Below are 72,089 nucleotides of genomic sequence, written 5' to 3'. Positions count from 1 at the left end.
TGGTTTTTATGGTGTAAGGTTGTCTTTAGAATAACATTGATATCAATATCTCTTTTTGAGGTTGCTTTACATTCCAATATAGTGATTTATTAATAGTGCTATCTTTTTTTCATTTATATTTCGTTGTTATTGTTTAAATTTGACATTGTCCTATTCACCCCCCCCCCCCCTCTCTAAGACATGTATCTTGGCCATTTCAAGTGGTATCAAAGCCTAATAGCTCATTTTAATTCTTGTTATTTGGATTTATTTCTTGAGCTAACCGATCTAAGCTATATATAAGATGTCAAATTTTGATAGCCTTTCAGTCACTAGGCCTCTACCTTTTGATGGCACCAATTATGCCTATTGGAAAGCCAGGATGAGGATCTTCCTTAAATCCATGGATGAAAGTGTGTGGCTAGCCATAGTGAATGAATGGACCCCTCCTACCACTGAAGTAACTGGGATCGATGGTTTAAAATCAATGAGAGTAACACCTTATTTCTCATGGACCACACTTCAAAAAAGTGAGAGCAGTGCAAATGCAAAAGCACTAAATGCAATCACTTGCGCACTATTACTGGATGAATTCAAAAGAATTATATCCTGTGATTCTGCAAAGCAAGCTTGAGATATTTTAGAAATGACACACGAGGGTACATCAATTGTTAAGAAATCTAAAGTCCAAATCTTCACAACCAAATTTGAGGAAATACATATATATGGAAGAAAATGAAATATTTATGGACTTCTACACTAGATTAAATGATATTGTAAACTCTATGTGGGGTCTTAGAGATAAAATCCCAGAAAGTAAATTGTGTGCAAAAATATTACGCTCACTTCTTGAACGGATTAATTCTACGATAACTGCGATCCAGGAACTTCGTGATACGAATACTATGAGGGTAGAAGAATTAGTTGGGTCTTTACAAACCTACGAGTTAAATTTTAAAGGTCTTAAAGGAAAATTTATTGCTCTTAAGTCTTCTAAAAATGTTTCTCAAGAAAACAATTCTGATTTAAAAAATTCTGAAGACGATATGGCCCTTTTAACGAAAAAGTTTTACAAATTTTTCAAAAGTAAAAAGAGGGTTGATTTTCAAAAAACAAATGATAAGAAAAGATCTAAATCTATATTTAAGATTTGAAAATCTTTAAAAGATAGTAAATGTTACAACTACCAAGAATATGGGCATTTAGCAAACAAGTGTCCTAAAAAGGACAAACCCAAAAAGAAGAGTATGTTGGCTACTTGGGATGAATCCTCTGATTCTGAAGCCTCTTCTAATTCAGAAGATTCTGAAACTGAGTCGGGCAGTGAAGTTAAAGCCCTTATGACTCTAGCTAAATTCACATTTTCAGATAATGATTCAAGAAATAAAGAAAATCTAAACAGTGAATGTGAAAATGAAGATGATCTTCAAGAAGCTTACAATGTCCTATACAAGGAAAGTTGTAAAATTGCTGTGAAATTTAAACTTCAAAAAGAAAAATTTTTAAAACTTAAAGAAAATTTTGAGTCTCTTGTTTTTAAAAAAATCCATATTTGAGATTGTTTTGAAAAGACTAAAAGTGATTTAGAATTTAAAACCTCCCTGATTGAAAAACTTAAATCTGAAAATGATACATTTAAGCTTGAAAACTCTTCACTTTTGAGTTTAAAGGATACATGGAGGTATGCCCAAGGAGATCCAAAGTTTGAAAAACTTCTATCTGGATTTAGAAAATGTGGCGACAGATTTAGGTTAGGCTATGATAAGAAAATACCTTCTAAACAGAAGAATAATCCTAAGTTTGTGAAAGGAGAAACCTCTAACTCAAAAGGGAATAGTAATCAAAATTTTTCTAAAAATTCTAAAACTTTTCAAAAACCTAAAAACAACTATATCAACTATAAAAATCAGAACCGAAACCCTTTAGCTGAGAAAATAGTTGATCTTCTTAAGGAGCTCTTAAAATCTAACTCAGTGGGTCACTCTAACAATAACTACAATAAAAAGAAGACCCACTATACTCCTAAACCCAAAACAGTTATGAAATGGGTTCTTAAGGTTACCTGCTTGGTTGCCCACACTGCTTTCAAAGCGACAAGCCATTCAAAGTGGTACCTAGACAGTGGATGTTCAAGGCATATGACTGGTAATAAAGGTTTATTCACCGATTTCAAAGACATGACTGATGGGTCAGTCACATTCGGCGATGGCAGCAATTACAAGATTATTGGCCAAGGTACGGTTCAACTCTATAACCTTCCTTTGTTTAAAAATATTTTATATGTTGAAGGGTTAAAACACAATTTATTAAGCATATCTCAAATATGCAATAACAATCATAGTGTAAGATTTTCTAACCAAGGTTGTGAAATTCTAAATAATAAGGGTTCAGTAATATTAACTAGTCGCAGAACTTCTGAAAACTGCTATATTGTTATTGAATCCAGCTCATCTAGTCAAACGTGTTACATGGTCTATACCGATGAGACTGATTTATGGTATAAACGTCTTGGACATGTACACTACCATAATTTATATAGACTGAGTAAAAGAGAACTAATAAGAGGTCTACCTAAATTACAAAAGATAGACAAAATATGTAGCAAATGCCAAATATATTTTGTTAATAGTGGACGATTTTACCAGATTCACTTGGATAGTTTTCTTAAAAGATAAGTCAGAAACCCTTGATGAAATAAAAAGAGTTCTCAAACGGATTCAAACAGAAAAATGTTCTCAAGTCTATAAGATCTGTAGTGAATATGGATCTGAATTTGAGAATAACAGTTTTGAGAAATTCTGTAGCGGTCAAGGAATATCGCATGAATTCTCTGCGCCCAAAACTCCTAAATAAAATGGAATTATAGAAAGGAAAAATAGAGTGCTTCAAGAAATGGCTAATATAATGTTGAATAGTATGAAGCTATCTAAAAATCTTTGGGCTGAAGCTGTTAATACTGCCTATTATATAATTAACTGGGTTTATACGAGTAAATCTAATATTAAAACGGCTTATGAAATGTGGTTCGATAAGAAGCCTACTGTAAATACTTTTGAGTTTTTAGCAGCAAGTGCTATATTCTACGTGACCGTGAAAATCTGAGAAAGTTTGATACTAAAAGTGATGAAGAGATCTTTTTAGGATATTCTTTAAACAGTCACGCATATTGAGTACTTAACAAAAGGACCGATGTTATTCAAGAATCTATAAATATGGTCATAGACGATCACTTGAATACACTTGCCCCAAGTTCAGATAATGATGAAGTTCTTTTAATTGATAAATCAGATACTTCATCAAATCAAACTGATTCTGAATTGAGGACTGTTAAAGATCATCCAACCACTTAGATTCTTGGAAACCCTCTCACTGGTGTGTGCACTCATAGACAGCTTGAAGACATATGTAATTACGTATGTTTCACATCCCAGATAAAACCGGCTAACGTAAAAAAGCTCTTACTGACGAAAACTGGATAGTTGCGATGCAAGAAGAGCTTAGCCAATTTGTGAGAAATGATGTTTGATACATTGTTCCTATACCTAAAGATAACATATTATTGGTACTAAGTGGATTTTCAAAAATAAGTCTGATGAACTTGGTAATATAATTCGAAACAAGGCTAAACTGGTTGTACAAGGGTATACTCAAATTGAAGGAATTAATTATGATGAAACCTTTGCCCTAGTAGCTCGTCTTGAATCAATCAGACTATTCATATTGATTACTTGTTTTAGAAAATTTAAAATTTATCAAATGGATGTAAAGAGTGCCTTCTTAAATGGCGATCGGCATGAAGAAGTGTATGTTGAACAACTAACAGGTTTTGAAGACCCTAAGAGTGTTGATCATGTCTATTGCCTAAAAAAGGCTCTCTATGGTTTAAAACAAGATCCCAGGGCATGGTATGAAAAGTTGACTAAGTTTTTACTAAGTCATAACTTTCAAATAGGAAGTGTTGATAAAACTTTGTTTGTTAGGAAATATAATGATGATATCTTAATGATTCAAATCTACGTTGATGATATTATTTATGGATCTACCTGTTCTAACATGACTGTTGAGTTTGCAGATGAATGAAATCTAAGTTCGAAATGAGTATGGTTGGGGAATTGAACTATTTCCTTGGGTTGCAAGTAAAACAATAACCTGATGGTATTTTTATTTCTCAAATCAAATATGCTCTGAACTTAATCAAAAAGTTCAGGTTTGAGAATGATAAAAATTTTGATACTCCTATGAGTACAAACTCAAGGCTCTTAAAGGACTCTACAGGTAAAAATATTGATCCTAGGTTATATTGTAGTATGATTGGTAGTTTACTTTATTTAACTGCTAGTAGACTAGATATTGCTTTAAGTGTTGGTATTTGCGCTAGATATCAGTCTGATCCTAAGAGTCTCATTTAACTACTGTTAAGCGGATTATGCGATATGTCACAAGTTCAGTTAATTTGGGTCTCTGGTATCCATATGATACTAGTGTTCAGTTGGCAGGGTACACTGATATTGATTGGGCTGGAAATATCAACAATAGGAAATCAACTAGTGGGGTTGTTTTTATATCGAAAATTGTTTAGTTTGTTGGTTTAGCAAGAAGCAAAGTTCTAAATCACTTTCTATGGCTGAGGCTGAATACATCGCAGCTGGAAATGCTTGTACTCAGCTTGTTTGGATGAAACGTATGTTAAGTGATTATGGAATTACACAGGATTCAATGGTTTTATATTGCGATAATTCCGGTGCTATAAATATTTCAAAAAATCCAATCGAGCATTCACGTACCAAGCACATTGATATTATGTATCATTATATTCGTGAATTAGTTGAAGAAAAAATAATCTCTTTAGAATACATTCCGACTGAGACTCAACCTGCTGACATTTTCACTAAACCACTCGACAAAAGCAGGTTTAATAAATTAAAATTTGATCTTGGTATGTGCATTCAAAATTGATTATTCATGCATATATGTATCATAGTGTATATATATATATTTGATAATTTATTTGGTTAAATTTCAAATTTTTATGAAAAATGCATATTTTTATTGATACTCGACCAGTCGTGGGTGTATTCGACCGGTCCTGGTACGACCGGTCGAGGACAGCTCAAGACCTGTCGTGGAGTGTGCTGTCCTCTTTTATTTGGGAAAAATCTTCATCTTCCTCATTTCTATCTTGCTCTCCAACAAGCCGTGGCACGACTAGTCGAACCCTATAGTGTGATTTGTTAAGGTTAGTGCATTTTATCAGTCTTGCTTGTAGATTCATGGTCCATTTGCTTCAATCTCATCATTGGAGTGCTTGATTTTAAGCTTTGTTGGGTTAATTGGGGTTTTCTTCTCAAATTTGATTTTGAGAAAACCCATTTCTCATCTTTTCCATCTCCTTAGTTCTTTGAATTTCTCGTTGCCAATGGATGCTAGAGGGAAAAAGAAAGCAGCCCGTGTTTCATCTTCTTCTAGATCTACTCCAATAACTCGGCGCCATCTTCGGTCACCCGACAATGATCCCTCATATGTACGGGATTTGTGTTTGCGCAAGGTTATTGTTAAAAGAGCTGTTGATCTTACCCACATTGCTCCTTTTGGTATCATTCCATTCCTCCAATCTGTACGATGGGATAACATCTTACATTGGGGTGGGCCTGCATACCAATCTATTGCTTAGTCCATTTTCGCATGTATATCTGATTTTTCTGCTGAGAATTTAACATTTAAAATAGATGCTAGAGAAGGCCCTTTTGATATAGATCGTCATCTAATATCTGGCCTTATGGAAATACCTGTTAATGATGAGGGTATTCCTATTCATATTCTAACTGAAAAACCCTCAGAATCAGAAAAACGAATGCTCACCAGAGCATTATATAATATGGATGTGCAATGGACTCATAAAGGGAATGTGCTCCCCTCAAGGTACTTGTTACATAGATACAGAGTCCTCCACAGAATCTTTACTTCAAATCTGTATCCGCGTTTTGGTAATAAAACTGAACTGACTTCCTTTATGGTTCGTGTTTTGCACTCTGTCGTCTCTGGCTAAAGTTTGTCTTCCATCTTTAATATGTCATTCTATCATTCAGTTTCGTCTCCATCCAGGTCATAGTGATATTTTATTTGTCTATCTTATGATTGTTTTAGCTTCTCATATGTTGGTTGCTATGCCTATTGGAGAGGCTCCCATCCATCATCTTATTTTTAATAACTCAAATATAAATAAGATGAAATTGGAATTGGCTCCTGGCCAAGTGGATGTTGGTGGTGATGGAGCTGAAGCTAGGAATGAAGAAGAAGCTGATGATCTTCCTCCTGATGACATAAACATGGATGATATTTTTTATGAAATTGAGTCTGATTCTGCTAATGATCCTAATTATGAACCATCTGAGTTTGATGCACGTTTGCGTGCACTTGAGGAGAAAGTAGAGAATATGAATGTTGCCCATGATTTACGATTTAAATATATGCGCAAGTATCTTAGGCGCTTAAACAAGGGCCTTCACCAACTTGATCCTACCATACCTGCTCCTTCCTCAGAATCTGATTAAGTGATTTACTCTTTGGTTTGTAATAATTTAAGTCTATTTTTGTTGGGTTGTAAACTCTTTGGTTTGCTGACTGTAGCTTACTGACTTTGTTTAAACTAGTTCATGGTATGCGGACTTTAATTTGCTTATATCTTGACTCCTTGATTACTCATGTTTATTATCCTTTTCCATTTTTCTTCTTCCTTTGTCATATTGTAACAAAAAGGGGGAGAATTTATATGGTTTTGCATATGAATTGATATGTTGATGGAATATGGACTGTGGTAGAGTAGCCCTTTTTTTTGGATATATATGTGCTATTCAGGGACAGTAAGTAAGGAGGTGTTCTGCCTACTTCATCTTGATGTGTGATGACAACTGGTGCATGATTCTTTAACCAGACTGTAACTGGTTTTTTCTTTTATAACCGGTGCATATTTTTTTGGTATTCATATTGGTTATATTATTGTTGAGTGTTTTGTCACAAATTTGACAAAGGGGGAGATTGTAAGTGCTATGGTTTTATGCTCCTTTGGTTGTCAAATTTTGTGGTGCCAAAACCTCAATCTATGTCTTGCGTAGTTCATTGTTATAAATGTTCAAGACATTGCATCACCGCTCTAAGCACTTTACTTCAAGTCAAGAACGAAGAACTACTTCAAACTACTTCAAGAAATGCAAGTACAAGCTATTACAGTAGAATGCAAGTACAAGCTACAACAGTAAAAGTGATCTTGTTTAAGACTCAAGTCAGTGTACAACACAAGATGAATTGTTATTCAAGCTATAGAAGATCTCATGTTCAGTGCTACATCAAGTTCAAAGATCTCAATCTTCACAATCTTCAAAGGTCATCTATCATCTAAAGATATGAAGTCTTGATGTTCATACCTCACTTTCAAGGTATGATTGACCTTAGATTGTCCTTAGGGTAGGTCATTTTGAATACATAATTCAATTGAATCATTTTACATGGAATTGGACAGTTCTAAGACTAGTATTGAACCTTGTTCGACTAGTCCTAGCACTGCCTCGACCAGTCTAAGAAATTCCAAGACCAGTCCTAAGTTGGTTGCAATTTTTCAAAATTTTCTGCTCGTCCACGACCAGTCCTGGACTCTGTTCGATCGGTCGTGTGAACAGTGTCGACTCGTCCTACGACCAGTCCTGGTTCTACGACTCAAACTACAGTGACCAATCTTTGAGTCCTACGACCAGTCATGGGTATGTTACGACCAGTCGTAAAGGGCCAACGACCAATCGTAGACACCCTACGACCAGTTGTAGAACGGTTTTATCCGATCGTGCTCAAAAATTCAAAAATCCGTTTCTCCTACGACCAGTCGTAGCCGAGTTTCTGCAACTATAAATAGAACACGAATTTCAGAGATTGATAACTCAATTCAACTAAAATCAAGGGATCACTCTGAGATAAATTTGTGTTCATTTTAAGCTACTTTGTGCATAATTTATATTCTCTTTTATTAGCTTTATTAATTTGATTTTGTTTCTACATTCCAATCTTAATTGAAAAGAGGAATTGTGATATTCCTTCTTCTTGGAATCAAAATCAAATATAGCTAGCTCAAATGGTTTAATTTAAAACAATTAGAACCTAAAACCATTTTAAAGTGAGTATTGGACTTTGAACTTCTACATTCGATCTTCTACTCCGATTGGTTCTTCCGGGCTACAACAAAAGGAGAAATCCAGGTATTTTACATTTATATAAATTTCCATTTTGGTTTTATTTGAGATTAAGCCAGAAAAATATCATTGTATTGGTTATCTGAGGAGAGCTAGAAAACTCAGAAGTGAGGGTTTTTGAATTGTGTAAGCCCTTTTCTAAAACGACACAATTGTGAAGGTTTTTGGTGAACCTGTGAAAACCTATTTTGATAGTGAACGCTAATATCCCCTGTGTATTAGGAGTGGAGTAGCAATCTGTGTGGCTGTTTTTTAACACTTGGTGTACACACAGGCGAACCACTATAACTCTTTATGTTTTGTGGAGGTGTGATTTATATTTTCTATCTTTGATCATTCAGATTTGTGGAATGTATATGTGAATGTGAATGTTGCAATATTTACATTTCAAGCATTGTGGGGAATGTTGTAATAGTTTAGAATTTATTTCTTGCTATTTCATTTGTTTTCTTTCTATTTGAGTTTTTGACATTCAATTTGTTCTAGAAATAAGGTTGTCCTGCCATAAACCTTTGGTTTTTATGGTGTAAGGTTGTCCTTAGAACAACATTGATATCAATCTCACTTTTTGAGGTTGCTTTACATTCCAATATAGTGATTTATTAATAGTGCTATCTTTTATTCATTTATATTCAGCTGTTATTATTTAAATTTGGCATTGTCCTATTCACCCCCCCTAGGACATATAGCTTGGCCATTTTAATTTTCGGGTTTGGGGCGTGACAAAAGAGCCATTTTTTGCACATTTTTTTACCATTGGAGCTCGAACTATTTATAAAGGACAATCGGTTCTAGGGATTTTTTATAAATTTTTAGTGTAATAGAAGCTTAGGATATTCCATGTTCATATCCTCCATCCCAAGCGTCATTAGTTCTAAGCAATCTTCCTTGAGATTACAACTCTAATGAGGATTCCAACCTCACCATTGGAGATTAGCTTAAACTCTTCCATTTGCTAGAGATTGGATTTAAGCTATCTTGTCAAACCATTGTCCAAATCATCTAGGAGACCCATCTAGGTGAATCCCCTAGGAAAAATAACTTCCAACTAGTTGTAGGAGATTTAACTAACCTCTCATCACCTTGGACACCTCGGAGGTTCATCATATGCAAGGTGATTAATCTTAGAGTTAAGGTCTTTGTAAAGCAGCGACATCATGATCGGGGGAGCATCAGGGAGCTGATTGAAGCACAAGAGAGCCACGATCAAGCTACCCAAGAAAGATATTACAAAAGGGGCTTAATCTGACAAGTAAGTTATCAATTGTAAGAGTCTGAGTTTCCTCTCTTTCCTTGTGAAGGATTGATGGTAAGAGTTTGTAAACCCAAACTCAAACTAAGTTCTTATTGTGAGGCCCGTATCCTAGCCCATACTGTTCCATAAGCTTTCGCGGTCCTCCCGATTGAATTTCGGCGACCCACGATCTGTTATCAGTGTTTGCATAAGATCCTGAGTTGTGTCCTGTATATCAGAGTCGGTTCGACCCGAGACTTGTACCCTTACAACCATGCCGTAATCGCGGTTCCGACGCCACATCTCGCGCGCCGATCCGATACCCTGGCCAGGAGATGTGGGCCCGCGTTCAGTTCGAGGAAAACATCGTGCGTTTGTAATCCAAGAGAATCTCTACAACATGTCCCATTAATCAATCAATCAATCACCCATGTTAAGTACAAGAGCAACCTCAAAGTTAACTCTTTCCCTCTCTCTCTCTTACACACCTATACATGTCAAGTACAACTATCACCTCACATCCATCACCTCTCTTACAACCATCCCTTCTCTCTCTCTTTCTCTTCACATTTTCCAAGCAACAAAGGAGCAAAAAATAGTGCACGTCCAAGCACTTCCAAAAGAGAGAAAGAGGTTGTGTGTGGCCCACTTCCCACCCAAAAATCCTTCATCGTAGCCCTTCATCTCTCATCACCTTTCATCAAAGTGAGACACAAGGAGCTTGATGTTCCATCAGACCAAGAAGATCGAACGGTGGGTGCTTCTATAGGCCTATATTTCATGTTTTTATGATGGGCTAAGTGAGGCCTACCGATTGATGGTATAGATCACACTTTGGACCCTAGATGTAGCCGATGGCCCACATTAATTTTCATGATCATTTCATGATGGGCCATTCTCCATGGACCCCATCATGATGTTTATTTTCCTTATATAAATAGGGTCATCTAGACCTTGCATTTCGGTGGGGAAAAGATCTCCACCATTGATTTTGATCGGTGGGCCCATATGACATGGGACCCACTTGATGTATGTTGTAAATCATGTAAGGGAGGGCCCATAGTGTCAGGGTCCCTCCATCATCACGTCTCTCTGTCTCTCTGTCTCTCTCCTTCCTTTATTTTGTAGCCCACTTAATGAGTGTACGTGATGTCCAAACCATCCATCGAATGGACCTCATGGCTATCCAAGCCATATGAGCCCTACCCTTTGGTGATGGAAAACATAAGTATCAGATTGATCTAAATCAAGCGGGCCACGTCCACATGGGACCCACCAGCCGTGGTCCCCACACATGGGACCCACCTTGATGAATGGTATATACACGCTGTCCGTACAGCGTCTACGGACGTTGGACGTGTTCTGTAGGCGTGAACAGGCAGTGGGTGTACTAACAGCAATAGAGAAAAAATAATAATAATAAAACATATATATATATATCAGTTTGATTCCAAACCTTTGGGTGGGCCACACATACAGGCCCCACCTTAATGTATGGATTTAATCCACGCCATCCATCCCATTTCTCAGCTCATTTTAGGCGTTGAGCCAAAAAATGAAGCTAATCTGACTTTCTGGCGGGCCATAGCATAGAAAACAGTGTTTTTACCTTTGAAATCCACCCTGATGTTTCTGTACACCAAAACATGTCGAATATTGGGCTTGATGGGTCTGTCTTGGGCCATAGAGACCAATGGTTGGGTTGGATTTTACTGATGCAGACCCCACCTAGGAAAAACTAAAAAAAATAAAAATAAAAATTTTACATGCAGCAGGCTCTGCTGAGGACGTCCAGTAGCAGCGTCCTATTGTGCCACTGGCAAGGACGGGCTGGGACCGTGGGTCCCAGCCGCAGGCCTCACCGTGATGTGTGCCGAACATCCATGCCGTGCATTTGATAGGCCCCTTTAGGGTAGTGGGCCACCCCAAAAACAGTCGTATACGGAACTCGGGTGGCCAACACGGTAGGAAACAGTGGGATTGAGCGTCTGCCATTGAAATCCTTTTGGGTTGTCACAAAAGTTTTCGATCGATATGAAATTTATTTTTACTCTTCATCCGGGTCTATGTGACCCTATCAATTGGTGGATGGAAAATAAACGTTATGGTGGGCCCCACGTGGGACCCAATGATGTATGTGTTCTATCCACACCGTCCACACCACTGGACGGTGGGACCCACCAATGATGTATGTGTCCTCTCCACACTGTCCACACCACTGGACGGTGGGACCCACCATGATGCATGTGTTGCATCCAAACCGTTCAACCCTTTGGCAAGTTCGTCTTACAGCTTGAGACTAAAAATAAGACAGATCTAGGATCAGGTGGACCACATTATAGTAAACAGTGGGTTTGAAGTCCACCATTAAACCCTTGGGCTTTAAAGTTTGGACCTATATGATATTTGTTTTTCCTCTAAATCCAGGCCTTTGTGACCTTATGAATAGGCTGGATGAGAAATAAACCCTATGATGGGGCCCACTGGAATTTAACGGTAGAAATTATTATCAACACAGTTAAATATGGTATGGTCCAGATGATCTCTTAATATGGCTCATGCTTTTGCATAATACACTATATTGATGTCTACAAATAGATGAATTGTGCTCGGCCCATTCAACTTGGTCCATTTAATTCGGCCCATTGATTCGACCCATTTGATTAGGCCCAATGTGATATATGAGGCCCACCTTGATGTGATGTATGAGGCTCGTTGTTGAGGGCCACCTTGATGTGATGTATAAAGCCTATTGTTAAGGCCCACCTTGATACATATAAGGCTCATGTGATGCGGCCCATGGGTCGAGCCCAATGGTATGTACATAAGGTTCATTACAATGTGTGATTCCACCATGGTTTATGTAATGATGTTTATGGCGGGCGATGCCTTGGGAGCAATGATAGTTTGTCATCCACATTGTAAGAATAATGTTGGTTAAATGTCCATATTATGACTCTCCCTAGGGCCCATTGATAGGCCCATACTTGTTGTGTGTACGCCATCTAGGCCCATCTTCGTTGTGAGGATAGTTCATCACCATAAAACATGCTTAGTATAATTCCATGACTCATGTCATACACATCATATGTATGCTTGATATGAGTAGTGACTGATCATAGCATATGCCATTAGGCAGATTATTTATGAGACTCACTGATAGGAGTTACCCACATGAGCGCGCGGTACGTGCAGGATTGCTGCATGACTGGACGGTGTGACTCATGCATCTCGCATATATGTGATATGATCGTTGTACGCCCTAGCGACATCAGGGCCGTGGCCTCCACAGGCATGTCGTGGATGGCCAGATGGGACACCGAAAATGTTTAGTTCAAGCATCTGGGCACTTTGGATGTCCGTGGGTGAAAGTCCCTAAACCTCCGAGGCCAGGAGACGCCTCAATGTCTAGACCGAGTGGAACATGAGCACCCGAGTGCCGAATACCTGTAGGCCGCGTCTCCCACTGTGTGTGGCCTTATCCGCCCGAGTGAGGGGGCTGTAAGCTAGGCTGAGTTTGACGAGTTCACAATTGGGTCCGCTATCGACGAGCCGGGTAGGTACTGGCAGACTACTGGTCATGCAGATAGTGTGGTCTCTTTCACTTGCTGGGTTGTGTGGCTAGGGAGGCGACAGTCAGGGTAGAGTGTACTAGACCCCAGTAATGATCCTTGAGAGGAACCGTACTGATATATGGACTTATTGAGCAGGAATTACATACTCATTCATTCATTCATTCACTATCCACTCGGGCTAGTGGTGCGCAACTATTTGTTACGTGTACCTTCACATGACAAAGATTTCGGTTGGGCGCGCGACTAACCTAAGATTAGGAGTTTACCACATTGAGTCTGACTATCCAAATTTAGGTATGAGATTGGTTTGGATAGAAGTCCCTTGTGATGGACCCCGTAGCCTGTGATGATACGTACTGTCATCCCGACCTCACACTCCAGCATGGTCATTTCATTCGCATCGCATATTACATCCGCAGGTATATGGCATTTTGGGTTGCTATGTTAATGCACTTATATGGCCTAGACAGACTTAACAGGATTTGTATATTACATTAGATCCTTGGTATCTGATATTTGACTCTCTATGATTCCGCGTTTGCATAGCCGATCTACATTACATATTCTGATATTGTATAACTCATGGACTTACCAGTATATTTCTGCTTACTCTGATATCGTATGATTCATGATCTTGTTAATATTTCATTCTTATTCCGATATTGTATGATTTATGGCGTTGTATTTGTGTGCTTGACACTTATCTTGCGTACACACTTTCTGAAATGGCCAAGCTATATGTCCTAAAGGGGGGGTGAATAAGACTATGCCAAATTTTAAGATAAATACAGTGGAAATATAGAAAGATAGAACTGAATAAATAAATCAATTCACACTGATGAATGCTAGCTCAAAAAATTGATAATTCTAAGGACAACCATGCACCATAAAAACGGCAGGGCAACCTTACTAGAACAAATAGAGAAACTGAAGCTCAAAGTAATAAAGAGATAGCAAAAATATAATGCTGAAATGTAAATCTAAATTATTACAACATTCCCAACTGTGCTTGAAATGTAAAATTTACAACATTCACATCCACACATACATTCCACAAATCTGAATGATAAAAGATAGGAAATATAAATCACACATCCAAACACAAAGAATTATAGTGGTTCGCCTATGTGTTCACCAACTGTTAAACAACAGCCACACAAAATGCTACTCCACTCCTAATATCCTCACACAGGGGATATTAGCGTTCACTATCAAATAAGTTTTCACAGGTTCACCCAAAACCTTCACAATTGTGTCTTTTTCAAAGGGCTTACACAATTTAAAAGCCCTCACTTCTGAGTTTTCTGGCTCTCCTCAGATAACCAACAACTTTGAGATTTTTCTGGCTTAACCTCAAATAAAACCAAACAATGTAAATTACACAAATTGTAAAATACCTGATTTTCTCCTTCGTTGTAGCAGCCCAAAAGAACCAAGTCGGAGTAGAGATTTGAATGTCAAAGTTCAATGTCCAATACTCACTTTATAATGGTTCTAGGTTCTAATAGATTTTAAATTAAAACAAAAGGGTTAGCTCTAATTGATTTTGATTTCAGAAAAAGGAAAACAACAATTCCCCTTTTCAGATTAGATTGGAACACAAGAAACAAAATCAATTAAGAAAGTTAAAGAAAGAGAATATTAAATATACACACTTAGCTTATATGGAGCATCGACTTCTCTCTCAGAAGGCCGAATTAATTTAGCTTGAAGTTCTTTAATTTTCATATATAATTCTGAGATTCGTGCTCTATTTATAGGTGAGCAAATCACGCCTCCGACTGGTCTAAGGACCTCTACGACTGGTCGTAGAACCAACAGATATTTGAAAATTCGGGCGTGATAAGATTTGGCAGTTTCACGACTAGTCATAGGTTTCCTTTGACTGATCGTAGGTCTCCTTCGACTGGTCGTAGGATCCCTTTGACTGGTCGTAGGTGGCCAAATTTCAATGCTGTTCTTTGAGTCGTAGGTCTACGACTGGTCAAAGATGCAATCGACACTGTTCCTATGACTGGTCGAACAGTCCCTAGGACTAGTCGAAACCTAACAGAAAATTTTCGATTTTTGTAACAAACTTACGACTGATCGAGGAAATGTTTAGACAGGTCGAAGCAGTGCTAGGACTAGTCGAACAAAGTCTAAGACTAGTCTTAGAACAAACCAAACTCACTTATATAAAACATATTAATTATGTATCCAAAATGGCCTACTCTGAAGGTCAACCTAAGGTCAGTCATACCTCAATAGTGAAGTAAGGACATTGAAACTTTAGAGACGAGTGACCTTTGAAAGTAATGGAGCTTGAAGTCTTGATGTCATTTAAACTTAAGAGCTTTTTGAGATCGTGAGATTGAACTTAAAAGCTTCTTGAGATCTTGAGGTTGAACTTGAAAGCTTCTTGAGATTCTTGACTTGTGAACAATGCTTGTCAACCTAAATTGATCTTGAGTAGAGCATTGTGCTTCATAGATGCAAACTTCATAACACTGTCTTTGGCACTACAAATTTGACAACACAAAGGGCTATAAACTATGACACTTACACTTTCACCACCCTCTAAGCTTTCTACAAGCTTATGCACGATAGATGCATGCAGGTGATGTTAGGATGCAGCCGATCTGAGGCAGGAGCATGCGGTGGAGCTTTTGGAGTTTTCTTTGATATCTTTATATTATATTTCCATTTTAGCATTGTACTCAAATGATTATATTAGTGGATATGTGGTAATGATGTTTCTCTTGTAATTTAGATATACTTGTGGTTATGTTTCTTACGAGATAAATATACGTTGAAAAATCCTCCTTGTAGGATCCCAAGATCGGAATCTGGCGCATGCATGCTGGGAGCCGAGAATGGGGTACTACGAAGGCTGTCGGCACCGGATTCAGTGATCGGGAATTTTGTGAGCCCGGTTTCTGGTTAGAGGCGTGACAGAAGTTAGTATCAGAGCATAACTTGGGAATACCTAAAGATAACATCACATATCTGCTAATAGCTACCCTTCACTCTATGACTGTTGAGAACTTGGAATGGTTAGATCCTCGAGTTTGAATAACTTAGAGATTTTCTGATATAGCTCCTTACCATTGAGATTATGAGGCTGCATAGTATTTCAGTTTTGATCATTTTTAATCTGAGATCCGAGGTTCGGTGTGGTCATCGTAGTGTTGATAAGGCGCCTTGGGAGTAAGAGGCTGAGATTCGTGGGCGTTATCCCCATCTCTTAGGTGTTTGACTATGTTGGGATGTTGTGTTCTGATAGGATTTTCCTCAGTGAGCTCTGTATTAATCGTGTTCTGTTTTAAATTTTCAGGATGAAATTTTTATTAGGAAGGGAGAGTTGTGAGGCCCGTATCCTAGCCCGTACTGTTCCGTAAGCTTCTGCGGTTCTTCTAATCAAATTCTGGCGACCCACGATCTGTTATCAGCATTTACGCGCGATCCTAAGTCATGTCCCATATATTAGAGTCAGTTCAACCCGAGACTTGTACCCTTGCAACCGCGCCGTCGCCACGGTTCCGACGCCGCGTCTCGCCCGCCGATCCGATACCCTGGCCAGGAGATGTGGTCCCGCGTTCAGTTCGAGGAAAACACCGTACGTTTGCAATCCCAAGAGAATCTCTACAATATGTCCCATCAATCAATCAATCAATCACCTCATGTCAAGTAAAAGAGCAACCCTAAAGTCAACTCTCTCCCCCTCTCTCTCTCTTACACACCTATACATGTCAAGTACAACTATCACCTTACATCCATCACTCACATCCATCACCTCTCTTACAACCATCCCTTCTCTCTCTCTTTCTCTTCACATTTTCCAAGCAACAAAGGAGCAAAAAATAGTGCACGTCCAAGCACTTCCAAAAGAGAGAAAAGAGGTTATGTGTGGCCCACTTCCCACCCAAAAATCCTTCATCCTAGCCCTTCATCTCTCATCACCTTCCATCAAAGTGAGACACAAGGAGCTCGATGTTCCATCGGACCAAGAAGATCGAACGGTGGGTGCTTCTATAGGCCTATATTTCATGTTTTTATGATGGGTCAAGTGAGGCCTACCGATTGATGGTATGGATCTCACTTTGGACCCTAGATGTGGCTGATGGCCCACTTTAATTTTCATAATCATTTCATGATGGGGTCCATGGAGCATGATGAGCCATTCTCCATGGACCCCATCATAATGTTTATTTTCCTTGCATAAATAAGGTCATCTAGACCTTGCATTTCGGTGGGGAAAGGATCTCCACCGTTGATTTTGATCGGTGGGCTCATATGAAATGGGACCCACTTGATATATGTTGTAAATCATGCAAGGGAGGGCCCGTAGTGTCGAGGTCCCTCCATCATCACATCTCTCTCTGTCTATCTCTCTCTCTCCTTCCTTTATTTTGTGGCCCACTTAATGAGTGTACGTGATTTCCAAACCGTCCATCAAATGGACCCCATAGCCGTCTAAGCCATTGGGCCCTACCCTTTGGTGATGGAAAACACAAGTATCAAATTGATCCAAATCAAGTGGGCCACGTCCACGTGGGACCCACCAGCCGTGGTCCCCACACGTGGGACCCACCTTGATGAATGGTATATACACGCTGTCCGTCCAGCATCCAGGGATGCTGGACGTGTTCTGTAGGCATGAACAGGCAGTGGGTGTACGAACAACAACAAAGAAAAAATAATAATAATAAAATATATATATCAGTTTGATTCCAAACTTTTGGGTGGGTCACTCATATAGGCCCCACCTTGATGTATGGATTTAATCCACGTCGCCCATCCCATTCCTCAGCTCATTTTAGGCGTTGATCCGAAAAATGAAGCTAATCTAACTTTCTGGCGGGTCATAGCATAGAAAATAGTATTTTTACCGTTGAAATCCACCCTGATATTTCTGTACACCAAAACATGTCGAATATTGGGCTTGATGGGTCTGTTTTGGGCCATAGAAACCAATGGTTGGGTTGGATTTTACTGATGCGAACCCCACCTTGGAAAAACTAAAGAAAAACAAAAAATAAAAATTTTACATGCAGCAGGCGCTGCTGAGGATGTCCAGTTGTAGCGTCCTGTTGCGCCACTGGCAAGGACGGGATGGGACATGGGTCCCAGCCGCAGGCCTCACCGTGATGTGTGCTAAACATCCATGTCGTGCATTTGATGGGCCCCCTTAGGGCAGTGGGCCACCCCAAAAATCAGCCGTATATGGAACTCAAGTGGCCCACACGGCAAGAAACAGTGGGATTGAGCTTCTGCCATTGAAATCCTTTTGGGTTGTCATAGAAGTTTTGGATCGATATGAAATTTGTTTTTACTCTTCATCCGAGTCTATGTGACCCTATCAACTGGTGGATGGAAAATAAATGTTATGTTGGGCCCCACGTGGGACCCGATGATGTATGTGTTCTATCCACACCGTCCACACCACTGGACAGTGGGACCCACCAATGATGTATGTGTCCTATCCACACCGTCCACACCACTGGACGGTGGGACCCACCATGATGCATGTGTTGCATCCAAACCGTCCAACCCTTTGGCAAGTTCGTCTTACAGCTTGAGACTAAAAATAAGACAGATCTAGGATCAGGTAGACCACATTATAGTAAACAGTGCATTTGAAGTCCGCCATTAAACCCTTGGGCTTCAAAGTTTGGACCTATATGATATTTGTTTTTCCTCTAAATCTAGGCCTTTGTGACCTTATGAATAGGCTGGATGAGAAATAAACCCTATGATGGGGCCTACTAGAATTTAACTGTGGAATCATTATCAACACAGTTAAATATGGTATGGTCCAAATGATCTCTTGATAGGGCTCATGCTTTTGCATAATACACTATATTGATGTCTACAATAGATGAATTGTGCTCGGCCCATTCAACTTGGCCCATTTAATTTGGCCCATTTGATTAGGCCTGATGTGATATATGAGGCCCACCCTGATGTGATGTATGAGGCTCGTTGTTGAGGCCCACCTTGATGTGATGTATGAAGCCTATTGTTGAGGCCCACCTTGATACATATAAGGTTCATGTGATGTGGCCCATTTGATGTATTTGAGGCCCATGGGTTGATGCCCAATGGTATGTACATAGGGTCCATTGCAATGTGTGATTCCACCATGGTTTACATAATGATGTTTATGGCGGGTGATGCCGTGGGAGCAATGATGGTTTGACGTCCACATTGTAAGAATAATGTTGGTTAAATGTCCGCATTATGACTCTCCCTAGGGCCCATTGATAGGCCCATACTTGTTGTGTGTATGCCATCTAGGCCCATCTTCGTTGTGAGGATAGTTCATCGCCATAAAACATGCTTAGTATAATTCCATGACTCATGCCATACACATCATATGTATGCTTGATATGAGTAGTGATTGATCATAGCATATGCCATTGGGCAGATTATTTATGAGACTCACTGATAGGAGTTACCCACATGAGCGTGCGGTACATGCAGGATTGCTGCATGACTGGACGGTGTGACTCATGCATCTCGCATATATGTGATATGATCGTTGTACGCCCTAGCGACATCAGGGTCGTGGCCTCCACAGGCATGTTGTGGATGGCCAGTTGGGACACCGAAAATGTTTGGTTTAAGCATCTAGGCACTTTGGATATCCGTGGGTGAAAGTCCCTAAACCTCCGAGGCTAGGAGACGCCCCAACGTCTAGACCGAGTGGACCATGAGTGATAGAGTGCCGATTACCAATAGGTTGCATCTCCCATTGTGTCGTGGTCAATTGGGAGGGGGTGTGGCCTTATCCGCCCAAGTGAGGGGGCTATAAGCTAGGATGAGTTTAACCAACTCACAAATGGGTCCACTATCGACGAGCCGGGTAGGTATTGGTAGACTACTGGTCAGGCGGATAGTGTGGTCTCTTCCACTCACTGGGCTGTATGGCTAGGGAGGCGACAATCAGTGTGGAGTATACTAGACCCTGATAATGATTCCAGAGAGGAACCGTACTGATATGTAGACTTATTGAGCAAGAATTGTATACTCATTCATTTATTCAATCACTATCTACTCGGGCTGGTGGTCGTAACTATTTGTTACATGTACCTTCGCATGGCCAGGATTTCAATTGAGCGTGCGACTAACCTGAGATTAGGAGTTTACCATATTGAGTATGACTATCCAAATTTAGGTATGAGACTGGTTTGGATAGAAGTCCCTTGTGATGGACCTCGTAGCCTGTGATACTACGTACTGTCATCTCGACCTCACACTCCAACTTGGTCATTTCATTCGCATCGCATATTGCATCGCAGGCATATGACATTTTGGGTTGCTATGTTTATGCACTTATATGGCCTAGACAGACTTATCAGGATTTGTATATTGCATTGGATCCTCAGCATCTGATATTTGACTCTCTATGATTCCACGTTTGCATAGCCGATCTACATTACATATTCTGATATTGTATGACTCATGGACTTACCAATATATTTTTGCTTATTCTGATATCGTATGATTCATGATCTTGTCAGCATTTCATTCTTATTCTGATATTGTATGATTTATAGTGTTGTATTTGTGTGCTTGACACTTATCTTGCGTACACACTTTCACCACCCTCTAAGCTTTCTATAAGCTTATGCACGATAGATGCATGCAGGTGATGTTAGGATGCAACCGATCTGAGGCAGGAGCGTGCGGTGGAGCTTTTAGAGTTTTCTTTGATATCTTTATATTATATTTCCATTTCAGCATTGTACCCGAATGATTATATTAGTGGATATGTGGTAATGATGTTGCTCTTATAATTTGGGTATACTTGTAGCTATGCTTCTTACGAGATAAATGCATGTTAAAAAATCCTCCTTATAGGATCCCAGGATCGGAATCTGGCGCGTGCGCGCTGGGAGCCGAGAATGGGGTACTACGGAGGTTATCGGCACCGGATTCGGCAATCAGGAATTTTGTGAGCCCGATTTTCGAGTTTGGGGCGTGACACTTGTGTAGGACATTGGCCTTTGTAAGACATAAATCCTAAGTTCTTGTGTAAGACTTTGACTCTAGTGTGGAGTCTAAATTTTCAGGTTCTTTTGTAGGACCTTGGCTCGAGAGTAGAGCCTAAATGATTGGGTTCTTGTGTAGGACCTTAACTCTTATGTAGGGCCTAAAACCCTAGGTTCTTATATGGGACCTTCACTCTTGTGTAGAGCCTAAATTTTAGAGTCCTTATGTAGGGCTGTAAAAGGTTTAAGGTGAACCTGATTTAAAACATTCGGTAGTGAAATCCGGTATACTAATGGGTTGAGTATGTCCGTTGGGAGTGGAGTAGGCAAGTAGCCGAACTACTATATTTGATTATCTTTGAGATATTCATTTGCGCAATTGTCTAATTATGCTTGTGAGTTTGAATGTTTACATTATAATGCATTATTAGATGAATGCTTAGTGATTGATAGGTAACACATCCCACACACATATACACTATTTTGATATAGATTAGGTGCTTATTTGCATATCATTTGTAGTCTATATAATTAGACCCTCTATTGGCTTGGAAGCCTTAGAATTATATTACTTTGCTTAGTTTAATTATTAATTAGTTTAAGTTTGGCAATTAGTTTTTAATTAGGCATATATTTTTAATAGGTCCCAATTACCCTTCTTATAGGACATAGCCTTCATTCCTTAGATCTGCCAAACTTGCGCATGTACAGCCTGGTAATCACATTACGCCACAGGCTCACATTTTCAATTTGAGTGGTTCAACTCTACTATCTTATATATAGGGTTTCAACTGTACCTATCTAACCCGTTCATATTTGTTAGATGGCTTGACAACTCAACTAATATTTTAGTTGGCTATGTGGATAATATTCTTATCATTGGTGACAATACTAATGACATCTCTGTGATCAAGACATTTTTGGTGGATCGATTTTAGATGAAAAATCTCATTCACTTCATTATTTCCTCAGCATTGAAGTTAATCATTCCTCGAAAGAGATCTTTGTACTTAGCGTAAGTATGCATTAAACCTTTTAAATCTCATGGGTATATTGGATTCTTGACTTGCATGACCCAATTGAAGTTAATAATCAGTTGTTCACCTTGCAAAGAGAGCCTGTAGCTAACCTTAAGATGCATCACCGATTAGTGGGTAAGTTGTTCTACTTGTCTATAACAAGCGGCCTAATATTGTTTATGCAGTTAGTATTATCAAGCAGTTTCGTAAGCCCCATGGTCATATCATCTCAGCACTGTTTATTGCATTATTCGTTTTGTTAAAGTTGTTCCTAGGAAGGGTATTCTCTAAGTGCCTCATGGTCATCTTACTTTCTCCGCCTATTGTGATGCCGATTGGATTGGGGTCCTCTAATGCCCACTGTCATTTTGTACACACAAAGCCTCTTCAAGGTATTATGTTTTATGCCTCACTTATCATTAAAGAATCAACATGCATATATTTTCATTAAGGACATCTTTAACTCTCGTCTTATCGGTTGTATCCAAGCTAGGCATGATTAAAATACATGAGCCAACTTAGCTTATAAATATCTATGGATGTAAATAGTCATAGCACTATTTTATATTTTTTACTTTATAAATAGAGAATGGGAGGGACTAAAACCCTAGCCCTAATTTCCACATCGCATGTATTGAAAAGCTCTAGTACATTGTCTGTATAATATGATTAGTGACAAACAATTAGCTAAATAATCATAGCACTATTTTATATTTTTTAGTTTATAAATAGAGAATGGGAGGGACTAAAACCCTAGCCCTAATTTCCACATCGCATGTATTGAAAAGCTCTAGTACATTGTCTGTATAATATGATTAGTGACAAACAATTAGCTAAATAATCATAGCACTATTTTATATTTTTTAGTTTATAAATAGAGAATGGGAGGGACTAAAACCCTAGCCCTAATTTCCACATCGCATGTATTGAAAAGCTCTAGTACATTGTCTGTATAATATGATTAGTGGCAAACAATCAGCTAATTTGTACACATGCCATTTTCCTTAAGTTGGAAACTGCCATATGTGCATTGCATCAGCCCCACAATGGTCATGCCCTTATGGGAGAGAAATCATCTACAACACTTATTTAGTGCATCCCACTATGTTGTATACACACACACACACACACACACACACACATCGAATCCACACCACCCATCATGTTAAAACATTATATTCCTCATTCATACAATAGATCAGCCTATATATATATATATATATATATATATATATATATATATATATATATATATATATATATATACACACACACACACACACACACACACATACATGGAATCTACACCACCCATCATGTTAAAACATTATATTCCTCATTCATACAATAGATCAGCCTAATAAAAAAATTCATATGCGCCACACCAATAGTATTAATGTAAAAGTACAAAAAAAACTGAAAATTCATACAAGTGTGGCCTGTTTGAGTTTTGGATCACGCTAGTTTTTGTATGTTCCTTTCATCCTTGTGAGCCACACTTGATGAATGATACAACCATAGTAGTTGCACGTACAAACCTATGGTTGGCTTCTCATCCTCATTTTTCTATTGTATGGCCCGCTTGAATCGTGTATTTGGGTAAATTTTGGCCCCAAGGCCTAGAATCCAGGAGAGCTCCTGAAGAATAGTGTGGATTTCACACAGACAACATGCTGTGCGCGCAGAACTTGATAATTGTACATAAAACCAAGTGTTGCAGGGAATTCCGCTCCCATGGATGCATCCATTTGTACTAGTCGACCCACATTTGGATGATCTAGACCGTTAATATATGGAGCCCCACTAATCTTTGACTGCTATTTTGACACTTTAGATGGGTTTCTTATGCTAACCATTTATTTTTTCAACCGATGATCGGGGGCTACAACCTTTCATTGCTGCACTAGCCAAGCTAGATGGTGTCATTGGAGGGTGTGGCTACGGCTAACCTAACCGTAGCACCACTTGCGGGAGAATGTCCATTAGATTCAGTTCATCGGTCATATTTTCACAATGGATACCAAAAGCAACTCAACCTAAGAAATATGTGGGCCGGTACATAGGAAGCTACGTGAACTCATGCCTAAAACTTTAAATTCATGTAGCCTAATTCAAATAGGTCGTGGAATGTCTTGATTTTGGAGAATATATTCCTCCTTTTTTGTACTTAAAAAAGACTAGTTAGATTGGATCGGCATTTAAAGACAAGCGTTGAATCTACTGACAATGATGGTGGGACTTCCCATCTCAAATGTTTCCAACGCCAGATTTTTGAATCGGCCTGATATTTTAGCTACAGTCCAAACGCAGGTGGCATATCTGACGGCCCGGATGGATCTCATCCGTGTGAAGCCACATGAGGTCATCCATCTATGTCAGCCAATAATTGCACCCCTGTATGCATGCCTAATGTAGTTCAAACCATGGACTATGGTGGTGAATTGATGTGGCAAAGTTACGTGGGCTCCATCGTTATATATGTGTTATATCCGTATCTGCCATTCAATTTGCCGGATCATTGTAAGGGCATGAGTTGAAAAAATAAGGAGGTCCAATGCTCAAGTGGGCCACACCTGCTACCATTAAAAATTTATTGGGCCACAATAGTTTTGGATTAAGTTGATATTTTTATTTCCTTAAATATTATGGTTAGCCCCAAGCAAGTTAAAGCAAACACACACACACACACACATACAGGGAAAAGGGTATATGGTACTATGAGCTCGATCTCACTATTAGCTGCTGTGAGGTCGAGCTATGTGGGCCCCACCATGATGCGCGTCGACCATCAACACCGTGCATTTGATGGATACCCTCTAAATTATGGAATATCCCAAAAATCAGCCGTATACGAAAATCAGGTGGGCCATACCATCTAAAATCATGTGAAACACCGTTAAAACATATAAAAGCACTTGGTGGGGCCCACCTGAGTTTTGAATGCTGTTGAAACTTGGTCTGAACCCTCATGCAAGTGGGACACATATAATGGATGGTCTGGATTTGCAAACCACATCTCGGTGGGCCCAAAAAACTGATTATGAATGTTTTAATGGTGCATGGCCCCTCCCCACTTCTGTATGTGGTGTGGCCCACACAAGTCACAGATTGACTTGATTTTTGAGACTTAGTCCCACGATGGAATGGTGCATTTGACTGATGGGTTAGATTTTCAAAATGCATCACGGTGGGGCCCACACAGCTCGACCTCATGGGACGGACTCGTGAGGTCGAGCGCATAGTACCTTCCCCCCCCCCCACACACACACACACACACACACATATATATATATATATATATATATATATATATATCAACCCACATATCTTTGCCATCTAACACACCACTGAAGTGGGTGGCGCGTACTATGCAATTAGAGTCCGACTACCAGGCGAGAGAGGGGACGCAGATCTCTTGCCAATGACTCTCGCGTTCGTAAATGCGTAACTTTGGTGGGGTTCACCATGACACTTTTGAGAAATTTGTCTGTTTGTCCATTTTGTGAGCTTATTTTAGTAGATCAAAATTGAGAAGTATCCAAAACTAAAGTGGGCCAAAATGTGGTTAGTGAAATTCCCACCGTTGAAACCTTCCTAAGTCCGATGTTTACATGCCATCCATTCGGTTCACAACGTCATTACCGTTCAAAACTTTTCTGCCTCCGTGAGTCTTAGTTCCAGCTCATTTTCGGATCACTAGTCTTAGATCAGCTCGCTTTTGGCTAATGCTCTACAGCCAACTCAGAAAATAGATAGATGGGTTGATTTCTCACAAACATCATGGTTGGTCTCACCTAAATTCACGGTGAAAAAACTTTATGCGAAAGGCTTTCCAGGGAATCTGTGTCCGGAGAGAAGTGTTTTCCATTGTACCGGATCCTTTGCAACCCCATATTTGCATTGCTTTGGGGGATCACCCTGTTCAATTTGTAAAATCCACTCCATCCGTCAGCTTCTATCTCTGATTATAGGATTAAAAGTAGAAGCGAAGTCTACAAATCAGGTGGGCCGCGCTACCCAAACAATAGGAATGTAATTGCAGCCATAGATTTGTGCGTGAGGCCACATGGGTATATCTTTCGTCAAAACCATTAATCTGGTGTAAATCATAAGTGATGAATGAACATATTCAAATGATGGTCATTTGAAACTCAGGCCGGCTACATCTCGAACAATTATACATCGTTTCTATTGGTGTAACATATAGAAATCTTTTATCAGATTTATATCTTGTATTTATGGTTTAAATAAGGGTTTTCACCTGATAGACGGAGTGGATTTACATATACAAATACAGTAGACTCCATCTGAATATTCTGCACTCAGCCGGAAACAGGTGCGGTTGAGAATACCGGTCTCTCATTCGGATTCGGATTCGGAGTGATGACTCCAGTAGACTTCACTGCTGAATAGCTATGTATACCCCCAATGAGTATATATTTTATCTATGCTGTCCATCTATTTTGGTCCTCATTTTAGCTCAATCACTACTGTTGTGCCCGTGTGAAGGTTTCGACTGTGGGCGCTCAATCACTACTGTTTCCTGTCGTGTGGTCGACCTGAGATTTGGATCTGCCTTATTTTTTAACGTATGCCTTAGAATGATCCGGTAAAATGGATGGACGACCTGGATAAAACACGCGCATAATGAAATCGGATTGTGTACTGAGTTACTCAGTATGCTTTTATCGTATTGAGTAAACTCAGTTGGACCCACTGTGAATTTATGTGGTTTATCTACACCATACATCTATTTTTACTGCTAATTTTAGGGGTTGGTCCCAAAATTGAAGTAAATCCAATACTCAAGTGTACCATTACACAGGGAACATTGTGGAATAAGGATTTCCACCGTTGAAACTTTCTTAGGGTATAAAGTAATTTTTTTTTTGTCATCCAACTTATTCATAAGATCACAAAGACATGGATAAAGAGAAAACACAAACATCAGCTTCATCTAAAACTTCTTTGGCCTCCAAAAAATTTCAATGGTAGAGGTTCAATCAAACTGTTTCGTGTGATGTGGTCCACTTGAGATTTTAATTTGCTTCTTTTTTGGGATCAGGCACTAAAATTATCTGGTAACATGGATTAACCGAGTGGATAAAATAAATAAACAAAAGTGGACCCACACAGTTTACTCAGTATGCTAAGGGTACTGAGTTACTCAGTACGCAATCCGCTTCCCGCATAATGGTAGGCCCAGGCTTTTCCAGCACCGTCTGTCGGTACCGGAGGGGTCACGACCGAATCCTAGTCGCACCATCCGTCTGGGCGTTCGTTCCTATCAGCGGTTGGGATTCTCTAGGGTGGAGCCGTACAAGTACAAAGAGGCGCCTCAGGTCAGGACAGAAAAGAAGTTCAGGGTCAGATGCATCAGGACCGTATGATTTTTTATTTTTTATTTTTCCAGCTGGAGAGTGGGAGAGTGAGAGACCGAGAGCAAACCCTGGTATCTTAAATCCCTTTTCTTGAGAGAAGCATTTCATGGAATCTCTTTTCTAATTAGAGCTCTCTCTCTCTACGTCTAGGGTTTGGGTTCTGGGTTTTTTTCTCTCTCCTATTTTTAATACATAGATTCTGCAATGGAGATGGAGATTGAGAAGGTTGTTTGCAGGAATGGTGGGGTGGTTGATTGGGAGAGGGTTTTGGGTACTGTCATGGAAGGCGTTGTGGCTGAGACGGTTCTTGTTGCTAGTAAATCTGTTATTTGGCTTCTCTTGGCGGTATGTATTTCAATTTCCCCTACGTTTATTTTCGTCTTTTTCTTTTTTGTTTTTGGATTTTTTTGGTCATCTGGGTTTTACTGGTAAGTGATTTTTGTGATGAGGGTTAAGTTTTTATTTTTTTTATTTTTTATTTTTTATTTTTATAATTCTATCTATTTTGGATTTTGTTTTTGGTGTTTTTTTTTTGAAAATCTAGGGTTTTGGTAGTATGGTTGTAGAGTCTTGCTTTTATGCTGTTTGGGTTTTGAATATTTTCATATACATTTAAGCGAATGGTGTTTTTCTTTTCATTCTTTGCTTCTACTTTCTTTCTTTGTTTGTTATTGTTTGGGGTTTTTGCCTTATACTGAAAATTCGGGTTTATGGACTGGCTTTTAGTATTTTTGGGGCTATGCTAGGGTTTTGATTTTTTATTTATTTATTTATTTTTTTATAATATGTTTTTGTCTACTTCTTGTCTTTTTTTTTTTTTTTTTGGAAGTCTTGGAGTTGTTGCCGTTTCTCTGGATTTCTGTTTTCTGTATCTTTTTCTAACCCAATCATGAAAGCTTGGATTTTTTTTCCCGGGTGTAGATTGTTCTCTGGTTTTAAGGGCTTTGGACAAGGTTTGGTGAATATTTTAATATGAGTTTAGGGTTTTTAGAGTGCTGCTTTCTTAAGCTGCTAGGGTTCCCTTAACCAAGCCACTGCCTACGAGTCGCCGGCTCATTCTTCAAGAGGCACATGGTCGGAGATTTCACCTCCCACTGCTTGGGAGCTCATGGTTTCATGTTCTATTTCACTCCCCATGTCATCTTCTATATTTATCATTTTATTCTAATTGAGTGTAGTTGTTGGGATTTATAATCTAGATTTTTCTTGTTTCCTGTGCTTTGTTGCCAAAAATAAAAAAGGGAAAGAAAAGCTATGTTTTCTTCTAGTTGAAGATGCATTTTGAACTGATAATGCTTATGAAGTTGGGGTTTGTTGCCACATCTCTCACCAATGTAGGGTTTTGCATTGGATTTTATGGGTAGATGGGGATTTTGAAGGATAGGTTTAGCTGTTAGGGCTTTCGAAAGGGATGGGATTTTGCAGATGGGCCTCACTTCATTTTGTTTGAAAATGTTGATTGTTATGTTACATGAAATATGATTAGTCTCCTCCGCTTCTGGGTTGCGGGTTTTCTTTTTTCTTTTTTAAGTTGCTTCTGGGTTGAGCTGCTTCCACATTTAAAGTTCCATCAAGGAGGAATAGAAAGTTCTAACCCTATGTGAAAAGGACCTTGACTGACATTAGCAAATAGCCTCCTTCCTCTGGCCAGATAAAACGACATTAGTATTACCCTTATCTCTTGATAATACCTCCCATATAAGAGAAGTCTGCATTTGAAGAGGAAAATGCCATTAACGTTCATTTCTTGTGCACCCACTAGAGGCATCTCCCAATTTGGCCCAAGGAACTATCAGAATCAAACTCATGAGACAATGGCGTCCAATTCGACATGACCTCTGGTGTTGACATTTTGTTGAATTAGTTGCAAGAGAGAGCCCCTTTAATATAAGTGACCAACGTTTCTGTTATTTGCACAGCCTTCTACCTTCCTATGTTTTTATACTTTTTAAGAATTTTTTTTTCAAGAGATAACTGAAATTTTATTGAGAATACTTGTTAACAATTTGAAACAGATTCTTCATTTCTACCGCACCCAAATCTCTTGCTGCTTTCCTTGATGCTTTGTGCAATTATGGGTGTACTCAAGCCACCTTATCATAAAAAAAGTGCTCATTCCTTTTGTTCCATGCATTACATACTATTCTTTAATTTGACCCTGCTTCCTACCTGTCACATAAGAGGCGAAGAAGGCACCAATAATCTATTTGACGTGAAGAAGGCACCAATAATCTATTTCTCAACCAAATGTTCTCCCAGAACCTTACTGTTGAGCACTTCCCTAGTTTAAATCTTAACTCCTAGGAATTTTCCCCACCAAATATGAGTTGTCCTCCCACTCACTTTCTTCTTTATCTTTTTCCCCCCTTGTACCATCCTCTTGCTCTTCAAAAAAAAAAATCTTATACCATCCTCTCCTCTTTCTACAAAAGGGATCTCCAAGGGGCATTCCCTTCAAACCCTCGCCACTATTTCATTAACAAACCCAACTTCCTTGATTCCTTCAATTCCGAATCTTCCTTAAAGTTTTTTGCAACTCCCAATTTGTCAAGTGATAACCACTTCCTTGCCAAAGAAAGTTCATTTGAAGCTCCTCTAATCCTTTTTGCCACTTTGTTGGGAATTTTGCAAAAGATAACATGTAAACCTGAGAACTGGCAATGGAAGCTTTGATTGGTGTTGCTCGATCCCCCTAAAGAAAGATAAGATCACTTCCAAATGGCCATCTACTTCTTAATTTTGCAACAATAGGATCCCACATGTAAGGAAGACGAGGATCAGCCCATGGTGGGATGCCAAGATAGCAAAGGATCAATTCACCCCAAAATAGAAGTCTGTCCTCTTGATAAGTCGAGGTTCCAATACTAGAAGTAGAGCACTTCTCAAGGTTTGCTCTTGCGCATGATAGTATTTTGGACCATCTTAGCATAATCTAAAATTTCAATGGCTTTCAGAGCCTCATGACATCTAAAGTGTCATTAGGCAATTGGAGGTGCAAAATATAAAGGGATTCACCAACTGAAAAAATCCATGAGAAATTGCTCTCCTTTTGAAACACTTGCATAAACTTGCTACCATTGTACGGAAGGGGATCCTCATCCCTTGGCAGCTTGGCGCAACCACCTGTAGCTCTTAAGGTAGCCACACATTTGACCCTTGACAAGGTGCTCATGGATATAGAAGTCTAGATCCTTCACCTCCATTTTTCCTTAAAGCCCATACCAAACAATGTTTAATGTATCGATAGTATTGCCCAATACTATTGGTATTGTAGGTCAGCAAAACAAAACAAGGGGATATCACAAAAAATACCTTGTATGACAAATCGTTAATACATGCCAATATATTGTGATATTCACAAATATCTTGTGATATTTGTGATATTTTTTAGGCATAAATCAGAAAAAATAAGAAAAAACAGAAGTTATTATTTACCCAATATTTGTAGTCATCAAAGCACAAATTGAGAAATCGCAATTGCAAACAACACATAGTTGTCCCCTAAACAATGGAAAACTATTATGTTCAAGGGTTCAACTATGGCAGGTCAGGTCGTGCCGAGGGTGAACCCAAGCCCAACCCACCGTAAAGTGGAGTCTGCCTATTACCCAACCCAACCCTAGACCCAAACCGAGCTCAGCCCACTGTATTAAATACTCAACCCTAACATACTTCTGGTTAGGCTAGGTTACATTAGGTTGGGTCAGGTTAGATTGGCTTTACACCTGTAACTAGTAAATTAACATGTAAAATCAAATATCTTACCATTACATGACACCATTAAAGTAACACCTATAACTATCAAGATAACACTAGATGAAGTTTACAATCATCACTTGCAATCAAATAAAACTAAAGAAATAGATAAATACTTAACTAATGTTTAGAGAGACTATTGCGTGTATCCGCAGGGATTAGTCTCACTTCAAATAAGAGGTGGGGACACCCTGTGTCTTCAAAAAAAAAAAAAAATGTTTAGAGAGACTACTCCAAAGACAAAACAAGTTAATGTGTGATAGAGGAAGAAAAATGAATGGAAGCAGGAAATGTGAAGAAGGGGAGAAGGATTTTCATATTTCTCCTCTCTCCCTAGACTCATCTAGTTGATGTTGGAGTTTAGTAATAGTTTTATCCTTTGGATCCCTTTAAGTAAAGGCAATAGATTCCTCTACAATGCTCATGTTGACAGAAGGCTTAGTTCAAAGCTCTACATAGGTTTGGATGAAGTATCCGATAGTGGTCCTTTAGGTGTCTTCTTCTCCCACAATGTGTACAGGGGAGCCTGTCTCCATCCACGGTTCCTTGTCCATTTTCCTTGTCTGTTCCTTTACCTATCTTTGAATCTTTTAGCAAGGCTGATCGTTCTGGAATAGTGGGGTGAGATGTTTCTCGTCTTCTTGCTTTTGTGCATATATAAATTATATGCGGATTCAAGGGAAGGTGGGAACTCTCTTCTAAGAACCTGTATACGTTGAGGTTCGAAATCCGAATGAAGACTAGCTGAAAATTTAAATATTTGCAGTTGACTCATTGGATTTTTTAAACCTTCCATACTCATAATAGCTGTTTGATAGTGTTCCAGGTCGCAACATTTTTGATTCAAGGTCGCAACATTTTTGATTCAAGCTCACAAAATATTATTCTGCAGTCACATAACCTTGTTCGAGATTATTTTCCCAGTGAAGTTGATAGAGATGTGCTAGATCTTCTTGATGGGAGTACATGGTAGCAACTTTATCCCATATATCTTTTGCAATTTGGAAACGATAGAGGCCATGATTGATATTAGGTTGCATGGAATTAAGTAGCAAAGCCATTACAAGCCAGTTTTTGCTTTCTCATTCCTCATAAGGATGAAAAGAAAAATAAATGATTGAAAGAGAGTTTTGGATCAGTATCAGTGCTGCTCCGATACCATAATGAATGATAGAAGAAGAAATGAAGTGAAGAGAGAAAAGTGAAGGGGAGAAGGATTTTTACATATCTCCTCTGATGCAGGACATGAAATTAAATATGACATGCAAGAGCTCAAGCTTTAGATTATACCAATTTTAAACAATCACAAAATTCCACATCCTACATATGATCAAATATTCAAAAAGGGGGGAATCTATGGGGGTCCAAGCCTACACAATTTTAGGGCTTGATCAAATTAAAATTATAAACCAAACAAAGCCAAAGGATTGTTAGAGTCATCCATTCTTGCAAAGGATCGTTCCCCAATTCAAGAGATTCATCAAGTTTCAATTTGGGGGAAAATCTAAGGTTCGAAAATTGGGAATAATTAGGATTTGAGACTCTTAGGGTTAGAGATTAGGATTAAGGGGTTTGATTTAAGTCTAAAGAGAAGGAAAATAGAGGAAAACAAAACCTGAGATAAGCTACATGCGTTGGACAACAATGGCCCTGGGCGCACATGCCTGTCTAACCGTCCGCACCTGTGTGGGGCCCACAAAGTTAGAAACTGACTTCTTGGCTAGATCGGCCAGGGTAGGACTACCTTCGTGCCAAATTTCGTATCGATCTGATGCACGGTTTGTGCGTAGTACTCCGCTGACGTTTCAACCCCTTAGATGGGCCAGAATCTGAAATCTGCTTGTGCTCTGCTGCAGAAGAGAACTTGAGTACGAGAGATGGTGAATCCGAAGATGGAAAGGATGTAGAAGATGGTGGATGTGGGGTGTAAAGAGGTGGGGGTGATTTGGAACGGGTGTGACTTCACACCACTGTAGTTAGCCCTTTGAGGAAGGGAGGGTTTCACACCCAATTTGATTCTTTAAGCCAAAGAGATAGAGAGGAAGAAAATGCTAGAATTTTATTCATAAACTTCATACTAATGCCTACATGTGGCTGATTTATTTATAAGAAAACCTTAAACCCCAAAAGACAATTTTACCCTTGCGCCATGTGCGCGCATTAATACCAAAACTTAAAGCAAATAAATACTAAGCAATCAAAACTGTTTATGAAGTTTCTAATAACAAAAGTAATCAAGACTAAAAATCCTAGATCATCTAAAGTAGGGGGCCACGATCATGAGATTCGGTGGTAGAATCTATGTGATGATCGGGTCCACTCCAAAACCCCATAGCGCAACCCCCAACTGTGAGGCCCTCCAAAGATGTCGTCGTCGATCAGATCGAAAGTGGCGCCCACCTCCTTGAATATGTGCGTAGGGTGGGGGGCGTGCACATGATGTCCCCATCAACTCTCCCCTGCCGCGAAAGATTCGCCACTAGCGAAAGAAAACCCTTAACCGCTCCAAGATATTTGGATCAAGTTTCTGAAGCTTCTCCTCAGTGAGCCACGTACTGTCTGAAGCTGGGCGTGACTTCCACTTGATAAGGAACTTTTGAAAGCTGTCGTCCAACGTCGATACTGTTTGATGGTCTAGAATATCCTCAACCTCCTCTCTGGGTGTGGGAAGGGTATATATGGGAGGTAGAGGCTGGGAAAATGGGTTGGGAAGGGGCCATGGGTTAAGGGAAAGGTCTGGGGAATCAGGATGGTTAGGTGAAAGGCCGGACAATGTATCAGTGGTCCCTTGAAATGCAACTAGATCCTCCACATTGAATGTGGAACTAATTCCCATGGAAGGTGGAAGATCTACCATATATGCATTTGGACTGTTTCGTTTTATAATTTTGAATGGTCCAGTGCTACGTGCGTGTAATTTCCGAACGGCTCCCTGAGGATACCGTTTTGGCTTGATGCAGACCATCACAGTCCCTTACATTGAATTCCTTGAATCGTTTATGTTGATCTGCGGAAAATTTGTACTGTTCATTACTGGTATTGATCTTTCGCCTGATTTCTTGATGCAATGAATGAATATGATGTGCAGAGGACTTTGCAGACTCTGATGGCGTATGGGACGGACATTGGGACAAGATTAAAAGGCTTCCTAGGTTTATAACTAGTAACAACTTCAAAAGGACAAACCTGTGGATCTATTGACGGAACTATTAAATGCAAACTCGGCGATAGGTATTGCAGTGTCCCACGTCCTGGTGTGCTCCCCCACTAAACACTTTTCTAGGCTCCTATTGACCACCTTAGTTTGATCATCGGTCTGAGGATGGTAGGCAGAAGAAAATTGGAGCCTAGTACTCATCATATGCCATAGTGTCTTCTAAAAATAACTCATGAACTGCACATCACAGTTAGACACTATGGTTTTGGGTAACCCATGAAGTTTGACAACCTCACTGAAGAACATTTTGGCAACATGAGATGCGTCAGAAGTCTTCGAACAAGGGATGAAGTGGGCCATTTTAGAAAAACGGTCCACGACAACAAATATGGAATTGTGTTTTCGAATGGTCTTGGGAAGCCCAAGCATGAAGTCTATACTGATGTCCTGACAAGGGGCGAATGGAACTGGCAAAGGTGTGTATAGCCCTGCATTCTGCTTTTTCTGCTTTGTTAGTTGACATGTACAACACTGCCCTATAATTTTGGCCACGTCTCGCTTGAGGCTTGGCCAATAGAATCTATCCTCCACTAGGACAATGGTTTTGTCTCGACCAAAATGACCTGTGACCCCTCCTGAATGTAACTCCCAGACAGGAAAATCGTGGAGGGAGGTGCAAGGTATGCACAAATGGTCACTCCTAGACAAATATCCATCCAATATCAAATACTCACCGCTGGCTCCAGACGGACTCTCTAACAACGATGCATACACAACTCTAAAATCGGGGCAATCAGAATAATCCTCTCTGACAAGCCCGAGCCCCGTGACTTCGACACTCATGGAATTGAGTAATGTGACTCGACAACTCAACGCGTCGGCAGGCTTATTCTCTACACCGGCCTTGTGCTTAAGCATAAAAGTGTACTACTGAAGGAACTGAACCTACTTGGCGTGCCTAGGGTTTAGTTTCTTCGGAGAGTTCAGATATCTCAAGGCCTCGTGATCTGAGAACAAGATGAATTCTTGGGGCAATAGATAATGACGCAAGTGGCGCATCGATTGCACCACCGCATAGAATTTTTTGTCATAGGTGGAGTATTTTTGTTTTGCCTCATTCAGTTTCTCACTAAAAAAGGCGATAGGTTGCCCTTCCTGACTAAGTACTCCTATGCCGACTCCTGACGCATCGCATGCGACTTCAAAAACTTTCGAAAAAATTCGAAAGTCGTGTGACTGGAGCTTCGGTCATCTTGACCTTTATCTCCTTGAAGACCTTCGAGGCTGCCTTTGTCGATTGAAACTCTCATTTTTTTTTTTTTTAATGCAATTCGTGATGGGAGCCATAATGGAATTGAAGCCTCGAATGAACCGTCTATAAAAGGTGGCCAAGCTGTGAAAGCTGCGCACCTCGTGAATACTGCGTAGTTCAGGCCAATTGATGATAGCCTTGACCTTCTCGGGATCCGTCGACACTCAGATGACACAACAAAACCTAAGAAGCAAGGTGTCTCGTATCCGTTACGATACGACCGTATCGGCCGACATCGTTACGCGATGCGGGGTCGAAATGGGCACCCCCGGGTCGATTCTGTGACCGTTACGGGCCATAACGGCCATTACGTCCCTGTAACGGCTGTTATGGGCTAAAGAAAATAGGGAAAAAAAACCGTACCTTTTTTTTCCCCCTTTCTTTTCTTCTTCTTCTTCTTCTTCTTCTCGGATTGCTGCGGCTGCAGCCCTCCTCCTCTCTCTCTCTCTCCCTCTCTCCCTCTCCCTCTTCTTTCCCTCTTTTTCTTTTCGGTTTCCCTCTCTCTCCCTTCTTTTTCATTTCGTATCGGAAAAGAGGAAAAACAAATTTCATATTGATCCAAAACTTCTGTGATCCCAAAAAGGGTTTCAATGGTGGACGTTCAATCCCCCACTACTTTTTTCAGTGTGGTCCACTTGATAATTAGATCTGTATTATTTTTCGTGTTAAGCCTTAAGACGAGCTCGTCAAATGATTGGACGGTTTAGATATAACACATACCTCATGATCAGACCCACATGACTTGCTTATGTCAAATGAATGGACTAGGTACGAGTTACGCAGCATGTCGCACAAGTTAATAAAATGTACACGTGCCACGTGGGCCCCACCATGATGTATGTATTTTATCCATGCCGTCCATCCATTTTGCCACATCATTTTAGGTTATGATTCAAAAAATTAGTAAGATCCAAATCTCAGGTGGACCACAGCATAGGAAACAGTGGTTATAGAATGCTCACCATTAAAAATTTCTTAAGGTCCACTATAATGTTTATTTTCCATCTAACCTGTTAATAGGGTCACACTGACGTGGATGAAGGGAAAACACACATGTCAGCTTGATCTAAAACTTTTGTAGCCCCAATAAATTTTTAATGGTAGTCGTTTAATTATTGTTGTTTCTTTTGGTGCGGTCCACCTGAGCTTTGGTTTGCCTCATTTTTGGGCTCATGCCCTAAAATTATTTGGCAAAATGAATGGACGGTGTGGATATAACACATTCATCACGAGTGGGGTCCAAAAAACTTTTACACTCATGTGCTACACTCAACAATCCGAGTCCTACCTAATTCGGGCCCTTAAAAAATTGTACACGAGACATGTATTAACTTAAAATTTACCAATTAAATTATGGACTGTAATTGCTAACTCAAAATGCCAAAATCAAATTGTTTGAATAGTTTTAATTGTTAATTTATGGACGCTTATTTTTTAAAATAGGGCCTTTTGATTTTTTTTTTTTTCATGATTCACTATCCAATAAATGTCCACCAATTCACAAGTGGGATAATGCCAATAAATTGCATGAATTTGAGGCTGATTTGGGGCATGGATTGGTCCTCCAAGTCAGCCCCAAATTGGCAACGCGATCTACCTGAATTTAATTTCATTTTTTAAAAGAACTATTGGGAGAAATGATATCAAATTGTTAAGTATATAAATTAGATATTTAGAAAATTAAATATATGAATTTTGTAGTCAAATTCAGGTTATCTGGTTCATAAATTCATTAGACAGTCCGATACAACTTCTCACCAAAAAGTGGACCATTACACCACCATAAACATGTTCCAATTTATAAATGAATGCATATTTGGAATGCTTAGAATATTCCGGATTTAATATATATTTTTTCATATTTTTTTGGCAAAAAAAAATGCACCGTTTCGGGCCGTTACGCCCCCGTATCACCGTTACACCCCCGTATCCGTATTGGTATCGGAGGGCATCATTATGCCAACCGATACCGATACAGGATACCTTGCTAAGAAGATGATACTGCTAGACATAAATGCATACTTCTTTAGGTTGGTGTACAATTTTTCGGCTCTAAGGATCCCACAATCCCACCTCAAATGGTTGAGGTGTTATTCCTTGGTGACGTTATAAATCAGGATATCATCAAAGTAGACAACCAGGAACTTCCCCATGAAGGGCCTCAACACTTGGGTCATCACACGCATGAAGGTACTTGGGGCATTAGTCAGCCCAAAAGGCATAACTAGCCACTCGTATAGCCTATCCTTCGTCTTGAAGGCTGTTTTCCACTCGTCGCCAGGGCGTATACCGATTTGGCGATAACCACTTTTGAGGTCAATTTTTGAGAAGATAGTAGCGTTGGCTATCATATCCAACATGTCATCAAGACGCGGTATGGGAAACCGATACTTGATTGTGATTTTGTTGATGACCCTACTATCAACACACATCCTCCATGTGCCATCCTTCTTAGGTGTAAGAAGGGCAGGCACGACACACGGGCTCATGCTCTCTCGAATGAAACCCTTTTCTAGGAGTTCGTCAACCTGCCTCTTCAACTCTGCATGCTTCTTTGGGTTCATTTTGTAATGAGGGAGGCTTGATAGAGTTGCCCGAGGGACTAAATCAATGGCGTGTTGTATATCCCTCATAGGGGAAGCTCATTCGGTAGATCATCAGGAAAGACATAACGAAACTCATCCACTACCGGAATGGCCTCAGTGGGTAACTCTACAGTAGTCTCTGGTGCACTCTCCTTAGCCACAAGGGTGTACATCATCGAGTCCGACTCAGTCTCTCGCTCAAAATCGTTGGCATTTAAAATCTGGAGAGGCTTAGACTTGGACTTCGATTCCTTCATTTCCTTTAAGCCGCTCACACCACTCTTTTTGGTGGACTCCTTTCAAATCGTGTTCTTGGGTGGAAGTGGATTTAGCTTGACTTTCTTGCCCTCAAACCAGAATGTACGCACATTCAAACAACCAAATATGGTAACATCCCTGTCATAGAGGTAGGGCCTACCCTAAATGATATGGCCAACATCCTGACGCAGGGGAGGACGTGAGGTCGAGCACCATCTTCCTCAAGAGGATAACTATTCCGAATCCACGGAACTTCTCTGGACTCCTCACAGAGACTTCTCGAATCCACGAGGAAAGAAAGCAGAAAATAGAAATAATTTCTAATAAATTCGAAATTGATTAATAAATGAGTTCACAACCCTTTAAATAGGGGTACCAAGCAATGGGAAAGAAATCAAAATCAAACTACAACTCAAACTCCTAGAATCCGCGACTTACTATAAACAGTAAACTTACTATTTATAGACGGTCATGATGTCTACTAGTGCGCAAGGTTTTTGGCCAAAAATAGTAAGTGTCCTATTTGGCTTCACCAAACCGTTCTCCTAATTATTCTAAGCTCTTTTCATGTTGGGCGCAACTCCTAAAGCCCGACGGATGAAGAGTTATAATCAAACTAAAACTTACTATTTATAGTAAAAACGAAATTAAAACAGGGAAACGACCGTCGATCAAGGGGTTTTTCGCAATTCCGGGCTGCGCAACCTGGCGTAGCGGGGTTGGTTGGCTAAAGTAGCTCGTTTTACCCCAAAATCATATATTTTACGTCAGATAACTCATTCCGGATTGCGAGATACGACCGCTCTACGGTCCGATGGTCCGGATCACTTCTGTCGTTGACCGGGCCTTTTCTGATCCATATTGGCCATGAAACTGTTTGCGACCCGCTCTACATCAGTCCCCTCCACTTCAAAAGAACTCGTCCTCGAGTTCTCATCTTGCGCTGGTTCATGATACTCGGTCAGGTCCACGATGTTGAAAGTCCGTGAGATTGCCATGTCATCTGGAAGATCAACAACATAAGCGTTGTCATTGATCTTTCGGATGATTGGTACCGGTCCAATCTTTTTATTCTTCAACTTGTTGTACGTTCCGGTCGGAAATCGTTCTTTGCGCAGATGGACCATTACTTGGTTGCCCACCTCGAACACTTTTTGTCGCCGATGCTTGTTCGCTTGCTCCTTGTACTTTTCGTTCGAGGCATGTAGCTTGGTTTGTACCTCTGCATGAATGCCTATGATCTTGTGAGCCATATGTTTCGCTACAATGCTCATGCCTGGGAGCTTGGGCAGAGGGACCAAGTCTAGTGTGTGGCGAGGTACTAGCATATAAATAACCTGGAACGGGGATTTCCCTGTCGAGCAGTTCACCATGTTGTTGAATGCAAACTTCGCTTGAGACAAGGCCAAATCCCATTGCTTCGGTTTTTCTCCTGAAATACATCGAAGGAGGTTTCCCAACGTGCGATTCACAACCTCAGTTTGACCGTCAGTCTGTGGGTGGTAGGCGCTGCTGAACTGAAGTCGTGTATCGAATTGAGTCCACAAAGTCCGCCAAAAGTGGCTTATGAACTTCGTGTCATGGTCAGAAGTAATAGTCTTGGGAACCCCGTGTAGCCGCATAATTTCTCTGAAGAATAAATTCGCCACGTGTGTTGCATCGAGAGTCTTCTTGCATGGAATAAAGTGCGCCATCTTGGAGAAACGATCTACTACCACGAACACTGAATCCATGCTGCGTTGTGTTCGTGGGAGACTAAGCACGAAGTCCATAGATAAATCCTCCCAAGGGCCGTCAGGCACGGGTAACGGAGTGTAGAGGCCCGTATTATGAGATTGCCCCTTAGAGGTCTGACAAATATAACAACGTTGGACTGCCTTTCCCACATCATGTACCAATTGCGGCCAGTAATACCGTTCTTCCACAAGAGCTCGCGTCTTGTCTCGCCCAAGGTGTCTACTGAGGCCACCTCCATGTAGCTCTTGGATTATCTGTTCCCTTAGCCAACTGTTTGGGATGCACAGTCGATTTCCCTTGAAAAGGAACCCGTCTTGCATATGTAAGTCGCCGGGGTGACCTTCTTGGCATCTAACCCATGTGTCCTTGAAGTCGTCGTCATCGGCATATATGTCTTTGAGGCGCTTGAACCCGACAACCTCATTGCTCATAGTGACTAACAAAGTTGCATGGCGACTTAGTGCATCAGCTACTTTGTTCTGTTGCCCTGACTTATGTTTTAGTACGAACGTGAATTCCTGTAAAAACGAGATCCATCTAGCATGCACAAGGTTAATGTTAGCTTGACTATTAATGAATTTGAGAGCTTGATGGTCCGTGTGAAGTATGAATTCCCTTTGAATCAAATAATGTCGCCAGTGCTGCAGTGCCTGTACCACCGCATATAACTCGATCTCATATGTAGACCACTTCTTGCATGCATCACTAAGTTTCTCACTGTAGAAGGCTATCGACCTACCTTCTTGAGACAAAACTCCCCCAATTCCGACATATGAGGCATCACATTCGACTTCAAACAGTTTGTCGAAGTTGGGAAGTACAAGAACCGGGGTCGTGGATAATCTGCGCTTGATTTCGGCAAAGCTCCTGTCGGCTTCGTCAGTCCACTGAAACTGCCCTTTTTTCATGCAATCTGTGATTGGTGACACAATGGTATTGAAAATTTTCACGAACTGACGATAGAATGTCGCCAGTCCATGAAAACTTCGCACTTCGTGAATATTTGTAGGAACCGGCCATTCTCTGATTGTCTTCACCTTTTCCTCATCCACCCGAATGCCCGTAGATGTTACGACAAAACCCAGGAACAATAAGCTATCAGTCATGAAGCTGCACTTTTTTAAATTGAGGTATAGTTTATTTTTAGTGAGCACTAGAAGGACCTTCTTGAGGTGTTCCATATGGGTGGTTTCGTCTTGATTGTATATCAAAATATCATCGAAGCAAACCACAACGAACCGCCCAATGAAAGGTTTCAGAACTGGGTTCATCAATTTCATAAATGTGCTAGGTGCATTCGAAAGACCAAAGGGCATGACCATCCATTCGTATAATCTTTCCTTGGTCTTAAAGGCCATTTTTCACTCATCACCCTACCGTATTCGAATCTGATGGTAGCTGCTCCTTAGGTCCAATTTAGAGAATATTTTTGCACCCTCTAGCATGTCCAGCATATTGTCCAACCGTGGTATATGAAACCTGTATTTTATGGTGATTTTATTGATGGCTCGGATGTCGACACACATGCACCAACTCCCATCTTTCTTTGGAGTTAATAGAGCTGGTACAGAACATGGACTCATGCTCTCTCGAATAAGACCCTTACGGATCAACTCCTCTACTTGTCCCTGCAGAATCTCGCACTCATTCGGACTCATTCGATAATGGAGACGATTAGGTAAACTGGACCCAGGGACAGTCGATATGGTGTTGGATATCCCGCATGGGGGGTAACCCATCGGGAAGGTCATCGGACCAGATTTCTTTGAATGTATGTAGCAGGGGCCTCAGTCTTTCAGGGATGTTGGTAGGCTCGAGTTCTTCCCCTTTTACAATTAATGCATAAGTCTGTCCCATTTACTTGGATTCTTCCACGAAGTTCCGTATGGTTAAGAGAAAACGGCCCTCCACTTTAGAAGTTTCAGGTGGTCCCTCTGGATCCATAGGGGCCAATATGGTCTTCCGGCCGTCCTTGACGAATATATATATATTATCTCGCCCTTTATGAGTGGCGTCACGGTCAGATTGCCAGGGCCGACCGAGTAGTATGTGACATGCTTCCATGTCAACCACATCGCATACTACTTCATCCTTATAATGTTTGCCAATTGAAAAGGATATGGTCCATTGTTCAGTTACCTTTATTTCGCTGACCTTCTTGATTCAACCGATTGTATATGGAGAGAGATGACGCTCCGTTTTCAATTGCAATTTTTCCACCATGACCTTGGAAACGATGTTCTTGCTGCTCCCACTGTCAATGATCGCGTCACAAACCTTTTGATTCACCGTACACCTAGTGCGGAAGATGTTATGCCGCTGTGGATGCACTTCTTTTCTTGGCGCATATAATAGCTGCCTCACGACGAGCGACTCGCCGTGATCTTGCTGAATCCAACCTGAATTATCTACCTCGTCCTCGGTTGCATGCTCCTGTTCTTCAATATCTGGATCTTCATAAGGGTTATCAGCACTACCATCATTGATGGCGAGGTTTGCCATTTTTTGCTGGTGACAAGTATTTGATAGGTGGTTCGGTTGGCCACAACGATAGAAGTTATCTAGCCTTGGCCGAGCATAGGGGTTCGGGATTCTACTTGGACCAGCAGCAGTCGATGCGCTCCTTTGGGGTCTAGCTTGCCCGATTCCCTGATCTCGGTTCTCAAACGTAGGAGGTTGAGTGCGTGCTCCTACGGGCTCCTTCCTCTTAGGCTGTACAGTTCCCTGGGGCAAACCTGCCACAGGGATCCTTGCAGTAGGATAGGTCCGGGTATTAGGACGTTCAAGTTGCGTTTCTGCCCAAGTAGCCAACTTGATTGCATCATTCATCGTCCAGACGGACTGCATCTAGACCCGATCCTGGATAGCCATACGTAGTCCATCGTTGAATCGGGTGACTTGCTGCGATTCAGTCTCGACCAAATCATAACGCGCTGCCAGGTGGTAAAATTCTTCTGCGTATACTCTCACCGACCGACTACCCTGTCAACAATTTTGGTATTGTTGGAATAATACCTGATCGTAATTGCTAGGGAGGAATCGGGCACGTAGTAGCTGCTTCATCCGCTGCCAGGTGCGGATTGGTGCTTTCGTCTGCCTGGTTCGTGCGAGTTGCAGTTGTTCCCACCAAGCTGAAGCTCCTCCTTTCAACTTGTAGGCCATAAGCTTGACCTTCTTTGCTTCAGGGATGTCCATATAGTCGAAAAATCGCTCAACTTCAGAAAGACAATCGAGGAAATCCTCAATGTGTAGTTGGCCATTGAAGCTAGGAATATCAACCCTCATCTTGAATTATCGATCCGTTCGATCTACTCGATCGCCGCCATGTCTGGGGTGTTGGAAGATTATGTTGTCAATTTCCTCCTCACTGGACCCCCCTTCCTCAGGAATGACCCTTGGATGTACTGCCAGTACTATCTTGCGATCAGGGCGATTAATTGGGGGTGGAGGATTGCTACCAAGAACACGGAATTGCCTTAGGTTTTCCGCCAAGAGATCCGCTATGCGGTCGATGGAAGCCTGCAGCCCTTGCATGACTTGCTGATTCTCTCGTTGCGCTATTTCGAAAGCTGCCGCGGTTAAAGGTAAATTCCCTGGAGCACCGCCCATGAGATTGTTGCTCGACCCGTCGTTAGAAGCCATCAATCCGAGGAGAAACCTCGCTTTGATACCAAACTGACGTAGGGGAGGATGTGAGGTCGAGCACCGTCTTCCTCAAGAGGATAACTATTCCGAATCCACGGAACTTCTCAGGACTCCTCATAGAGACTTCTCGAATCCACGAGGAAAGAAAGCAGAAAATAGAAATAATTTCTAATAAATTCGAAATTGATTAATGAATGAGTAAAAACGAGTTCACAACCCTTTAAATAGGGGTACCAAGCAATGAGAAAGAAATCAGAATCAAACTACAACTCAAACTCCTAGAATCCGCGACTTACTATAAATAGTAAACTTACTATTTATAGACGGTCGTGATGTCTACTAGTGCGCAAGGTTTTTGGCCAAAAATAGTAAGTGTCCTATTTGGCTTCACCAAACCGTTCTCCTAATTATTCTAAGCTCTTTTCACGTTGGGTGCAACTCCTAAAGCCCGACGGATGAAGAGTTATAATCAAACTAAAACTTACTATTTATAGTAAAAACGAAATTAAAACAGGGAAACGACCGTGGATCAAGGGGTTTTTTCGCAATTCCGGGCTGTGCAACCCGGCGTATCTGGGTTGGTTGGCTAAAGTAGCTCGTTCTACCCCAAATTCATATATTTTACGTCAGATAACTTATTCCGGATTGCGAGATACGCCCAATCTAAGGTCCGATGGTCCGGATCACTTCTGTCATCGACCGGGCCTTTTCTGATCCATCTTGGCCATGAAACTGTCCGCGACCTGCTCTACATCACATCCATGGGAACAACATCACACCAGAGTGTCTTTATATGATCCAAACTGAATAGGAACAAGAAAACGGTGTGAGACTGGAATGAAAGTCTCATCAACCCAAGACACTCTATAAGGTTAGGGATGGGCTTCAAGCTTCGATCCCAAACGGCTCACAGTGCCAGTGGATGTCACATTGGCACAACTACAACTATCTACGATCATCTTGCAACTTTTATCACCACATTTTGCATAGGTATAGAAGATCGTGTTGCAGCGCCAATCGTCGGTATTCTTTGCTTGTGCAAAGGCACAACGAACAATTGCAAGTGTCGCAGTCTCTTGCGCCGCCTCTTTCTCATCACTAGGGATCTCCGTTGGCTCGTATTCTTCCTCTTCACCATCACTTTCTGGGAGCACTACTTCTACTTGCCCATCAATAAGGAACACCTTGGTACCCTCTTTCGTGCCACATTGGTGAGCAAAATGACCAAACCCCTTACATCTAAAACACCTAGTCGCATCGCTTCTACGCGAGCTAGACCCAACAACTCCTTTATCCTTATCATCCTTCGGCTTAGACTGAGAGCTACTGGAAGGCTTCTATTGATATCCAGTGCTAGGCTTAGCCTTAGAAGGGTTGGCCTTAACGCCAGAATCACGAGGCTCAAACCGCCTTCCCGCAGATGCCTTGAGGTATTGCTCGACCTCCAACACTACTTGATACATCTGTTCAAGTGTGTTTATGTCTTTGGCGAGCAACTCTCTCATAATGTCAGAATGAAGGCTCGTCTTAAATCGAGCAAGAGTGAGTACAAGATCCTCTTCAACCTCACACCGGGTCAAGTTCTCTTCGAACTTCTCAATGTACTTAACTACACTCATTGAACATTGTCGAAGAGATTGCCAGTCTTTAACCAACCTCAAGTGATAAGAGAAAGGGAGGTACTTCTCTTTTAGAATTTCTTTCATTTCTTCCCAATGGACTATTGGGGGTTCCCTCGACCTTTATTTCTTTCGTTCCACAGTAGTCCAAAACCTCTTTGCTTGGCCCATAAGCTTCATCTTGGTAAATCGGACTTGGCGAGCATCTGACATGTCGTACCACTCAAAATAGTGGCCCATATCCACCAACCAATCTAAAAACGCCTTAGGGTCCAATTGGCCATTAAACGTAGGGGCCTCTACCCTAACTCCCTCGAGGAGTTGCGCATCTGGGTCATAATGATCACGATGCCCCTCGCGGGGTGGGTGCACGGGTGCACGCCCACGATCACTTCCTTGGCCACTCCCATTTCCTTGTCTATCTTCCTGACCACCTGCTTGAGATTGGGTATCTTCACCAATGGTGGTGTTTGCTTAGGTGGAGGTTTCAACTTGAAGGATGCGTGCATCTAATTGATCCAAACGATTATTAACCTGTTGCGAAGATGCTTTGATGCTTGCATCCATGGCGTCCAACTTTTGGGTTATTCTCCCGAGAGACTCGGTAAGTTCCTCGGTGTTCATGATGGGGTGCAAACAAAAGCCGCGACCAATACGTGTGGGCATGCACCACCAACTCAAGGGTTCCTAAGATGCAACTATATGCGCCTAGACTCCACTATATGTACCCTAATGACATTAGATGAACTTATAATATGGATGCAATTACGCAACTCTGCAAAAATCCAGCAATATGGCTGTCAAAATAAATGTATAACAGAAAATTCAACAATGTGAATTGCTAACTTTCTGATAACAGAAATTTCAGCAGCTGATATCATGAATTATGGACCTCTAAACAGCCCTAAATGAATGGGCGTGGTGCAAAAAAAATAAAATAAAAAATGAACTAACCCTTAATCATGCATTGTATTCCCCTATGACAACCTTGGGCTTTGATACCAAATTTGATGCAAGACATGAAATTAAATATGACATGCAAGAGCTCAAGCTTTAGATTGTATCAATTTTAAACAATCACAAAATTTCACATCCTACACATGATGAAATATTCAAAAAGGGGAATCTATGGGGGTCCAAGCCTACACAATTTTAAGTCTAGATCAAATTAAAATTATAAACCAAACAAACCAAAAGGATTGTTAGAGTCATCCATTCTTGCACAGGATTGTTCCCCAATTCAAGAGATTCACTAAGTTTCAATTTGGGGGAAAATCTAGGGTTTGAAAATTGGGAATAATTAGGATTTGAGACTCTTAGGGTTAGAGATTTGGATTAAGGGGTTTGATTTAAGTCTAAAGAGAAGGAAAATAGAGGAAAACAAAACCTGAGATTAGCCACATGCGCTGGACAACAAATGGCCCTGGGCGCACGTGCGTGTCCAACCGTCCGCACATGTGTGAGGCCCACAAAATCAGAAACTGATTTCTAGGCTAGGATCGGCCAGGGTAGGACTCCCTCAATGCCAAATTTCGTGTCGATCTGATGCACGGTTTGTGCGTAGTACTCCGTCGATGTTTCAGCTCCTCAGATGGGCTAGAATCTGAAAACTGCTTGTGCCCTGCTGTAGAAGAGAGCTTGGGTACAAGAGATGGTGAATCTGAAGATGGAAAGGATGTAGAAGATGATGGATGTGGGGTGTAAAGAGGTGGGGGTGATTTGGAACAAGTGTGGCTCCACACCACTGTAGTTAGCCCTTCGAGGAAGGGAGGGTTTCGCACCCAATTTGATTCTTCAACCCAAAGAGATAGAGAGGAAGAAAACGCTGGAATTTTATTCATAAACTTCATACCAATACCTACATGGGGCTACTTTATTTATAAGAAAACCCTAAACCCCAAAAGACAATTTTACCCTTGCGCCATGTGCGCGCATTAATACCAAAACTTAAAGAAAATAAATACTAAGCAATCAAAACCGTTCATGAAGTTTCTAATAACAAAAGTAATCAAAACTAAAATTCTTAGATCATCTAAAGTAGCGGGCCACGATTATGAGATCCGATGGTAGAATCTTTGTGATGATCGGGTCCACTCCAAAACCCCATAGCACAGCCCCTAATTGTGAGGCCCTCCAAAGATGTCGTCGTCGATCCGGATTGAAAGTGGGGCCCGCCTCCTCCTTGAATATGTGCGTAGGGTGGGGGGCATGTGCATGATTTCCCATCATCCTCTCTCCCTAAGCTCATCTTTTTAAATGAAAAGTATTACAACTGAATGTTTGCTATAAAACTTATCTAAACCACTTACAATTGAAGATATGTTAGCATGTGCATGATTTCCCATCATCCTCTCTCCCTAAGCTCATCTTTTTAAATGAAAAGTATTACAACTGAATGTTTGCTATAAAACTTATCTAAACTACTTGCAATTGAAGATATGTTAGCTGTAACTGAAGATTAGATATATGTTAGCTGCAAAGCTTATCAAAACTAATTACAAATGATATGGTATACCACAGGTGTACACACAACTGTATACACTAACACAAGTCATAAACAATGACTGCAACATCCGTCTCTAAATCACATAAGGTTGATGTACTTCATGGTAAATGTCATGCCCCAAGATCTGGCACCCGGGTATAGTGACCTTGGTCATGAGTTCTAGGGTGCGAGATGAAAGATAATACAAATATTAAACATTTACACACCTCATACACATTCATTCCATCGCACATCGATGAATTAAGATGTAATAACTATAATTAAATCATCAACCACAAATCCAAAGTAAAATATTTGAGTTCAATAGAATAATCACCATTCTCTAATCAACTACTCGACTCCCCAACTAATCAATCCATCTACTAAAGTCTTATTACAAAAAATCTCTAACTTCAAAGAAACTAAACTACGAATGTTAATAAGTCTAAAATCCTTCCACCTTTGGAATGCTCTCCTCTAACTTCAAACCTAAAACTGAATATTCCCAAAGGGTGAGCTACAAAGTCCATTGAGATAGTCTCGTATAATTCACCACACATAATAATAATTTTAAAATCGTGTGAAACAAATATTTATAGAGTAAGAGTATTAAAGTCTTGAATAAAAGGTTTAACAAATTATGTTTTTAGAAATATGCATGTTGTGGATGATATGCAAGAATTTAACAACTATCACAGTACAATTTACCAATAAAACAACCAGTGCTATTTTAATTCAGATGGCCAACACTATTAATTACGACACCTGTCCCTAGTGGCATTTGCAGTCCTTCAACCAAATCCATCGGATCACTTTGAGGGACCAACTCAGTGTGGTCATGCAAAACAAACCTCTACTTGGCTTGCATAGCTGGTCTGTTGCACTCAATTGGGGTGCTCACCCAGTCGGCCTCGATCAATGGAGTCCAAGAGGTACCAATTTGGGTTTAAGGTATTTCAATCTAAGGGTCACAAAGCCCCACTTATTTACACTTTTTTGGGAATTTGAACCCACGGGTGATATCTTCTTATCACCCAACTATTTTAACTGGTGTTCTCAATACATGATGACGACTTTTTCTTAAAGTCACACAAATCTCTCATAAAACTTTGCAAGTATTCCATCAACGTTCTAACCTTTTTGAGGTATCCAACATTTAACCACACTTCCATGAATCACATGTTTTCCCAATATGCAACATATTTAAGAAACTCAGCATTGTTTTTAAAATCATTACGTTATATAATTTCTGGAGGACAAATTTGGGTATCTAATGTAGAATTTTGAGTTTTGCACATTCTAAGATAGCATTTCGGACGATCAAATATTTGGAACTTGGATTTTTTGTGCCCGGCAGTCCTTGACCTAATTGGGATCATAAAGTTGTATTCTGATCCTTAATTTCCAGATATTTCACGAAAAATTTCCTAACATAATTTAATATTTAACATTGGATTTTTTTTTTAAAAAAAAACAAGGAAATACAAAGCTTTTACATTGCATTGAGAAAGCAATATTGCATAAAATCAAAGATCTACATTGTGCAGATTTTTATAAATCAAAATAAGAATAAAAGCAATGTTCAACAAGCTAATTAGGGACATGAGAAAGTGAACGAGACCACTCACGTAATCGTGGCACTAGGTTAGTCTTGTACTCAACCCGAACTCGACACGTGCAAGGAGATCACGCTAGACACTCACAGCCAGACGTTGAATCTCTTCCGTTGTGCGTCCCCAACTCTCAATTCTCCTCTTCTATAACATATTCTCACCACCTCTACAGCGTTACCCAATCTCCTAGATGTATAAGGAAACTCTCCTTTGTTGGAACGCTCCATCCCATCAGTGTTAACATCTTGTGTTGCTACTTTAGGCAATAAACTTCTAAACATGAATGAGAAATTTGTTGCTATGGTGCTTCAACACCGTTCGCTAGGCATATGTTTAGATGGTCCAGATGGATTGGATTTTTAGACAACTGTCCTAAGAGGATTTAAAGTCAAAGAGTTGGGTTCTTTCGGCCTTGTGGATGGTCATTTTGGATAGTGTTCTTGCACGATGATCAAAAGACTAAGTTTGATAAACGATATGGATTGATGGGTAGTCAAATGTGATGGTTATTGAAGTGAGATTTAGATCATTCGGATTGATGGGTTTCAACTCCTGCCACAATCGCGATATGAAAGAGGAGTTGAGGGGTCAGTGTCGTGCGTTCGAAGAAAACCTGATTTTCTGTCAGCTTGTTTGGAATGTAGGGACCGATAGATGATGAGGGTCCCATGGTTTGGATAATCTAGATCAGCGGGTCAATGGCTCCGTTGCAACAACGTTTCCTATCCCAATATGAAGAAGAAGAAAGATCGGCTTCTCATAGCATTGTGGGTTGTTGTGATGCCTTTTAGTGTTTAACACAATAATAAGCTATGGTCTAGCTTGGGTTCACACATGCAAACGGGTTGGATCATGAATTACACATTGCTTCTACAACGTGCACTTAGGTGGTCCTCTTGATGGATGGTTCGAATTAGTGAAAGAATGGATCTAGATAAGTCTTTTTAAACGGATGATTATAAAAGGTTGATCTTGAAATAGATCCTCGGAGGGTACGGATGCATGTATGGTTAGTTTTGCAGATCGATTGCCACATTGTGCTCTACAGGGTAACAGATGTAAAATGGAGGGTACGGATGCATGTAGGGAAATCTTTTAATTTTAGAAAGTTATGGAACAGGAAGATCTTTCTTGTAAAGCCCGAGGGCTCTAGAAACAAACCCAAATGTGTCTCGAGGCAAAAGTGATCTAGTAGGTTCATTGGGGGAAGTATGAGGATTATAATAGTGATTTTTATTTGACGTTTGGGTGGGTCATCAGCGGATACGATGAAATGTTTCAATGGACAGTGGGATATTGTTATAAAAACCACTTATACGATCCTAACATCCCCACCTAGGTCACAATATCTAACTGTCCATTGAAACTTTGCATCATATCCCCTAGACGACCCACCTAGACGTCAAACAAAAACCACCATTACGATCCTCATATTTTCCCCAATAACTTATTGGATCACTTTTGCATCGAGCCACGTTTGGGTCTGTTTCTGGAGCCCTCAGGCTCTGGAGTAAGAATCTTCCCGCTCTATAACTTTCTAAAATCAAAAGATTTTTATACATGCATCCGTACCCTCCATTTTACATCCGTCACCCTGTAGATCACAATTTGGCAATCGATCCGCAAAACTAATCGTACATTGACTTCTCTATACATCAACAAACCCTATGGCCACTTTTTTCCCATCTGTAAAATCTTTTCACTGTCCATTTCAAGATCAAACCACTACAATCATCTGTTAAAAAGACTTATGTAGATCTATTCTTCCACCCATCCAAACCATCCATCAAGAGGACCACCTGAGTGCATGTCATAGTCTCGTATAAGTAGTGCGTGGTTCATGATCCAACTCGTTTGCACGTGTGAACCCAAGCTAGACCATAGCTTATTGTTGTGTTAAACACCGAAAAGCATCATAGCAACACATGACGCTATGAGAAGCCCATCTTCCTTCTTCATGTTGTGATAGGAAACATTGTTGCAGTGGAGCCCTTTACTCACCGATCTAGACTGTCTAAACCATGGGACCCTCATCATCTACCGGTTTGCACATTCCAAAAAGGTTGATGAGAAAATCGGGTTTCGTCTTCTTTGAACACATGATGCTAACCCCTTCGGACTCCTTATTCAAATCGCGATTGCGGTGGGAGCCGAAACCCATCAATGCAGACTGTCTAAATCTCGCTTCAATCACCATCACAATTAACAATCCATATCGTTCATCAAGCTCAGTCTTTGAGCATATGATCATCATGCGGACATACTATCCAAAATGACCCTTCGGAGAGGGTCTCACTATCCATTTCCATTTTGGAAATTTGCTCAACTTCCTGTTGTGATTATTGTGATTCTAACCAACTAGCCTCTTCATCAGGTAGGATCTAGAATATCAACCCATCTGGAGGTCTCATTATATTAACGATGATGATATATTTAAAAAGGCCGAGGCCAAAGAAAGCACATACAAATATATTCTACAAAAATACAACACCACCCAGCTGAACGCCCCCGACAGGAGACGGGAAGCAAGAAGAGAACTAAACTTTTACCCAATCCTTCATATTCAGAATTGCCCTATTGAGTACTTGCACTGGCCTACTCATTGTGCTCCTGAAACAATGCTGGTTCCTTTCCCACCATAAGGCCCATGGAGTTGCTAATAGACTTTGTCGCCCCTTTTCCCTTCTTTCCCTGTCCCCCCTCCATGCAATGCTTATTTATTTTTTAGAACTCTGCACTTCCTCGATTCTTTTGGATCCTCATAATTAATCTCTTGCACAGAATTTTGTTTTATCTCATTCAATCTTCTCCTAGCATTCCTTAAGCCACGTTCAATGCTTGCCAATATCTGTCCAAGCAATCTCCACCTCATCACCTTTTCATACTCTATGGCCACATGTATGAAAGCTCTGTTTAGACCTGGGTGGCTGGGCCCCACTTTGATCATAGGTGTGGTTGGTGGCACATAAAAGAGGAACTGAATGGATGTGAGCTCCATGAGTCCAGAAGTATGCCGAATTTTGCAGTCACTGAAACCCAAAAATGCCCCAACAAATTACAGGAAATTCCACATGTGCCTCTGCATCCCATTCACAGGATAGTTTGAAAAAAGATCTAATGATTTAGGGTCCTTTAAACAGTTGTATCATTTCCTGTTTAAAATACGTGTAAAATTTTTGTGGTTATTTTAATTCATAGGAGTCTTAACCTTAAAAGATTCCAGTTCTATTCCATCTTTTCCATACACAGCTCTATTAAAGAGCGTGAAGAACCATGTGTGTGATCAGTTTTTGATGATTGAATAAAAGAAAAGAAAAAGTTTTGGACTGTTGGAAACCTATGTTTACCCAGGTCTGACAAACAGAGATGCTGCTTAGTTGATGCAATGCCATCTATCTTGGGTTTATCGTGTGTATCTTGCTGTTTTTATGAAGATCTGCTGCTGTTTGAGACTGTTATAGATTATTGAAGATCTATATCTAGATCCGTTATATACAGTTCCAGATACAGTTTCTGTACCTGGTCTGGGCTGCATCCCTCTTTTCTCCGAAGATAATTTCTTGTTCAAATTCCAAGGACTATCAAACAACAGGTGCTTTTCCTGTCCTGAGTTTGCGTAAGTGCTTCAAACTTTGAGCTTAACGATTGCATTTAAACCCTGCCCATCCTTCCACCACTCGTTGAATCCGCCATTCCTCCACTTCTAGTGAGAATCTTATTCTGGGAGCCAGACATTTTTGACTTTCAACTGATGATGACCCCACAAAATTGCCAAAGCTTATAACATGATGGTATGTAATCCAAAATAGGACGGGATAAAGCGCCCTGGGACATGCTGGCGAAGTTTGGTTCCCAGTCCTTAGAAATAAAAAACTGCCCGGACTGCCTGAATCGCTTGCTTATTCAACCTTGGAAGCCCTTCCAAGAGCAGGGTTGACAAGCCCCAGGTTTCTATTGATCTCTGAGAATCTTCTCACACACAAGAATGCTCTTATCCTTCAGGAAGTGAATCATATTGAAGTCCTCCCTGATACCCCCTATTTTTATCTTATTGTTTGGCCCATAAATGTTGGGATAACATCCACTGAAGCTTACCAGATTCTGAAGCCAATTTCGGTCACTGAAAAGGGGACTTGATGAGTTCAGCTTCTGCATCCTTTTCATAGGAGTATTCCCATTGACCTCCCACCCATAGATAACCTCAAGAGTCCTGTTGCATGCATGTGGAGTTCAACGGAGCAAGTAGATCATCTCCCAGGGATATGTTTCTCCTGAATTTTCATGTAGCCTTACTGGGCATCTTCCCTTATTGCCCAACTAGCTACTTCTTACCCTTTAAATCATCAATTAGAATTGACCTAACTGCATCACTCTTCTTCATCTCAGCATCCAGGGATTACGATAGCTCGTGCAACAGTATCTCTAGTATCTCGTGACAAAATCATAAAAACGAACAAACCATCCTCGGTCTTAATATCTTTTGATGTGGTGCCTTTTAGAGAGGGAGCCTATGACTGTTTCACCTGCCCCTATGTACAAGTATACAAATAGCTGGCAGGAGCGTCAGGGCTGAGTTGTATGAAATTCGTGGCTGGGCACCGTCTGAATTGCTGCTCCACATTCTCCCTTAGCCTCTGAAATTACTGGCTGGATGATCTGTCCCTATCCGTGCTTTCTTCAACCCTTCCAGAACACCACTGGAAGCTCTAAATTCCAGCTTCTGCGGCATGACTGGAAATCTTATTACAAGCTCCAGTATGCAGATCCCACTACAGTGTGAGTGTGTGGGGGTGTGTGTAAAAGGAAAAAAAAAAAAAAAGAAAAGAAAAGAAAAGAAAAAAAAGAAGCTCCAGTATGCAGATCTCTGACATAGCTCAAGCTCCCAAAATTCTTTTCAAATAATTTTGTTGAGTATTTTAGCATGTTGTGGACAGTGAGAATATATCCTCAAGAGCCCTCTTGATGGTCCTCAGGTCCCTTAACTACTACCTTTCATATGGCTCCAACCGTTGTCCTTTCCTTCCTGGTTTGATTATCAACCTGTCAGATCACCATCTGTTTGGTCATCTTTCACCACCTGCTTATGGGCCTCTCTGTGAGAATCACTGGAGACATCCAACCCCTGTTCCATCCCGTCAGTTTATTTGTATCCATTTGCCACGATTGATCGGTTTCCATTCTCCATCTCCATTGCCAGCACTAATCAATTTGACATCTCATGACAGCCATTTGATAAGATGATTCAAATGTGTCCCTGTTGAAGTGTTTGTTTCTGCATCTGTTTCATACGGTTTGGTTGTGGTGTAATAGAAAACTATAGATCCCAGGACTGGTTTATCCTGTGATGAACCAGATTGTCTTTTTAAAAGTTTTATTTTTTAGCTTGCCGACAACATGAGATGAAAACCTTGCTTTCCTGCTTGTAGCTCTTTAGCATTTGTTATGTTCTTTATTTTGTGATCTTACCTTTGCAACTTAATTTTGTTTCAGATAGGTTCCTTTTCTAATGAAATGTTGGTGCTACCAAAAGAGGCTGATGCAAATGAAGGGTAGGATCTGCTGCTCCTCCCTGCTCTCTTTTTCTAGTTTCCCCTGTCCTGGTGCCTTGAAAGAGTAACTCCTGATCATTAACCATTTGTGCACTGTTTTTGCAGAGATGCTATAGTGCTCCTCAGGAGAGGTACATCTGAAGTTGCTCCTGAGAACAAGGACGATGGTGAGACGGACGACGATGACGATGATGGCGAGGATGAGGAAGTAGATGAAGAGGATGATGACGATGGTGATGATGATTTATCGGGCGAAGAAGGGAGCGAAGGGGACGATGATGATCCCGACGATGTGGAGGCAAACGGCGAAGGTGGTAGTGAGGACGAGGATGATGAAGAAGAAGACGAGGATGACGATGGGGATGATGAGGAAGATGAAGAGGACGAAGAAGACGAGGAAGAAAACGTGCAGCCACCCTCTAAGAAGAGGAAGTGAATGAAATGCCGGGTTCTTTTTTCCTTTGAATTAGTTAGTGTAGGAGAGGAGAGCATAGGAGGTTTAGGTTTGTTGGGAGTCTTTTGACGGTAGATTAGGAAATTGGGGTGTTGTGAATGAACTTCTTTCTCTTCATGTTACAGTATATTATGATGTTAGTTACTTATCTTTATTCAGTATATGCTGATTTCTATTTACCTTAAGCTGCTGCGATTGGGTGCTTGAGTTTATTGAATTGCAAATATTTAGTCTATTCAAAGAGATTGACAGATATCAGGGTTCTCGGTATACATAACAAGGTAGGAGACCTGAAATTGTCTTCATGTTTTTTTTTTCTGGATCCAATTTGCAACTAATGCAATTACAATTTGGAGACGGAGCCTCAATATTGGTTGTTTACGCTCTTGTATTGGACAATTGCAATTCAATTTGATACCTAATCCAAACATTAAGGCCTGTTTGAATGCGGGTGGCTCCTATCCAATCTGATTGGATTAGGCCCCATATCAGTTTAGTTTTGAGTGGGAGATGATTGGGTAGAGCATGCTCGAATGGATGGACAGGCAACTTTCAGTAAGAGGGAGCAATGTGGTTTATGACTGGATTCTTTCCACAGTATGTGTTGGTTCTCATTTCTGACTGGTGGGGACCAGGTTTTGAGGCATTGTTTGTTTCTTTGTTGAGATATCTACAATTCACATAACTGAAGGTGGTCTCCAATATGGGTGGGTGGTTCCAATCTGGGAGTGTTTTGAGCCATTCTTTGTTTCTTTGTCGTCGTCGTAGGGTTTTTTTTTTTTTTTGTTTAAAAAAAAAATAAATTCTGTTATCTTTTTAAAAGGTGTTTCTTTTGCCGAGCATGTACATGGGTGGGACCTGCCTGATACTTAGATGACCTGATAACATGCTTGGATCCAACACACGGCCTGTCTGATGTCTCTGAAACCTGGGTTTTATTATTGAAACACGGAACACAGAAAGGCCAGGAGCCTGTGTTGGGTTGTAGCTCATGCTTGTTCGATTTTTTCTTTCATTCTTGCATTTTTATTTGCTCAGCTTGCTATATGATCTGTCGACATCAAGGTGCTGGTAGAAAATGAAACTAGTCTGATGTGGAAAAAAGTGATAGAAAGTACTATCCAACAAGTTTGATTTTTTAGACATAAACCATCCGTGCTGGTTCCCAGTTATGGACGGACGTCATTGATTCATTATCCTACCACTTGTCCTGCAGATAGATATGGCTTAAGCATATTCCAATTCTTCTCATCTTCCCCCTCATAGATGACAAATCAGGTGGGCCATACATCAATGAGAGCAATGGATGATTAAACTTTACTAATGTAGCTTTAATCTGCCATATAGTTAATAAAGGAAAGTGGTCATTTTTATCAAGATGCCGTTTCCATTTCTTGGTTGCACTGTCAAAAAGGGGTGTTTGATGCCTAAGACCATATGAGCCAAAAACCCTTGGTGAAGACCCCCTAGGCCCTTACAAGACGGGTCCCACCACTTTCTGCACAAGTTGGGACAGGTTGGGTCATGCCTTGGCCAATCCATACTTCATCCGTTGTGTTCCACCATGGAAATGGCTCATATCATATGCCCAAAACATGTTCTTGACAGTTATTGTGGCACATGGATGAACTGCTTTACTGAGGCGTTTCACACTGATATATCCCAGTGGCACATAAATAAGCTGCTTTATAAATCTCTGGTGATTGGTCAACACCCATTTCGAAATCCAGATTGTAACTATGCCCAGGCACGGTTGCTGATAACCCAATCCATCATAGACATGGCATACAAGCACTTCAATCCAAAACCATCCAAGTCGTAAGGCCTAATATGGACGGAGTACAGCCTGAAAAACATAGTGACTGAATAATCCTAGCAATCTAATTGGTGGGGCAGTTGGCCAGAAATAGTACAGTGGTTGATCCAAATTCAGTGACTAAGATTAGAAATAGCACGGTTGGCTAGAAATCTAATTATTACGTGCACCAGAGCTGCCGTTTGAATTAGTCAGCCTGGAATAAGTCAAGTCATGTTGGATTAGTTGCTATGAAATAGAGATATTATTTTCTCTTCAGTCCACTTGTCAGTCCATATGTCTATATGATTAGTTCACCTTTTTAGGGAGATTAGTCCACTTGTCAGTATTAGTTGAGCTCTTATATATTTAAATTAAAGTAATGAATGAGAAAAGGACATGCAAAATTCATTTCTTTTCATGAGAAATATGGAGGATTTGGTTCCCCTCGTAAAGAACCTATTTTCATTTTCATTTAGCTTATCTGCAACTATAGGCCAAAGGTTTAATTGTATCATTTTGGTATCAAAGGCTACCGAAATGGCTGAATCTCGGATTTCTTAGCTTCCCGAAGGCACTAATATCCAACAACTCCTCTCGGATATCATGTAACGGCTTGCTTATTGATGTAGGACATGAAATTCAAATATGATGTGCAAGAATTTAGGCTTAGATTATACTAATGCAGAACAATCACATAAAAATTCCACATCTCACAAAAAAATCAAACATTCAAGTAAAGAGGAATCTGCATGGGTCCAGGCCTACACAGGCTACGACTGGATCAATAAAATTAAGGACCAAACAATGATCATAGGGAAATAGTAATCATCCACACATGCATAGCAATCAGCCCCTAATACAAGAGATTCTCTAATTTCAATTTAAAGAACCCTAGGGCGAAAAAGGGGGCAAATAAATTAGGAATAATGCAATCTAGGACTAGGGTTATGAAAATAGATAAGCAAAAAAAAGAAAATATGAAGAAAACCTGAACCTAAAATAGCTCCCGCGTTCGGACAGCGGGCCCTGGTCCGGCGCATGTGCGCATGAGGCCGACTGCACGTATGGTGGGGGCTCGAATCCCAAAATGGCTTCCTTGACCTTGGTTGGCTAGGGGGGACTTCAAACCCTCCAAATTTTGTTACAATCTGATGTACGGTTGAGGCGTGGTGCTCCGTCGAAGTTTCAGCCCTCCTGCAGAGCCAGATTCTGGAAACTAGCTGAAGAGATACAAACTCGCACTATGTGCGCAACCTATTACTTGGCAATGAAGTAAGCTAAAATAGAAACCAATCAAAGAAATCTAAAGCATTTATGATGTTTTAAATAACATAAATAAACAAAACCTAAAATATGAAATCAATCCGACTAGTGGGCCACGATCATGAGATCCCATGATGGGTTTTTTTTTTACTATCGGGCCCACTCTTTTGAATCAAACTTCGTCTTCTAACTATGAGGCCCTCCTTGGATATCGTCATCGATCCAGATCGACGGTGGGGCCCTTCGTTGTACGTATGTGCGCAGGGGGGTGGCGTGCGTGCGTGTGTGCGCATGATGTCCCCATCAATTCTCTCCGGCTGTGAAGATTTCTCCACTGGAGAAATAAAACTCCTGAACTGCTCCAGGATGTTAGGATTAAGTCTCTGAAGCTTCTCCTCAGTGAGTTACGTGCTGTCGGAAGCTTGACGTGCCTGATGGTCCAGAATATCTTCTATTTTCTCTCTGGGTGTGTGCATGGTAGGTATTGGAGGTAGAGGCTGAGAAGAAAGGTCGGGAAGAGGCCATGAATCAAGGGATAAATATGTAGAATTAGGATGGGTGGGCGAAGGGCCAGAGAAAGTATCAGTGGTCCCCTGAAAAGTAGCTAGATCCTCCACATTGAATGTGAAACTAATTCCCATGGAAGGTGGAAGATCTACCTCATACGCATTAAGACCGTTTCGTTTTATAATTTTTGAAGGGTCCAGCGCTATGCGTGTGTAACTTACGAACGGCCCCTGGAGGGTACTGCTTGGGCCTGATGCGGACCATCACAGTTTCCAATATTGAATTCTTTGAAACGTCTATGTTGGTTTGCAAAAAATTTGTAATGTTCATTACTAGTAGTGATCTTTCGCCTGATTTCTTGATGTAATGAATGTATGTGATGCCCAAAAGATTCTACAGACTCTGATGACTTCCTAGACTTGTAACCAGTAACAACTTTAAAAAGGACTTAGACCTGTGGACTTATTGACAGAACTATTGAATGCAAACTCGGCTATGGGTAGTACTAAGTCCCGTGTCCTGGTATGCTCCCCCACTAAACATCGAAGTAAACTCTCTAGGCTCATATTAACCACGTCAGTTTGGCCATCGGTCTAAGAGTGGTAGGCTGAAGAAAATTGGAGCCTAGTATTCATCATGTGCTATAGTGTCTTTCAAAAGTAACTCATGAATCACACGTCACGATCAGACACTATGGTTTTTAGTAACCTATGCAGTTTGACGACCTCACTAAAGAATAGCTTGGCAATATGAGATGCGTCGGAGGTCTTAGAACAATGAATGAAGTGAGCCATCTTAGAGAAACGGTCTACTACAACAAATATGGAATCATGTTTACGGATAGTCTTGGGAAGTCCAAGCATGAAATCCATACTGATGTCTTGCCAAGGGATGAATGGAATTGACAAAGGAGTATATAATCCTGTATTTTATTTTATTTTGCTTTGCCAGTTAACAAGTACGACACTGCCCTATAATTTTGGCCACGTTTTGCTTGAGGATTGGCCAATGAAACCTATCCTCTACTAGGGCATTGGTCTTATATCTGCCGAAATGACCCGCAACCCCTCTTGAATGTAACTTCCAGATAAGAAAATCGTGGAGGGAGGTGCGTGGTATGCACAGGTGGTTTCTCCTAAATAAATATCCGTCTAAAATCAAGTATTCACTACTGGCTCCTGATGGACTCTCTAACAATGACGCGTACACAACTCCGAAGTCTGGACACTCTGAATACTATTCATTGATGCACTCGAGGCCCGTAACTTTAATGCTTATGGAGTTAAGTAATGCGACTCGATGACTCAACGCGTCAGTAAGCTTATTCTCTACACCGACTTTGTGCTTAAGCACAAAAGTGTACTCTTAAAGGAATTAAACCTACTTAACATGTCTAGGGTTTAATTTCTTTTGAGAGTTTAGATATCTTAAGGCCTTATGATCTGAGAATAAGACGAATTCTTGCGGTAATAGATAATGACACCAATGACGCAGAGATTGCATTATCGCATATCATAGGTAAAATATCTTTGTTTCGCCTCATTCAGTTTCTCACTAAGGCGACAAGGTGCCCTTCCTCACTAAGTACTCCTCCTATGCCTACTCCTGATGCGTCACATGCGACTTCAAAAGCTTTTGAGAAATCAGGAAGCCGCGTGACTAGAGCTTCGGTCATCTTAACCTTTATCTCCTTGAAGGCCTTCGAGGCTGCCTTCATCCATTGAAACTCTCCCTTTTTATGAAGTCCGTGATAGGAGCCATAATGGAACTGAAACCTCGAATGAACCGCCCATAAAAGGTGGTTAAACCGTGCAAGCTGCGCACCCCATGAATATTGCGGGGTTCAGGCCAATTGACGATGGCCTTGACCTTCTCAGGATCCGTCGATACACCCTCATTTGACACAATAAAACCTAAGAAGATCATACTACTAGACAAAAATGCGCACTTCTTTAGGTTGGCGTACAACTTCTCGACCTTAAGGATCCCACAAACCTGCCTCAAATGGTCGAGGTGTTGCTCCTTGGTCTGTTATAAATTAAGATATCATCAAAGTTTATGACTAAAAAGTTTCCCATGAAGGGCCTCAACACTTGGGTCATTACATGCATAAAAGTGCTTGGGGCGTTAGTTAACCCAAAAGGCATAACTAGCCACTTGTATAGCGCATCCTTTGTTTTAAACGCCGTTTTCCACTCATCACCACGACATACATGGATTTGGTGATAACTACTTTTGATGTCAATTTTTGAGAAGATAGTAGCGTCGGCCATCATATCCAACATGTCATCAAGACGCGGTATGGGAAGCCGATACTTGATTGTGATTTTGTTGATGGCTCTACTATCAACACACATTCTCCATATGCCATCCTTCTTAGGTGTAAGAAGGGCGGGCACGACACACGGGCTCATGGTCTTTTGAATGAAGCCTTTCTCTAGGAGCTCGTCAATCTGCATCTTCAACTCATCGTGCTCCTTTGGGTTCATTCTGTAATGCGGGAGGTTTGATAGAGTCGCCCCAGGGATTAAATCAATGACATGCTGTATATCCATCATAGGGGGAAGCTCATTCGGTAGATTATTAGGGAAGACATCACGAAGCTCATGCACTACCTGAATGGCCTCGGTGGGTAATTCTACACTAGCCTCTAGTACACTTTCCCTAGCCACAAGGGCGTATACCATCGTGTCCGCCTCCGTTTCTCGCTTAAAGTCTTTGACATTCAGGATATGGAGAGGTTTGGACTTGGAATTCGACTCTTCCACTTCTTTTGAGCCGTTCATACCACTCTGTGTGGTGGGCTCTTTTCCAGTTGTATTCTTGGGTGACAGATGATTTAGCTTGACCTTCTTGCCCTCAAATTAGAATGTACATACATTTGAATGACCAAATATGGCCTATCATAGAGCCATGGTCTGCCCAGAATGATATGGCCAACATTCATATGAACAACATCGCACCCTAATGTATCTTTATATGATCCAAACTGAATAGGAATAAGACAACGGTGTGAGACTGGAATAAAAGTTTCGTCAACCTAGGAGACTCTATAGGGTTGCGGATAGGCTTCCAGCTTTAAGCCTAAAAGGCTCACAGTGCTAGTCGATGCCACATTGACACAACTACCACTATCCACGATAAACTTGTAACTCTTTTCCTCACATTTTACATAAGTATAGAAGATCGTGTTATAGCGCCTGTCATCAGTGCTCTTGGCTTGATCAAAAGCGCAATGCACAATTGCGAGGATCACTGACTCTTGTGCTCCCTCTTCCTCATCACCAGGGGTATCTACGGGCTCATATTCTTCCTTTCACCTTCACACTCTCGGAGCACTACTTCTACTTGCCCATCAATGAAGAATACTTTGATGCCCTCTCTCGTGCCGCACTGGTGAGCAAAATGACTAAACCCCGACACCTAAAACACCCAGTGGCCCCACTCCCACGTGCCCGACAATCTCTTTACCCTCATCATCCTTGGGCTTGTGCTGAACATTATTGGAAGGTTTGTTTTGGAATCTCGTGTTAGGTTTAGCCCCAAAGGGGTTGGCCTTAACATTGGACTCGCGAAAATCAAACCATCTTCCCACAAATGCTTTAAGATATTGCTCGACGTCTAACACTACTTGGTACAACTGTTCAATAGTGTCTATGTCTTTGGCGAGCAATTCTTTCTTAATGTCAGGACGGATGCCCGTTTTAAAACGAGCAAGGGTGAATACTGGGTCCTTATCAACCTCACAGCGGGTCGAGTACTCTTCAAACTTCTCAATATAGTCAGCAATACTCATGGAACCCTGTCGAAGAGACTGCCACTCCTCAATCAACCGTAAGCGATAAGAGAAAGAGAGGTACTTCTCTTTAAATGTTTCTTTCATCTCTCCCCAATGAATTATTGGGAGTTCCCTCGCTCTTTCTTTCTTTCGCTCAACTGTCGCCCAAAACTTCTTTACTTGGCCTACAAGCTTCATTTTGACGAATCGGACTCGTCAAGTATCCGACATGTCATACTACTCAAAATAGTGTTCTATATCCGCTAACCAATCTAGAAAAGCTTTAGGGTCTAAGTGGCCGTCAAATGTAGAGACATCTACTCTAACCCCCTTGAGGAGTTGTGCATCTGGGTCATATTGATCATGATGTCCCTCACGGGGTGGATGCACAAGTGCGCGCCCATGACTAACTCCTTAGTCGCCCTCATTCATTTGTCTAACTTCCTGACCACTTGCCTGAGATTGAACATCTTCCCTGATGGTAGGGTTTGTCCCGAGAGGCCTCTATTTGGTCAAGGCGCTGATCTATGCGTTGTTCCATGCGCTTACTCAGGGAATCAACTTGCTGGGTTAACTTGGCCATTGTTTCTTGCAGTTGCTCCATGTTTAGCGTAACGTGCAAACCGAAACCGCGACCCGTACATGTGGGCATGCATTTGCTAACTCCACCTAAGGACTTTCTAGGACGACTATATGTAACTAAATAGGACTAAATGATCCTATGAGACTCTATATGAGGGAACTATGTAGTGTTACTAAAATCCAGTAATATGGATGACAAAATAAGGGACCATGGACTCCTAAAAGCTACATATGATGAACTGGATGCATGAATGACTCAAACAAACTAACCCTAACATGTAATGTATTCCCCTATAAGAACCCTATACTCTGATACCAAATTTGATGCAGGACATGAAATTCAAATATGATGTGCAAGAATTCAGGCTTAGATTATATTAATGCAAAACAATCACATAATAATTCCACATCCCACACAAAAGTCAAACATTCAAATAAAGAGGAATCTGCACGGGTCCAGGCCTACACAGGCTAGGACTGGATCAGTAAAATTAAGGACCAAACAATGCTCACAGGGAAATAGTAATAATCCACCATGCATAGCAATCAGCCCCTAATCCAAGGGATTCCTTAATTTCAATTCAAGGAACCCTAGGGTAAAAAAGGGGGCAAATAAATTAGGGATAATGTAATATAAGACTTGGGTTATGAAAATAGGTAAGAAAAAAAAGAAAATATGAAGAAAACCTGAACCTGAAACAACTCCCGCGTGCGGACAGTGGGCCGGGGTCGGGCGTATGTGTGCACGAGGCTGGCCACACGTATGGTGGGGGCTCGAATCCCAAAACGGCTTCCTTGACCTTGGTCGGCCAGGGGGGACTTCAAACCCTCCAAATTATGTCACAATCTGATGTGCAGTTGGGGCACGGTGCTCCGTTGAAGTTTCAGCCCTTCTTCAGGGCCAGATTTTGAAAACTGGCTAAAGAGAGATGAATAGCTACAAAACAAGCGAATTTGAAGCGAAGATAATCGTGGGATAGATGAAATAAGATGGGGGGTGGATTAGGATAAACGTGGCTTCGCACAACGGTAGTTAGCCCTTCGAAAAGGGAGGGCTTCGCACCCACTTGAATTTAGCCATTCGAAAAGGGAGGGCCTCGCACCCACTTGAATTTTTCCATAACTCAGAAACTCAGAGAGCAAAAAAACATGCATAAATTTTTATTCAACTTCAATTAAAAAAAGAACTATAAGGGGTGCCTATTTATAGGAAAACCATATACCCCAAAACTCGCGCCGTGTGCGCAACCTATTACTTGGCGATGAAGTAAACTAAAATAGAAACTAATCAAAGAAATCTAAAACGTTCATGACGTTCTAAATAATATAAATAAACAAAACCTAAAATATGAAATCAATTCGACTAGTGGGCCATGATCATGAGATCCCATGATGAGTTTTTCTTGACTATCGGGCCCACTCTTTTGAATCAAACTTCATCTTTTACCTAGGAGGCCCTCCCTGGACGTCGTCATCGAGCCAGATCGATGGTGGGACATCTTTCTTCGTACGTGCATGCGTAAGGGGCTGGCGTGCGTGCGCGTGTGCGCGTGATGTCCCCATTGCTTATCTTGATGGTCGTTACGACAAGATTGCTTACTCTCTTAAAAAGGAGGAGAAGACCATTGTTGGACCCGATGACACTACCGGATCCTCTCACTTGGGGTCCACAGGGTCCATCTAATCTAGGACCGTGAAGCTCAATTTTTCAATCAGACGGATGGACTGACTAAGGCATTCCTTGTTAGTTGCTTTGTGTATGGCCTATGGGACGACATCCATTTGGATATTGAGATGATTCGTTCCATTGCCCTAACATAGCCTATAACCTTGGTTCGACTTGAAGAAGAAAATGTGGCTACACGATGCCGTTTGGGCTGACTTGACTTTGGTAAGCCATCAGCATCCACAACTATCAAAGAAGGAGAGACCAAGGCCCCACTGTCACCCATTAAATGGCTCACCCGTGCCAAGGCTAAGAAGCATAGCGATCGAGGACTTCGCTATAATTGAGATGAAAAATACCACCCTGGGCACTGTTGCAAAGCCCCAAAACTCTTCCTGATCGATGGACTGTGGGAACCAACTCTTTACGACGACACCAAGGTTGAAGATGAGTTAAAGGTCGGCCATGAATCCAACAGCCACCCGAAATTTTGCTTGAGGCCATAGTGGGCTCACTCACTCCTTAAACCATGAGTGTTCATGACTACTTATATTAAACCATCAATTTCTATTGATTGATGGGGCCCGACCTGTTATTGTAAGGTATTATTGCTACCCACATTATAAAAAAAATGAGATCGAGCGACTAGTACGAGAAATGTTGGCAGTCCGTATAATCCGGCCAAGTACAAACCCATAATCTTCTCTGGTGCTCTTAGTAGGCAAGGTAGATTGTAGTTGGCAATTATGTATTGATTATCATGCCCTTAATCAAGTGACCATCAAAGATAAATATCCCATACTAGTCATCGATGGGCTGATTGATGAACTTTGTTTCGGGTAAAAATGGACTGATCAGGATGACTCAAGATGGGAGGACGGATTCCATCAAAAGGGTTGCTAAGCCATGACTCACTTGACCTCAAAGTCGAACTGGATCCAACCAGCACCAACTACAACTTCAATTCAAAACCAACCTCGACCTTGGTCTAACCGACTTCGAGCTTAGTCCGTCCGACCTCAAGCTCAACCTCAATTTTAGTCCGTCTAAGTTTGGAGACGAGCTCGACCCAAGTTTAAGGTCGAGCTCAGCCTTGCACCCCGTCCTAGTTGGCTGCCCACTGCCTAGGATCTACCAAAATATCCTCAAAATCTAGAGGATTTTGAGGAACGACCGCACTTCCTCAAAATCAGCTTCCTAGTATGATACGGTATCGGGTGACTGATTCATTAATATATTCGATATCGCCTCCGAGGGACCTATATATACATATCCCTCCTGCAAAGAAAGGTACGCACAACTCTTAGCCTAAAACCCTATTCTCGACTAGACCAAGATTCCTTGGCCTGACTTTGGCATCGAAGGGTCCCCTACTCTAGCCAGGGTCTCCTTTGTCTGTTTCTTGTGCAAGCATTCAAAGGTCCAGGGAAGGCTAACCAGTTTTCTACATCAACAAACTTCATGAGTCTCATTATTATGAAGTGATGGACTTGAGGTCTGGATACCATTAGATCCGTGTTACAGAAAAAGACAATTCTCAAAACAGTTTACAGGATGAATGAAGCACATTATGAGTTTATAGTAATACCATTTGACCTCACTAATGCACCATCAGCATTTGAAAGACTCATGAACGACATTTTCCGTCCTTATGAAAATTTATACTAGTGTTCTTCAACAATATTCTTATATATAGCAAAATGTGGCAAGAACGCTTAAAGCAAGCGGTAATTGTTTTGGATGTCTTGTGAGCCCACCAACTATATTTAAAGACGTCCAAATGTAGGTTCAGTCAACTGGAAGTAGAGTGCTTGGGACATATAATATCCGGTGCTGGAGTAGTAGTGGAGCTAGGAAAAATCCAAGCTATGTTAAATTGGCCTAGGCCTAACTCGCCTAATGCCTTACGTGGCTTCTTAGGCTTGACGGACAATTATCGTAAATTCATAAAAGACTACGGAAAGATTATAGGCACACTCACTACCATTCTTAAGAAGGTTTCCTTCTGTTGGAATGGTCGAGTGGACCAAGCTTTATTAAGCCTTAAAGAAGCTATGACAAGCTCACCTGTACTCACTTTACGAGATTTCTCGAAACCCTTTATTATAGAATATGATGCGTCGGGTTGCTTAGAAACTTAACCTACCTCAAAGATCCAAGGTTCATCTAGTCTTCCATGCTCGAAGATACCATTACCAAAGGGCTTGGGAGGATTTTAGATTGTCGGATGGTTAAGAAAAATAACAAGGGCCGATAAACGAGCTTTTAGTCCAATGGCAAGACTCTCCACTTGAAGAAGCAACTTGGGAAACTTACACTTCTATCAGGGAGCAATTTTCTAATTTCAACCTTAAGATCAAAGTTGGTCCTTAGGGGGAAGGGTTGTTACATGCATAGGAGTTTCCGTTTGAATAAGACAACTTGGAATAAGTCATGTTATGTTGGGTTAGTTTTGATTTGATTAGACTCCTTTGGCCTATGGCTGTGGATAAGCTGAATCAAAGCGAAAATAGATTCTCTTCAAGGAGAACATGATCTCAGATTTCTCATAAAGAGAAAATTGAATTTTACATGCCCTTTTCTCATTCAATAACTTATTTAAATATATAAGAGCTCAACAACTCCTAGTCAGAAGTGAACTAATCTCCCTAAAAGGTGAGCTTAATTGAGACATGTGGACTGAAGAGAAAATAATATCCCTATTTCATGGCAACTCAACATGACTTAATTTATTATAGGCTGACTTATTCAAACAGCACCTCCTGTGCACGTAACTACTCTTCCCCTTACGGACCAACGTTGTCCTCAAGGTTGAAATTAGAAAATTGTTCCCTAATAAAAGTGTGAGTTTCCCAAGTTGCTTCTTCCTATTACACCAAAATCTCAGTTATTGCCTTGTTATTTTTCTTGACCATCCGACGATCTAGAACCCACCCAGGGTATTTGGTAATGGAGTCTTTGAGTAACAAAGTAGGCGGGGTTGTCTGTAATCGGATAACTAACCCCATCTTTTGTTTGAGCTAAGACACATGAAAGATTGGGCGAACCTTGGATCCTTGAGGTAGGTCAAATTTGTTAGTAACTTGACCAATGCTCTATAGAACTTGGTAGGGGCCATTGACCCTGGACGACGATTTCATGGAATGACGTCGAACAATAGTGCTTTGGTGATAAGGTTGTAGCTTGAGATAAACCCAGTCCATTTTGTCAAACTCACGATCCATGAGATGAGTATCAATAAATTTCTTCATCCAGTCCTGTGCTTTGACGAGATTATCCTTGATGATCTATAGGATGATATCCCTTTGCAGTAATTCGGTCTCCATCGCTTGCACCTTAGTCATACCTGGTACGTAACTTAAGAGTAAGGGAGGAGAAACTCCATAAACAACCTTAAGAGGAGTCATCTTAGTTGTCGAATGAGTGGTTGTATTGATCACTCAACCCATGGAAACCAACGTGTTCACTACTTAGGCTTGTGGCTACAAAAACAACATAAATACCCCCCAATGCACTTGTTCAAAACTTCCAACTAGCCATTGATATGGGGATGGTAAGATGAGCTCCTGTGTAGTTGGCTTCCTTGCAGGTGGAATAACATTTGCCAAAAAGCACTGGTGAAGACTGGGTCGCAATTACTAATTATTGAGTGTGGCATCTCGTGGAGTTTAAATACGTAGTTCATGAAGGCTTGTGCAGTTGATCTAGCCGAGTAAGGGTGACCATGTGCAACAAAATGAGATTTCTTGGATAGTTGATCTATCACTACAAGGATCATTGATTGATTTTAAGGGAAGGGAAGGCCTTCAATAAAGTCCATGGCAATATCCATCCAAATACATTCCAGTATTGTCAGGGGTTGGAGACCTGCAGGAGAGGTATTCTCATATTTGTTTCGTTGACAGATGTCGCATTTCATGATAAAGTCTTTTACTGCTTTCTTATTCTTGGCCAATAGAACTGGTTCTTGATTCGTTGCAACATCTTATGATATCCCACATGACCAACAATGGGAGAAGAATGCATCTTAGACATTAATTTGGATCTCGATTGAGTTGAACCGATAAATAATCATCCTTTGTAAAATAGAATCCCATCACGCAAGTCATACCTCTTGGCATCCAAGCTGGCCTTTGTGCAAAAGTTGAATGATATCGTGAGTGGCTGGATCACTATGATAGTCTTTCTTGACTTCATTTAACCAATCAGAAACAAGTGTGGATATGTCTTGGAGTTCCCCTGCTTCATGCCTCATAGATAAAGCATCAACTGTGACATTTTCAATTCCCTTTTTGTACTCCACTTTGTAATCATATCCCATGAGTTTGATGAGCCTTTTTTTTTAGCTCGGATTGCAATCCGTTGTTCCAAAAGATATCTTAAACTTTCGTGGTTGATACAAATAATGAACCGGCAACCAAGTAAATATGGCCTAAATTTTTTAATTACATGGACCAAGGCTAGCATCTCTTTCTCATATGTGGATAAAGCTTGACTTTTTCCTTGCAACGCCTGGCTAGTCAAGTCAATCAAACGACCTTCTTGCATTAAAGACTCTACCAATCCCTCCACCTGACGCATCACATTCTTCAACTAAGGGTTTTAAGAAATCGGGTAAGGCGAGTATAGGTGAGCTTCTCATAGCTTCTTTAAGGCTTAGGAATGCTTAGTTTGTTCGATCATTCCAACATAAGGAATCCTTCTTGAGAAGGGTGGTGGGTAGGCATGCAATCTTACCGTAGTCTTTTATGAACTTTTGATAATAGCCCGTCAAGCCTAAGAAGCCTGGTAAGGCCTTAGGCAAGTTGAGCCTGGGCCAATTTAGCATAGCTTGGATTTTTCTTGGCTCCACAGCTATTTTAGTACCAGATATTGCATGTCCCAAGTACTCTACTTCCCGTTGACCGGACCTTCATTTGGACATATTTGCATATATCTAGTGGGCTCGCAAGACATCCAAAACAATTGCCGATTACTTTAAGCGTTTTTTCCATGTTTTGCTATATACAAAAATATCGTTGAAGAATACTAGTATAAATTTTGATAAGGACGAAAAATGTTCATGAGGCTTTGAAATGCCAATGGTGCATTGGTGAAGTCGAATGACATTACTACAAACTCGTAATTCCATTCATTCATCTTGAAAGTTGTTTTGGGAATGTCTTTTTTTGCATTATTACAAACTCATAATTCCATTCATTCATCCTGAAAGTTGTTTTGGGAATGTCCTTTTCTGCAACATAGATCTGATAGTATGTAGATCTCATGTCCAACATTGTGTAATAACGAGACTCATGAAGTTCGTCAATTAGCTCATCGATGACTGGTATGGGATATTTATCTTTGATGGTCACTTGATTAAGGGCACGATAATCAATACATAATCGGCAACTACAATCTATCTTGCAAACTAAGAGCACTGAAGAAGAGCATGGGCTTGTCTTGGGCTGGATAATGCCAATTGCCAACATTTCTTGTACTAGTTGCTTGTCTCATTTTTTTGATAGTGTGGGTAGTGGTAAGGCCTTACACTAATAGGTCGAGCCTCATCAATCAATGGAATTTGATGATCATGAGACCTAGGAGGTGGCAACCCCATGGGTGGGCTCTATAAAGACATCTTTGTAGGTGTCCAATAGAGTCTTTAATTTAGGTGCTAGTACAATTGGGCCAGATAGGCCTTTCATTCTAAAAAGATGTAGCACCATTCCCCACCCCACTTTATTGGCTTATTATCATCATTATTATTATTGAAGGTCAGTCCATCCACCAACTAAAGTGTGGATTGCATCATACCCTTAATAGTATATTCCTGTTCATTAACAGTGAACCACATTCACATATGGGTGAAATCCCATAGAACTGGCCCTATAGTCTGCAGCTAATGAGCTCCTAGAACCTCATCACATCTACTTAGAGGGAGGTATATAGAAATCAGGGGAGGCAATAAAGTCCTGCGGTCGCAATGACATGCCCGTGCACTTGCCTTGGCTCATCAGACGATCACCATTGGCAACCATCACTTCAAATGAATCACCATTGTTCAGTTCATGCGCATTTCAGCTACGTTCAACCGAAAAAATAAAAATAAAAAAATACTGCGAATTTTTACCTGTCGGGTTGTCATGGGTGTAAATGGGTCAACTAGGGTAGAGGGGTGCAAATGGCTTGACTTGGGTTGAGGGGAGGTTCTGACCTTGACTAGCCTCGTTGATAGTATATTAATCCCAGTCCAAGACCAAAATTAAGTTGGGTCTAGGTCGGACTTCATGTTGTTGCCAGAGCAAGTGGATCCAGATCAAGCCATGACATGGTTTGGTCTCTTTTTTTTTTTTTTCTTTCTTCTAGTTAATATATTCTTTTTCTTTCTTCTAGTTAATATATTCTTATTAAGATCCAATTAGCTGATTACATTTTAGTCAATTGCCTTAATTACCTTGATTGAAGGACCTTTAAAGGTAAATTCTATTTCATCTCTGTTAGGCTGTATTTGTATACATGCATTTCAAGGAAAAGCAGAAGAAAAAGGTAATGATTAGGTAAATGATTATTTTAATGAGTTAAAACATAAATTTGATTTTTAGGAATCATGTGTCAATACCAAGTAGAAATCTCATATTCATAAGATAATTCATGAGACAATGGTCACCTAATTTCTTATGCCAAAGAATTCAAACTATAGAAAACTGCAACCGATTGCTTTGTATGATCCTCCTTCTTTGCTACCCAAACATTTCAACCTGTGAATGGTGGGACAAGAAAACAAACAAATGAAAAGTATAATGATTAACTAACGATGGCCCATGGATTTCATAAGCATTACTGACACATGGATTCCTAGGGCTGGAGCCTGCCTAGTTAGGGCCGTCAATGAGTCAACAGACCTGATGGGGTACCCATGACCCATTTAGACCCAACCCATTT

The 72,089-nt window shown here is 40.8% G+C and overlaps 1 protein-coding gene across 2 annotated transcripts; it reads left to right on the top strand.

Moving 5' to 3' along the window:
* Window positions 1–27,428: 27,428 nt before the first annotated feature.
* On the top strand, window positions 27,429–55,754 carry LOC131258400 (phosphopantothenoylcysteine decarboxylase subunit VHS3-like). 2 transcript variants are annotated; one of them, XM_058259715.1, is made up of 3 exons: window positions 27,429–27,750; window positions 55,063–55,117; window positions 55,223–55,754. In XM_058259715.1, the coding sequence occupies exons 1-3, from the start codon at window positions 27,606–27,608 to the stop codon at window positions 55,551–55,553; spliced, it is 531 nt and encodes a 176-aa protein (XP_058115698.1). In that variant the 5' UTR covers window positions 27,429–27,605; the 3' UTR covers window positions 55,554–55,754. The 2 variants fall into 2 exon arrangements, with proteins under 2 accessions (XP_058115698.1, XP_058115697.1); XM_058259714.1 differs by having other exon boundaries at window positions 27,434–27,746; window positions 55,059–55,117.
* Window positions 55,755–72,089: the final 16,335 nt, after the last annotated feature.

This window comes from Magnolia sinica, chromosome 10, assembly GCF_029962835.1.
Source record: "Magnolia sinica isolate HGM2019 chromosome 10, MsV1, whole genome shotgun sequence".
NCBI classification, from domain to species: domain Eukaryota; kingdom Viridiplantae; phylum Streptophyta; class Magnoliopsida; order Magnoliales; family Magnoliaceae; genus Magnolia; species Magnolia sinica.
The sequence above is the reverse complement of the archived record's forward strand: the minus strand, read 5'-3'. Positions and strand labels throughout refer to the sequence as shown.

Coding starts and splice junctions, on each gene's coding strand:
- LOC131258400 (XM_058259715.1), top strand. CDS start 27,606: ATGGAGATGGAGATTGAGAAGGTTGTTTGCAGGAATGGTGGGGTGGTT. Junction 27,751..55,062: donor TTGGCTTCTCTTGGCGGTAT/GTATTTCAATTT, acceptor TGTTTCAGATAG/GTTCCTTTTCTAATGAAATG. Junction 55,118..55,222: donor GAGGCTGATGCAAATGAAGG/GTAGGATCTGCT, acceptor CTGTTTTTGCAG/AGATGCTATAGTGCTCCTCA.